General features: G+C 42.1%; 3 protein-coding genes across 4 annotated transcripts; 2 read left to right on the forward strand and 1 right to left on the reverse strand.

Annotated features, from left to right (window-relative positions):
- Positions 1-7,623: 7,623 nt before the first annotated feature.
- Positions 7,624-17,257, forward strand: LOC110527708 (trypsin-like). Its single transcript, XM_090240722.1, has 6 exons — positions 7,624-7,687; positions 10,896-11,004; positions 11,309-11,459; positions 11,833-11,974; positions 12,102-12,359; positions 15,540-17,257. The coding sequence occupies exons 2-6, from the start codon at positions 10,950-10,952 to the stop codon at positions 15,690-15,692; spliced, it is 759 nt and encodes a 252-aa protein (XP_090096848.1). The 5' UTR covers positions 7,624-7,687; positions 10,896-10,949; the 3' UTR covers positions 15,693-17,257.
- A 569-nt stretch (positions 17,258-17,826) lies between these two features.
- Positions 17,827-25,638, forward strand: LOC110527709 (cytidine deaminase). Its single transcript, XM_021609163.3, has 4 exons — positions 17,827-18,252; positions 19,214-19,325; positions 23,277-23,334; positions 25,064-25,638. The coding sequence occupies exons 1-4, from the start codon at positions 18,063-18,065 to the stop codon at positions 25,202-25,204; spliced, it is 501 nt and encodes a 166-aa protein (XP_021464838.2). The 5' UTR covers positions 17,827-18,062; the 3' UTR covers positions 25,205-25,638.
- On the reverse strand, positions 25,567-55,229 carry LOC110527710 (dnaJ homolog subfamily C member 16). 2 transcript variants are annotated; one of them, XM_021609164.3, is made up of 16 exons: positions 54,386-55,229; positions 53,467-53,684; positions 48,921-48,987; positions 48,444-48,586; positions 47,939-48,117; positions 47,335-47,519; positions 44,661-44,765; positions 44,415-44,573; positions 44,132-44,262; positions 37,872-38,049; positions 37,577-37,759; positions 36,774-36,850; positions 30,343-30,423; positions 28,288-28,377; positions 28,012-28,182; positions 25,567-27,741 (listed from the first exon to the last, which is right to left on the reverse strand). In XM_021609164.3, exons 2-16 carry the CDS (start codon positions 53,643-53,645, stop codon positions 27,174-27,176), a joined length of 2,496 nt encoding a protein of 831 aa, XP_021464839.3. In that variant the 5' UTR covers positions 53,646-53,684; positions 54,386-55,229; the 3' UTR covers positions 25,567-27,173. The 2 variants fall into 2 exon arrangements, with proteins under 2 accessions (XP_021464839.3, XP_021464840.3); XM_021609165.3 differs by lacking the exon at positions 54,386-55,229 and adding an exon at positions 53,948-54,089.
- Between the last annotated feature and the right edge of the window lie 10,185 nt (positions 55,230-65,414).

Raw genomic sequence — 65,414 nt, forward strand, 5'->3', positions numbered from 1 at the left:
TGGAAATGTCCATACTTCAGCAAACTTTACAATATTATTCCTGATACATACAGTTGAAGTAAGAAGTTTACATACACCTTCGCCAAATACATTTCAACTCAGTTTTTCACAATTCCTGACATTTTATCCTAGTAAAAATTCCCTGTCTGAGGTCAGTTAGGATCACCACTTTATTTTAAGAATGTGAAATGTCAGAATAATAGTAGAGAATGATTTATTTCAGCTTTAATTTATTTCATTACATTCCCAGTGTGTCAGAAGTTTACATACACTCAATTAGTATTTGGTAGCATTGCCTTTAAATTGTTTAACTTGGGTCAAACGTTTCGGGTAACCATCCACAAGCTTCCCACAATACGTTAGGTGAATTTTGTCCCATTCCTCCTGACAGAGCTGGTGTAACTGAATCAGGTTTGTAGGCCTCCTTGCTCGCACACGCTTTTTCAGTTCTGCCACACACATTTTCTATAGGATTTAGGTCAGGGCTTTGTGATGGCCACTCCAATACCTTGACTTTGTTGTCCTTAAGCCATTTTGCCACAACTTTGGAAGTATGCTTGGGGTCATTGTCCATTTGGAAGACCCATTTGCGACCAAGCTTCCACTTCCTGACTGATGTCTTGAGAGGTTGCTTCAATATATCCACATAATTGTCCTCCCTCATGATACCATCTAATTTTGTGAAGTGCACCAGTCCCTCCTGCAGCAAAGCACTCTCACAACATGATGTTGCCACCCTGTGCTTCACGGTTGGGATGGTGTTCTTCGGCTTGCAAGCCTCCCCCTTTTTCCTCCAAACATAATGATAGTCATTATAGCCAAACAGTTCTATTTTTGACCAGAGGACATTTCTGCAAAAAGTACGATCTTTGTCCCCATGTGCAATTGCAAACCATAGTCTGGCTTTTTTTTATGTCTGTTTTGGAGCAGTGGCTTCTTCCTTGTTGAGCGGCCTTTCAGGTTATGTTGATATAGGGCATGTTTTACTGTGGATATAGATACTTTTGTACCTGTTTCCTCCAGCATCTTCACAAAGGTCCTTTGCTGTTGTTCTGGGATTGATTCCACACCAAAGTACGTTCATCTCTAGGAGACCGAACGCGTCTCCTCCCTGAGCGGAATGACGGCTGCATGGTCCCATGGTGTTTATACTTGCGTACTACTGTTTGTACAGATGAACATGGTACCTTCAGCCAAAAGATGAACCAGACTTGTGGAGCTCTACAATCTTTTTTCTGAGGTATTGGCTGATTTCTTTTGATTTTCACATGATGTCAAGCAAAGAGGCACTGAGTTTGAAGGTAGGCCTTGAAATACATCCACAGGCACTCCTCCAATTGACTCAAATTGTGATGTCAATTAGCCTATCAGAAGCTTCTAAAGGCATGACATACTTTTCTGGAATTTTCCAAGCTGTTTAAAGGCACAGTCAACTTAGTATGTGTAAACTTCTGACCCACTGGAATTGTGATACAGTGAATTATAAGTTAAATAATCTGTCTAAACAATTGTTGGAAAAATTACTTAGTAGATGTCCTAACCGACTTGCCAAAACTATAGTTTGATAAGAAATTTGTGGAGTGGTTGAAAAACGAGTTAATGACTCCAACCTAAGTGTATGTAAACTTCCGACTTCAACTGTATGTTGATGTTGGGGATGGTGCTGGAGATGATAAACAGCTTTGTACGAGTAATAAAAACATAGCTAGCTTCATCCTGGTGGTGCAGTGGACTAATTCCATGGATAGAGAACAGAAGATCCTGTATTCTAAATCTCATTGATGCCATGCCACAATAAAAAAAATTTTGCATAGATAATGTCGAAGCAAATTCGTTTCCATGTGTCATATCTGTGCTTGGAGTTCTAAACAGTTAAAATAAGCTAACAGTGTACTTGAAAGTCTTATAGAAACATGGTTTTAGAAAGTTATTTAAATTACCTTCAAATATCCTAAATGTTTTGCTCTTAGAATGCTAATAAAACGCTGCAGGAAAACCTTCAGGGAACTGTAGTAAAATGAACCTCCCTGCAACCTAAACATGTACTTTCCCAGAACAGGTGAAATGTTCACTTCTGTTCTCAGAAAACTAATGGCTTTGTTCCCAGAACTAATGGGAAACCAAAAACATTCATTCCCACAACATCCAAGGAACCAAATGTGGTAGATTGGACCATTTAGTTTCTTCAGAAAGTATTCATACACCTTGACTTATTTATCTCACCCATTTACACACAATATCCCAAGACAACCAAGTTACATGTTCTTAGACATTTTGGCAAATGTATTGAAAATGAAATCCAGAAAAATACATTTACATAAGTCAATACTTTGTAGAAGCACCTTTGACAGCGATTACAGCTGTGCATTTTACTGGGTAAGTCACAAGCTTTCCACACCTGGATTGTGCAACATTTACACATTATTATTTTCAAAATTCATCAAGCTCTGTCAAATTGGTTGTTGATCACTGCTTGACAACCATTTCCAGATCTTGCCATAGATTTTCAAGTAGATTTAAGTCAAAACTCTAACTCAGCTACTCAGGAACATTCACTGTTTTCACAGTAAGCAACTCCAGTGTAGATTTGGCCTTGTGTTTTAGGTTATGAATGGTGAATTAATCTCCCAGTGTTTGGTGGAAAGCAGACTGAACCAGGTTTTCCTCTAGGGTTTTGCCTGTGCTTAGCTCCATTCCGTTTATTTTTTTTATCCTGAAAAACTCCCCAGTCCTTAACAATTACAAGCATACCCATAACAGGGTGCAGTCATCTATGCTTGAAAGTATGGAGAGCGGTACTCAGTAATGTGTTGTATTGGATTTGCCCTGAACATAACTTTTTGTCCTGACCACAAAGTGTTAACTGCTTTGCCACATTTCATTGCAGTATTACTTTAGTGCCTTGTTACAAACAGGATGCATATTTTGGAAGATTTTTATTCTGTACAGGCTTAATTATTTGTCAATTACATTAGTATTGTGAAGTAACTACAATGCTGATCCATCCAATCACATCCATTGAACTCTGTTTAAACTTTTTTAAAGTCACCCTTGGCCTCATGGTGAAATCCCTGAGTGGTTTCCTTCCTCTCTAGCAAATGAGTTAGGAAGGAAGTCTGTATCTTTGTGGTGACTGGGTGTATTGATACACCATCCAAAGTGTAATAATTAACTTCACCATTCTCAAAGGGATATTCAATGTCTGCTTTTTTAATTTCTTTTTTTTACAATCTACCAATAGGTACCCTTCTTTGAGAGGCACTGGAAAATCTCCCTGGTCTTTCTGGTTGAATCTGTTTGAAATTCACTGCTCGACTGAGGGACCTTACAGATGTGTCGGGTACAGAGATGAGGTAGCCATTCAAAAATCATGTTAACCCCCTTAGGTCGATGTCCGCGCCCCCGCGGAAATCTACTTAGCATAATTTTAAAAATCCCTGAAGACCTAGGTGTTGAAACGTTGTTATAAATATCACCTGGGAGCATGAGCAGCAGTACACAGCGTGAATACTTTCTGAAGGCACTATATATTTGTCTTAATATCGTTTTCTTTCTTTTATACACATTTCGGGATTATGGGGGTATTGTATTGAGATACTGCTGCATTGTTTGAGCTAGAAACATAAGCATTTCGCTGCACCTGTGATATCTTCAAAACTGTGTAAGTAACCAGCAAAAGTTTGATTTGAAATAGTGTTGGACACACGTACGCATCCCAGGCCACCACATAGACAAGGTAATAAAGGTTCAAGGCTATTCAAAGATTTTGAATGTATAGAATATCAGGTTCACAACATTCACCCACACACTCCACACCGTCCAAACGCTCAGTCCCAGGGATAAGTTCATGCTGCTGGAGGTCCACCACCCGTCAGTCGCTCGTTGGCCATCCAGCATTCGCCCCTTTGGTAGTCGGTGGCCAGTCGTTCCTCGCCATCTGTTGTCCTCAACAGTCGGTTGGCTCCCAGCCCATGGTCTGGTCCAGTGAAGGCGACAGAGGAGGAGAGGAGAAGATGTATTGAGCAGTGTAGAGGCTGGTGGGAGGAGCTATAGGAGGACATGCTCATTGTAATAGCTGGAATGCCGTAAATAGAACGAAGTCAAACACATCAAACATCTGGAAACCACAGAAGACTCTGTTCCAATTATTCCATTCCATTCATTACAATGAGCCCGTCCTCCTATAGTTCCTCCCACCAGCCTCCTCTAGAGCAGGGAACCATTCTGAACAGACGTATTCGACCACACTCGCACTCGTTTGGTCCCCCTCTAGCTGCAAGGTCATCGGCGGCTGGTTGTGATGTGGTCCCAGTGACGGTAGCGGCAGTAGTGTGGTGAGGTAATCTTTGATATGTATACCTCACATGCAACTCGTAATAAGACTATGCAATTAGCCTATTAAAATGTTTATCTAACTCCATAAAGATGATTTAGCAACATGCAAGAGACTATAGTTGAGTTACAGGAAGTTGGAAGGTCAAGAAATGTCTGAGTGGAATTCTAAAAAGTGTATTTAATTACTTTGTAAAATGAAGCATTAACAAGCATTTACAAGGGGGAGGAGAGAGACAGAAAGGGAGAGCGAGAGATGTATCTGATTTCAGCAGGTCAGGAACAAAGAGAAGCAGACAATGAGGCCCTTTATAATATCTGAATATTCAAAATCTGAGTTGCTGACCAATAGCATTACTTTATAGTTAACCTCTAATCAGATATCAGACCTACAGGATGCAATGACAACAGAACCTCTGCTACCCAGAGGCGAGACAGTGAGGGTGGTGAGATGATGAGGCATTCCTAAGACAACACAAAGGAATCCTTGCATGCAGCTGATGAGTGACTTCGGGGACGGGGCTACAGTAGCAGCAGTAGGGGTTCGGAGTTGGTGTTATCCCTACAGCAGCAGACCAAGAGTCTTCTTTTTCGTTGGGGTTTTATGGCGGACGACATCCCAACTGTGCAGGATGAAAATAGGATAAGGATAAATAAGGATAAAAATACTAATTAACTACCTGAAAACACACTAATCAAAATGCTCCCCTACTTCCTCGGTTAAAACAATACTCCATGAATAATCCTTACACAGACTCAGGAGCCTGGGAGGACGTCACATCTTCCGTGGCCAATATCCCTTGCAAATCTTCCGGTCTGAATTCCTGAGAGCCCCAGATGCTTTTCTGCCGCAGCCAAAATGATGACCAATTTTGTTGGATTTCCTTGATACTTGAGCCGTGCAGTTTATCGCAGTCGCAATGAACACCACAAAATCCCCTTTCTTTACATACAGCTTGTCCTGTTCGTTTGGTTGACAAATTCACTAAAGGCTGTGGTGCATCCCCGACCATTATCTTCAACACGAGTGTCACTAGCTCCCTCAACTCTGTTAATTGTCTCCGCATAAGAGATCCGATGGACCGCCCTCACTTATGCCACCCTTTATTTATTTTATTTAACTAGGCAAGTCAGTTAAGAACAAATTCTTATTTACAATGACGGCCTACCCCGGCCAAACCCTAACGACGCTGGGCCAATTGTGCGCTGCCCCAGCTCAACCCCCGTCACCCTTACAGGGCAGTCCCACAAAGACTGGGTCATGGTCCCCACTACAATTACAACACGGCCACTCTTCACTCTTATCTTCAGTATACGCCTTCCGTCTGCACACATTTGAAACATGGCCAAATTCTTTACAGTTTTTGCATTGCAGTGGTTTGAGGATAAATCCTTGTACTTAGTACCTCATATATCCTATCTTTACATGCATAGGTAGGTGTTCACTATATATATATTTTTTTAAATAGCCCAGACAAACTTTCTTATTTTTCTCCATGCGGGTCATGCGACGGGCACTAAACACACCTGGGACTCTCGTCACAGGAAATCCCTTCTTCATTTCCACCAACAACCCACAGACGACTGACTCCCTTAGCAGGTGCCTTAGTCCAGAGTTGAAAACACGATTCTCGTGATGCCCACTGCCTTCTTCCTCTTTCCCTCAGACACACAATTGAATCAACTCAAGTCCACTCTTGGTCACTCTGATTGATCCCACTTTTCCCAACACAAGATTCACCTCCAAACAGATCTCCCCGGTAAACATCCTTATTCAAACGTATCCTTGGTCCGACACACACGAGACTCATTTCGCCCTCGACATCAACTTCCGCCATGATCTCTCGCTAGTTCAGCTTCTCAGGCCAAGAGTGAACTGGACGCTCCATTTTAAGGATCTCAGGCAGACCTGGGCCAACTCCCGTCTTCAAGCCAATACGGAGGAGTCTACAATAAATCTATTAGAAAACACAAAAGGAGGGAGAGGCACAGCACACCATAGAATTTCATGCAAATTAGAACAAGGTAGACATAATAAAAGATCACTGAAAACTCAAAATAAGCAATAAACACACACAAAAAGGGGGCTCGTTTCCGATTGGGGGAAAAACAAGAGAGGGTAGCACGTGACACATACACACACCCTGTTTTTGCCTGTAGCGAAGTTCTCTGAGGAGAGGGGGACACACTGTCACCTTTCACGTTCACTGTAAGGAAGGCACTTGGGACACGACACGGCTTGCACACTATGGATAGCGTCAACCCACACAGCCAGCTAGTTTGTATTGTATTGACCCATGATGGGAACAGGACATGGGAGAGAAATATGGGGACCCACAGAGCACAGACACAAAATAAAACCACAGGAAGGATGTTGCTTCTGCATAAAAACATAACGCTTTTACTTTAAAAATGTAAAGAAAAAAAGTGTCACATATTTGCCTGGACTAAGTGACTTGTGTGGTATTTGTATACAATTTAAACTGTAACACCATCACCATTACCTTTCAGATCATAGGCAATCTAAGGAAGGATGAAAAGAAGACAATACAGAGGGTGGAATGGATTGAGCGAAGGAGGGACTAAAAGACAGAAGATTGAGATGTCAAATACATTTGTAGAAGATACAAATAGTTCAGGTGGTCCCTCTCCACGTCTTTCCAGATTTGTGACAACTCAACCTCCTCCTTGGATCAAAATGAAGGGGCGTGCAAACGTGATAACAGCAATTAATTAACCCAATAATGCCCCTGTCCTTTTCCCCTCCTCTCTCTCACACTGACACTCATACATCCGACCAAACAACACAATAAACAAACAAGCCTGGAGACTGAGGCGACGTATTCAGTTCCACCTCTCTAAAGAATCTCTTTTCCTCCTCACTAGTAGCAGACAATGAATGACAGAACACAAAAAAAATCAAAGGTGAGTCCCTAGAAAGGACAGGGAGGAATAATAAAAGGAGAATATGGCTGTCTTTGTGATGTACTAGGTCAGTCTCCGTTTTGTGCCTGTCACATAACCATCTCAGACCCAGGGGCATTTTCATTAGGCACCAAACGGGAGAAAACAGACTGAAACAGGGAGGACCTACCTGCACTTGTCTAATAGGAAACAAAATGTTTGTTTATCGTTGCAAAACGTTTTGCTACGGTGTGCCCCGATGAACAGGACAGGTAGATAGATACGGTGTAACGTAGGTAGATATGGTGTAAGGTGGACAAAAGCACTAACAATAGGGGGAGCAGGTGTGGTTACAATATAAAAGGCGGTGGAGGTTTTTCAGGTGTTATGTCTGGGGTGTGAGAGGAGTGTGCATGAACCTGTCTGCAGTGCTTGGCTTAATCTCGTAAAGGTGAGTAGGCTTGAAGACAATATAACTTCTGTTGTTTGGTCTTGGGTGAAATCTTACAGGATTGTAGAATACTGAACACATTATTGATATAATATTGAATGCACTACAGATAGATCCCAATTACTGTATTTTCTAGATGCACGGAGTCTGAGCATGCCCAGAATGTTCTATTATCTCCAAAATGTGATACTTTATGGATGTGGTCGTATGGTTTTATGGATATGAAAATTGCAGGTAGCACACTATAATAAATGCATCTAATAAAGCATTTATAATGTAAATACTTTATTGCTCATTACTCCATTCATAATATGTTTAATACAGGTCCTTATGAACAATTGACTAATCATTAAGTCGTGTTGCATGGCCTCATCTAAAGTGTGGGCTGTTTATGCTTCAGAAATGTTTTGAGCGACCCGGGTGTCATTTCTCACAAAAGAAAGATGGACATGCCATTGGGAGACATTCCAGCAGCACCTGATGCTCGTTAAGGTCTCAGAACAGTCACGATAACGTTGTGAACCTCGAAGGCAAACTGATCATAAAAAAAAGGAAGATGTAGCCGACACAAAACAGATGATAGAAAGGTCACGGGGGTAACATTTAGTCGCTTCCAGTGCTTCAGTCGTTTAACCACAGACTATTTTCACACGTGGCTTTGTTTGGCAGCACATTTACTGGACCTTTATAAAGGTATAAGCTCTTTAAACATACCAGGTAAGCAGTATATGGACTGCTCTTAATGTCTTGTGGACAGATTCTGTGCACATTCTCCTCTTATTCTGCTTTGTTTTAAATGCAGTTTGGCAACCAAAATTTGCATTACTGCCACCAACTGGACTGGAGTGTAAATCTATTACACTTTGTGATACAAAAAAACAAATAAATGGAAAAACAATTACCCTGCCAACTAACCTTTCACGTATTAAATAAACTAAATAAAACCCACCGTCTCATTCCACTACTTTGACCCTTTCTGATCCTACACCAGGCCAACAGCCTGGGAGGACGGGATACTACAATTCAACACTCCTTGTAACTTCCTCTGCAGTAAAATCTCGTAATCCCAAGTACCTCTCACAGCTGCCGCCACCACCACACCTATTTCCTGTGATTTATGTTCCATTTCGGTGGTATAGTTCATAGCCATGGCAATGAACACTAATATTTCATCAACCACTCTGCCACCGGGCCTGCATCGCACCAAATGGCAGGCATCCCTGACACCGAGAATCTTCAACTTGAGTTGCTCAACCTCCACCCACACCCCAGTAAATCACTCCTTCCAATAGCGCCCTTTTGCTGAAAGCAAAGTAAGTAACAGGTATTTTCACAATTTACGTGGCGCAGAGCACCTGCTTCCTCTGGGTGGAAGAAATAGTCCACTTCGGGTTACCTTCACCGATTCAACAGTGCCCAAATCCTTTTTCACCCAACCTGAAACCACGTATGGGTTCAGCCAAAAGGCAGTGGTCCACTTGGAAAAAGAAAACAACTCCTGCCGGACCAGATTCTTCATAGCACCTGAAGTACTTCATCCTCATTCTCTTCTAATTCACCTCCAGAGCTACTGGAGAAGACCTCATTCTGTTTGGGCTTGAAGTCAATCTTCCTCGACGCCCCACATCTCTGTCATTACCGCTAGCTTCATCTGAAAACACGTAACCTACTTCCAGCCATCTCTTCATTAACCCCAAACCTGGGTTTATCATCACTGATTAATTGGATATATTAATTGGCGAGGGAGGTGCTTCGCATGTGTGGTGAAATTAGCGAAAGTGGGGGGGCGGCTTTGACAGAGTTCCCTTTTGCGAGGGTGGAGACGCCAACTCCCAACCAGTGTTGGGAAGTAGTGAACTACATGTTGTTCAACTAGCAATTAAACTTTATTTTGCAGAAGCTTAGTGGTAGTTGAACTTAATTCAAATCTTGGTAGTGTTTTCAGTAGTTAATCGTTTTTTTTTTGTTGCTATGTAGCGGGGTAGCTAACTACGGGAACTACACACTAAGAGAAGGGTGTGCATGCCTAATCCTCACTGGAACATAGTTTTTGTGTTTAATGTTTAATAGACACATTCTCTTAACATCTGACTCCAGAGTGATCTGTTCATTCAATATGCAGTCTGACATTTCTGACTAAGATATGATACATTTTTCACAGGAGGTTGGTGGCACCTTAATTGGGGAGTACTGCCTCGTGGTAATGACTAGAGCAGAATAGGTGGAATGGTATCAAATACATCAAACACATGGTTTACATGTGTTTTGATGCCATTCTGTTTGCTCAGTTCCAGTCATTACTACGAGCCGTCCTCCCTTCAGCAGCCTCCACTGAATTTTTCCCGAAGTATCTAGGATGTAGTGTACTACCTTTTTTAAAAGTAGCTCTAACTATATTTTTCTTAAGAGTCGCTTTGGTGTATCTTAACTTCTTCTAGTGTGAAGTAATTGGTAGTTTGACAAACTATGATTTCACTTATGGACTCTGAACTTTACACACAATTTTAGTTCTGGGTTAACCAAGATTACACTGCTCTAAAGAGTGACTGCTTATGTTAGCCTTTTCGGACCAAAAAAAAAACACTATTTTACTCAGCAAAGAGGGTGTCTGAAGTTACACATCCCACTATTACAACAGCGTGACTATTTTGGAGAAAAAAAAGTTCAATATATTTTCTTAAAACATCCTCTGTATTGTGTGCTTATTGTTTAACCATTGATATGTTCTAGGAGCATCAAGTACTGCTGGAACGTTTAGCAATGGAATGTCCATCTTTTTGTAAGAAATTACATTATAAATTATTTTGTGACCAAAGTGACCAAAGTATAAATAGCCCACACTTTAGATGAGGCTACCCAAAAGTACTTTACTAATGATTAGTAAATGTTTTATAAGGACCTATATTAAACATCTTATGAATGAACTTGTGAATCATTATTAAATACTTTAAAAGCTGTTTATACTATAAATGTGTGAAAAAGGTTACTAACGTTTACAATTAAATGGTCCATAAATAAATAAACTATTTACTAACCAAATATAAATGCTTTAACACGTGGAGTTTTTATTACGTGCTACCGAATTGCACAAATATGTTATGTCTACATTAGTGGTACATTTAGAAATCTATAGTCTTTAATGTGGCATGTTCCTGAATGTTTAATGGCAGTAAAAATATTTCCCAGTGTGCTTTTCTGTCTGCTTTAGAACCGACCAATCCAGTCCAAATAGACCAGACAAGCCAGATCAGACCAGATAACCATGGCAGAATCATGTCATGTATCACTGATCCTACTGGTCATCCTCACAATCAGAGGTATAGAACCAATGTATGATACTGGGCATAGAAATTATTCGGCAGATGTCAATCTTACCTTTAAGAACCTCCTCTCTCTCTCTCTCTCTCCCCTCCTACCCTCCTTCATCTCCCACTCTCGCTCCACCTCTCTTCCCTCCTCACCCCCTATCCTCTCTTCCTCCTCACCCCCTATCCTCTCTTCCTCCCTCTCCTTCTGACCACCTGCACCTCCCTCACTACCTCTCTCCCCCCCTCCCTCCCCACCACCACTCTCTCTTGCCCCCTTTCCTTTGTCCCTCCTCCACCATCCCTCCCATTTTAGGAGTACTGGGCCAGAGGATCATTGGGGGTCTGGAGGTAACACCCTACTCTATAACCTACCAAGCCTCCATCCAGTACAACAAATTACACTACTGTGGAGGGACCCTCATACACCCTCAGTGGGTGGTGTCTGCTGCCCACTGCTGGAGACCGTGAGTAATTAAACTTCTATTTCACCTTGTACAGTTGCTTTGATGGACAGTAGCTTCCCACAGCCACTGTGTCTGGAGCTCTGTGAGTCTGGCTAATCTGGTCCACCAGCTGGCTCTCTCTCCGAACCTATGCGGTAACAATTGAGCCTGGGGACGGGGTTAGAGTCCTCTGGCAAGTGAGACTACCTCTTGTACTATGGGATAGAGTAGGGCATTTCTAATGTATATTCTTCAACAATCAATAGATATACTATTTATTGAAATAACCATTGAACAGCAGGACATCTTACAGAGTGTGTTTTTAGAATTCAGTGGAATGATTCATGCTAGTTGCCAGATTGGAGTCCTAACTTCCGCTTCTCTCGATCCACAGGGCATACCTGATCAAAGTGGTACTGAGTGAGCACAGTCTATCCAGAGTGGAAGGCCTTGAGCAGGAGTTCAACGTCTCCAATGTGCTGGTCAACTACATGTATAACTACAGGACGTTCGACAACGACATCATGCTGCTCAAAGTAAGCTGATAGTAGCTTTGGTTTCCCTGTACTCCCGCTCTGTATATTATCTATTGGTCTGATTAATTGATGGATAAATTAATGAACAAGTGAATCAATTCTCTCTCCCTCTCCATCCCTCCATCAGCTGGAGAGGCCCGTGAATCTCAACGCCAACATCAAGCCCGCCATCCTGCCCAGAGTGGACATGCCCCCGTTACAACAGGGAATGACCTGTACGGTAAGCGGCTGGGGGGTCACCAATATCTTCAGCTACTACCTGTCCCCCGTGCTCCAAGCTGTGGATGTTGACGTCATCACCAACTGCCAGAACTACTACTACTTCAGGATCACAGACAACATGCTATGTGCCGGCTCTCCCTTCGGAGGGAAGGACTCCTGTCAGGTGAGAGAGAAGAGATCTGTGGCTCTATTTCAGTGTCCATAATACACACTACTATACTACTTAGAATTAAGTAATGTATCGGCATATTGTACATTCTAAGTATAATGCTAGTATGGAGACAGGAATGTGTAGCCTGTCTCTGAATGTCAGACTGTAAGGTACTTTATGTCATGACGTATGCAGACCTGGGTTCAAATACTATAAGGTATTTCAATTATTAAGTAGTTGAATATGGGAATGTATTTGAAAATACACTTGGAAAGTATTTGAAAATACTCAAATACACTCTCATGCAATTAATACAGGTAATTTAAAATAGTATTTTAAAAAAACATTAAAAAGTTACCCTTTAAGATAAAACTATAGTAAATATTTTCACGTGACCAGATAAATAATTTATTAAAACACACTGTTTTGCAATGGTCTACAGCAGCCTTAGCAGCACTCTGTAGCGTAGCACCATGGTGTAGCCGGAGGATAGCTAGCAGTCTGTCCTCCTCTGGGTACACTCCTCTGGGTACATTGACTTTAATAGAAAACCTAGGAGGCTCATGGTTCTCACCCCCTTCCATATTTACACAGTAATTATGACAACTTCCGGAGGACATCCTCCAACCTATCAGATCTCTTGCAGCATGAACTGACATGTTGTCCACCCAATCAAAGGATCAGAGAATTAATGTAGTACTGAAAGCATAAGTTACAGCTAGCTAGCACTGCATAAAATGTGGTGAGTAAACTCAGCAATAAAAGAAACGTCCCTTTTTCAGTACCCAGTTTTTCAAAGATAATTCATAAAAAAACAAACTTTACAGATCATTATAAAGGGTTTAAACACTGTTTCCCATGCTTGTTCAATGAACCATAAACAATTAATGAACATGCACCTGTGGAACGGTCGTTAAGACACAGCTTACAGACGGTAGGCAATTAAGGTCACAGTTATGAAAACTTAGGACACTAAAAAGGCCTTTCTACTGACACTGAAAAACACCAAAAGAAAGATGCCCAGGGTCCCTGCTCATCTGCGCGAACGTACCTTAGGCATGCTGCAAGGAGGCATGAGGACTGCAGATGTGGCCAGGGCAATAAATGGCAGTGTCCATAATGTGAGACGCCTAAAACAGCGCTACAGGGAGAGAGGACGGACAGCTGATCGCCCTCGCAGTGGCAGACCACGTGTAACAACACCTGCACAGGATCGGTACATCCGAACAGCACACCTGCGGGACAGGTACAGGATGGCAACAACAACAACTGCCCGAGTTACACCAGGAATGCACAATCCTTCCATCAGTGCTCAGACTGTCCGCAATAGGCTGAGAGATGCTGGACTGAGGGCTTGTAGGCCTGTTGTAAGGCAGACAACACCGGCAACAACGTCGCCTATGGGCACAAACCCACCGTCGCTGGACCAGACAGGACTGGCAAAAAGTGCTCTGACGAGTCACGGTTTTGTCTCACCAGGGGTAATGGTCGGATTGCGTTTATCGTCGAAGGAATGAGCGTTGTACCGAGGCCTGTACTCTGGAGCAGGATCGATTTGGAGGTGGAGGGTCCGTCATGGTCTGGGGCAGTGTGTCACAGCATCATCGGACTGAGCTTGTCGTCATTGCAGGCTCTCTCAACGCTGTGTGTTACAGGGAAGAGATCCCCCTACCTCATGTAGTACCCTTCCTGCAGGCTCATCCTGACATGACCCTCCAGCATGACAATGCCACCAGCCATACTGCTCGTTCTGTACGTGATTTCCTGCAAGACAGGAATGTCAGTGTTCTGCCATGGCCAGCGAAGAGCCCGGATCTCAATCCCATTGAGCACGTCTTGGCCCTGTTGGATCGGAGGGTGAGGACTAGGGCCATTCCCCCCAGAAATGTCCGGGAACTCGCAGGTGCCTTGGTGGAAGAGTGGGGTAATATCTCACAGCAAGAACTGGCAAATCTGGTGCAGTCCATGAGGAGGAGATGCACTGCAGTAATTAATGCAGCTGGTGGCCACACCAGATACTAACTGTTACTTTTGATTTTGACCCACCCTTTGTTCAGGGACACATTATTCAATTTCTGTTAGTCACATGTCTGTGGAAATTGTTTGGTTTATGTCTCAGTTGCTGAATCTTATGTTCCTACAAATATTTACACATGTTAAGTTTGCTGAAAATAAACAGTTGACAGTGAGGACATTTCTTTTTTTGCTGAGTTTAGTTGAATCAAAGAGAAAGACAATAGTTGAACAGCTTTGAACAAGTTAATTTCTTCCAAAATTAAGGAGAAGCAAGATAGAGAGAATGCTAGCTATATTTTGTAGTATATTTGTTTTCCACCTTCACTTAGCTAGCATCAATGCAGCTAGCTAGTTTAGCCTACTCAAAGAGAGCTTAAACAGAGAGGGATGCTATGTTAACTAGCTGGCTATACAACACTGGAACTCTTCCGAGTCAGCTTTTGGTTTAATCCATTTTTTGCTACTGGGACGCGCCAGAGTAACTGCTAAACTGCTTTCTGACTGTAGAGGGTTTACTAACGTGTTAGTTTTAGTAGCTATGTTGACTATGAGATGACTAATGGTAACACCCTTGACCAGCTAGACGCAGCTAAGTGTGCAAAGTTTTATTGAATGTGTCACTGTCTGACACCTTGATTACTCAACCTGTGCACTCATGTAAACTTTCATTCATCGGCTAGGTTGTAGCAACCTCATGATGGATAGAGGGAAAATACGAGTATCATGTAGTAGCCTGAACCTATTGATGTTACATTGAGCTGGGTGAATGGAAAATGAATGACAGTCATCCAATATGCTGTTATAGAAATAAGGCCATGTTCATGTTCCTCCCTCATAGTAAACGGCACCGACCGCCCCTATCCACTAACCCTAGCTCTACCCCTAGCCTTAACCCTTGCCCTTATTCTAACCCTAACCCTCGCCTGAACCTTAACCCTTATTCTAAAGCTAACCTTAACAAGCAGTTGCTTATCAACAGATAGTATGACCATCTGTAGAGCATCTACAGACAAAAATCCAGACTATCCAAATAAAGTGTGACCATAAATAATTATATAAAAAACACATGTATTTGAACCCAGGTCTGGACACATGTTGTGATGTGCGTATGCCAAGTATATCTGTACGGCAAGCAAATTTCTTGATGTGGATATTAAAGCACATCAATTCTATCAGGGTGACTCAGGCGGCCCTCTGATCTGTAATGGGCACTTTGAGGGCATCGTGTCCTGGGGCATCAGCTGTGCCAACCCCTACTTCCCTGGCGTTTACACCAAGGTCAGGAAGTACATCAGCTGGATCAAGTGGATCATGCAGAACGACAGCTAGCGACGCTGTCTCCTCCTTTGTAAGGATCACAATGGGATAACATGTACAGAAACTGTTAGTGTATCGATATGGGACATAGATACGGAACTACCCACTGTAAACCATTACCACCAGTTTTCTTAACTACATAGAAAACACGGGAAAAAAAATACACTCAGGTCTATCATCTCTCTTATGGCTACTGAATGCTGTACTGAATATGTCAAAAGTGAGTGATAGTCTTTTTGCTGATAGAAAGCATCTAGGTAATAGTGTTATCAGCAGACAGACGGGTTTACTGTATAGACGTGATCAACCTACAGCCCATGTAATCATTTTCTGAATAAGAAAAACCCACGTACAGCCATTGAAAAACATGGTTTCTTTTGTCCGGTCACCAAAACAGAAAGAGAGTTTAAGACACACTAAAACATTTGTGTCTGCACTGTTAGTTGACATATTTCCCTCTATATCATATTTTCATTAATATGTTATTTTGTATGTCTTGTCAAACACATACAGCGAGGGGGAAAAAGTATTTGATCCCCTGCTGATTTTGTACGTTTGCCCACTGACAAAGAAATCATCAGTCTATCATTTTAATGGTAGGTTTATTTGAACAGTGAGAGACAGAATAACAAAAAAATCCAGAAAAACGCATGTCAAAAATGTTATAAATTGATTTGCATTTTAATGAAGGAAATAAGTATTTGACCCCCTCTCAATCAGAAAGATTTCTGGCTCCCAGGTGTCTTTTCTACAGGTAATGAGCTGAGATTAGGAGCACACTCTTAAAGGGAGTGATCCTAATCTCAGTTTGTTACCTGTATAAAAGACACCTGTCCACAGAAGCAATCCATCAATCAATCAATCAGATTCCAAACTCTCCACCATGGCCAAGACCAAAGAACTCTCCAAGGATGTCAGAGACAAGATTGCAGACCTACACAAGGCTGGAATGGGCTACAAGACCATCGCCAAGCAGCTTGGTGAGAAGGTGACAACAGTTGGTGCGATTATTCGCAAATGGAAGAAACACAAAATAACTGTCAATCTCCCTCGGCCTGGGGCTTCATGCAAGATCTCACCTCGTGGAGTTGCAATGATCATGAGAATGGTTAGGAATCAGCCTAGAACTACACGGGAGGATCTTGTCAATGATCTCAATGCAGCTGGGACCATAGTCACCAAGAAAACAACCGGCCGCGACCGGGAGGTCCGTGGGGCGACGCACAATTGGCCTAGCGAGGTCCGGGTTAGGGAGGGCTTGGCCGGTAGGGATATCCTTGTCTCACTCCTGTGGCGGGCCGGGCGCAGTGCGCGCTAAACTAAGGTTGCCAGGTGCACGGTGTTTCCTCCGACACATTGGTGGGCGGGTTGGATGCGTGCTGTGTTAAGAAGCAGTGCGGCTTGGTTGGGTTGTGTATCGGAGGACACATGACTTTCAACCTTCGTCTCTCCCGAGCCCGCCCGGGAGTTGTAGCGATGAGACAAGATAGTAGCTACTAACAATTGGATACCACGAAATTGGGGAGAAAAAGGGGTAAAATTCTAACCAAAAAAAACAACCTCAAAACCAAAAAAAATCCTCCTGAACTACAAGAAACATCTGACCTCTGATTGCCAACAAGGGTTTTGCCACCAAGTACTAAGTCATGTTTTGCAGAGGGAGGGTCAAATACTTATTTCCCTCATTAAAATGCAAATCAATTTATAACATTTTTGACATGCGTTTTTCTGGATTTTTTGTTGTTGTTATTCTGTTTAAATAAACCTACCATTAACATTATAGACTGATCATTTCTTTGTCAGTGGACAAATGTACAAAATCAACAGGGGATCCGATTATTTTTTCCCTCACTGTACTTCTTATCCATTTCATCTGTGGATAAATAACGTTTGTAAGGTTATTTTGGGTTTTCTCTGTGCTTTCCCAGTAAAACAATAAAGATAATTATTTTTACCAAGCTGTCTCTTCACTAATCACTAGCTACTCATCTACAAAAAAATATACATTTTACCAGCACACAAACCTCCTTCTGTGAACTTTATACACTGCCACAAAGAAAACATTTACAGTAAGCTGAGGCAACAATATGCAACATCCTACTGGTTGTGCAACAAGAGTTCACTCAGCTCAGCACGCAGCTGACTCACCCCCTTCCCGCTACACACACACACCCTACCCACCCAGATCCATCAGAGAGGGGGAGGATATACAAGTAACAGGGATTGGCTATAAAGAAATAAACCACCCCCCAGCTACCCTCCCCCGATTTATTACAGTACAAGACATACTCATACCTCCACAGAAAGTCAGAGAAACTCAACAAGAACAGACACAGGCACCAACACCCACAGATTCACACCACAGACAGACTCAGAGTCAGTATGGGAGACCTGCCGATCGAGATGCTCCATGGTAAGGACCAGGGGTCGCAGCACCTCCACCTCCCAGACAGGGTAACGGTAGAAGGGCTTATCCATCAGTCCCTGGAGGCCAAGGAGTTTTCCTACTGTCCCTACAGCAATTTCAGGGTCGGGGCTGCCCTCCTGGCCCACGACGGCAGAGTGTTCACAGGTGAGATATCATCTATCACTTCAAATCTATTGATTGAGTTTACTTGATCTTCTTAAAAGAAAATACCTACAGCTGACAATCAGTATACGTTTAGTTCGATCTATTTGACCAGGTAAGTTGACTGGGAACGCGTTGTCGTTTAGCTACAACATTGAACTGGGAAGACTTCGTGGAAAAGGATCCCACGTTAGATGCACGTGTTACAGTAAAGTAAAAAATGTACAGAACGTCTTCATTTTAATCAAGAACTTTAGAATAGATCGATAACCAGGAAATAGGCATATCCCACACTCTGTAAAATACATTATTACCCTGTAAAGTTTACACTGTCAAATGTGTGACAAAGATTGCTTCTAATCACGAGCAGGAATATGTACGTGTGTAAAATCCAATGTTTCAACGTTCCTGAACCAAGGAATAACCACATATGAAGCAGGCCTGTGATGTTCAGAATGATGTAACTGTCTGTGTTCTACAGTTCTGTAGATTATTCACACTTGTTCCCTCAGCGTTGGAATTTACTCAGTCAGAAATTAATCAGTTAGTCCGTTAGAATCTAGTCAGAATGGAATTTAGCTCAAGTGGGCAAGAAGCCTTTTTGTGCACAAGCATAACTATGTTATTTAACAATACATGAACAGTCAGTAAATTCAAAGGACTTCAATAACTTTGTTGAGTACACTGTGCTCTCGACTGACTGGTTTTGCATAACCTGTTAATGATTAATTAGGAGAAAACAATCGAAACCAAGTAATCTCCTTGGCCTGAAGACACATTTTTTGCAAGAGGATGCTTGGTATTTTCAAATCAACCAATCCATCAATTGACCAATCATATAAGATCTTTAGAGGGAACAGGGGAGACGTCTTCAGCTCTGTCTGCTTTGCCTTTGTTTTAAGCCCTTTGAAACCAAGTGAAAAGCGCTGTGCATGACAGTAAATGTGATCTGTCGTCTCTTCAGGTTGCAATGTGGAGAACGCGTGTAACAACCTGGGTGTGTGTGCAGAGAGGAACGCCATCGCTAAAGCAGTGTCAGAGGGACGCCGTAGCTTCAAGGCCATCGCTATCGCCAGGTAGTTCTACACTGAGTGTACAAATTATTAAGAACACCTGCTCTTTCCTATGACAGACAACAGAAAACGAAAGGAGACAGTATGTGTTTTTTTCATAAATAACAACTGGTCTCAAGCTTTTGCTCACCTGATAAAGAATATCTCATGGTAAACTGCAGACTTATCTACCAAGAGAGATCTCATCCATAATTACACTGCTGTCTACATTCCTCCACAAGCCAACACCACTCTGGCACTCAACAAACTGTATGGGGCAATAAACAAACAAGAAACCGCTCACCTCAGCGTTTCTGGTGGGTGGTGAATAACACAGGGAGACTTAAAACCAATCCTACCTCACTTAGCGCCCCTATTGGCGCTGGATAAAACTCTAGACCACTTTTATTCTCCCACAGAAATGCATACAAGACCCTCCCTTGTCCTTCCTTTGGCAAATTTGACCATGACTCCATTCTCCTGCTTCCTGATTACAAACAAAAGCTCAAACAGGAAGTGGTCAGGCGAAGCAGACGCGAGGCTACAAGACTGTTTACTAGTACAGACTGGGATATGTTTTGGAATTAATCCAATAACATTGAGCCATTTACCACAACAGTCACAGGCTTCATCAATAAGTGCATAGACGATGTCGTCCCCCACAGTGACTATAAGAACGTGCCCCAACCAAAAAGCATTTGTTGCAGGCAACATCCGCTCTGAGCTAAAGCCTAGAGCTACCACTTACAATGCTACGGGGACATGCTTTCATTCAGCCACAAGTGCATTAGTGAGGTCGGGCACTGATGTTGGGCAATTAGACCTGGCTCCCAGTTGGCATTCCAATTCATCCCAAAGGTGTTCAATGGGGTTGAGGTCAGGGCTCTGTGCAGGCCAGTCAAGTTCTTCTAGAGTCAATCTTAACAATCCATTTCTGTAAGGACCTCGCTTTGCACAGAGGGGCACTGTCACGCTGAAACAGAAAATGGCCCAAACTGTTGCCACAAATTTGGAAGCACAGAATTGTCTAGAATGTCATTGTAGAGTTAATATTTCTCTTCACTGGAACTAAGGGGCCTAGCCCGAACCTTGAAAAACAGCCCCAGACCATTATTCCTCATCCACAAAACTTTACAGTTAGCGCTCTGCATTGGGGCAGGTAGCGTTCTCCTGGCATCCACCAAACCCAGATTCGTCCGTCAGACTGCCAGATGCTGAATCATGACTCATCACTCCATATGAAACGTTTCCACTGCTCCAGAGTCCAATGGTGGCGAGCTTTACACCACTCCAGCCGACGTTTGACATTGTGATCTTAGACTTGTGTGCAGCTGCTCAGCCATGGAAACCTATTTCATGAAGCTCCCGACGAACAGTTATTGTTCTGACGTTGTTTCCAGAGGCAGTTTGGAACTCGGTAGTGAGTGTTGCAATTGAGAAGATTTTTACGCACCACGCGCTTCAGCACTTGGCGGTCCTGTTCTATGAGCTTGTGTGACCTACCACTTGGCGGCTGTTGCTCCTAGACGTTTCCACTTCACAATAACAGCACTTACAGTTTACCGCGGGAGCTTCTATCATGGCAGAAATTTAACAAATTGACTTGTTAAAAAAGTGGCATCCTATGATGGCGCCATGTTAAAAGTCTTCAGTCAGCTCTTCAGTAAGGCCAATCTAATGCCAATATTTATCAATGGAGAGTGCGTGGCTGTGTGCTCGATTTTATACACCTGTCAGCAATGGGTGTGGCTGAAACAGACAAATCCACTCATTTGAAGGGGGTGTCCACATACCTGTGTATATACAGTGCATTCAGAACGTATATAGACCCTTAGACTTTATCCAGATGTTATGTTACAGACTTATTCTAAAATGGATTTAAAAAAAATTCCTCATCAATCTACACACAATACCGCATAAAGACAAAAACAGAAATATAAATACCTTATTTACATAATTATTCAGACCCGTTGCTATGAGACTCGAAATTGAGCTCAGGTGCATCCGGTTTCCATTGATCGTCCTTGAGACGTTTCTACAACTTGGAGTCCACCTAAATTCAATTGATTGGACATGATTTGGAAAGGTCTCACAGTTGACAGTGCACGTCAGAGCAAAAACCAAGCAATGAGGTCGAAGCAATTGTCCGTAGAGCTCCGAGACAGGACTGTGTCAAGGCACAGATCTGGGGAAGGGTACCAAAACATTTATGTAGCATTGAAGGTCCCCAAGAACACAGTGACATCAATCATACTCAAAATGGAAGAAGTTTAGAACAACCGAGTCTCTCCCTAGAGCTGGCCGACCGACCAAGGTGAGCAATCGGGGGAGAAGGGCCTTGGTCAGGGAAAAACCTGATGGTCTCTAACAGAGCTCCAGAGTTCTGTTGAAATGGGAGAAACTTCCAGAAAGACAACCGTCTCTGCTGCACTCCACCAATCAGGCCTTTATGGTAGAGTGGCCAGACGGATGCCACTCCTCAGTAAAAAGGCACATGACAGCACGCTTGGAGTTTGCCAAAAAGGCACCTAAAGGACTCTCAGAACATGAGAAACAAGATTCTCTGATCTGATGATATCAAGATTGAACTCTTTGGCCTGAATGCCAAGCGTCACGTCTGGAGGAAACCTGGCACCATCACTACGGTGAAGCATGGTGGTGGCAGCATCATGCTGTGGGGATGTTTTTCAGCAGTAGGGACTTGGAGACTATTTAGGATGGAGGGAAATATGAATGGGAAAAGTATAGAGAGATCCTTGATGAAAACCTGCTCCAGAGTGCTCAGGACCAGGAAGGTTCACCTTCCAACAGGACAACGACCCTAAGCACACAGCCAAGACAATGCAGGAGTGGCTTCGAGCTAAGTCTCTGAATGTCCTTGAGTGGCCCAGCCAGAGCCAGGACTTGAACCCGATCAAACATCTCTGGAGACCTGAAAATAGCTGTGAAGCGACGCTCCACATCCAACCTGACAGAGCTTGAGAGGATCTGCAGAGAAGAATGTGAGATACTCCCCAAACACAGGTGTGCCACGCTTGTGGCGTCATACCCAAGAAGACCAAAGGCTGTAATCGCTGCCAAAGGCCCTTCAATAAAGTACTGAGTAAAGGGTCTGAATACTTATGTAAATGTGATATTTCCACGATTTAAAAATTTGCAAACATTTTTTTTTAACAGTTTTTGCTTTGTCATTATTGGGTTTTGTGTAGATTGATGAGGAAAAAAATGTGTTTAATCCATTTTAGAGTAAGGCTGTAACGTCACCAAATGTGGAAAAATTCAAGGGGTCTAAATACTTTCCGAATGCACTGTATCATGTATCTCCCTCGAGTACCTCTGCACATTGACCTGATACTGATACTCTCTGTATGTAGCGCCATTCTTGAGTATTGTATTCCTGTGTTAGTTACTATTTTTTTATTTAAAAAAAATTACAACTCGTTGGTAAGGTTCACAAGCCAGCATTTCACTGTAAACTCAAAGACTGTTGTATGCGGCGAGTGTGATAAATACATTTTGATATGTGTACATTCCTCATCTCAATAATTCAAGTCTAATGCTGACTCCTAGTGTCAGGATAGTGTTATAACATCTTGGTAACTATCAATGTTCTTATACAAATGTGTTCGAGGCAGGTTGACGTTTATCGTCACGAGTCTCGCCCTGGAGGCAGAACTGAGCAGTTTCCGCTAGATGAGCCAGCTGCAGTCAAAATTGGCTATATTGTAAAAATGTATGTAAGGAAAAAAACAAATTGGTTGACATTTAGGGTTAACAGTGTGGTTAAGTTTACAGTTGGGTTTAAAATGAGATTATATATGACTTTGCGGTTGTGCCAGCTAGTGACCACTCTGCAGAGCAGCCTCCAGTATGAGTCACCCCAATACATGCCAACCTGCATGTTGCAGTGCAAGGACAATAGCATTCTTCTCATTGACGGTGTTGTAAAATGTCTTCATATCAATTTGTTTGCAGTGACTTAGATGACCAGTTCATCTCACCATGCGGTGGCTGCAGACAGTTCATGAGAGAGGTAAGCATCATTCAAGCCTTGCATCCTAGGAGGAAGAGAAATGGTCTGTCATTCATCTATACTGTAGGTGTAGTAGGTCTACTTCTGTTACAATGCCTACATTCTGATGACCAAAGTAGTTATAGAGCAGGAAACTTAATCTAATGTTTTGCTGATGCTTCATATACAGTGGGGCAAAAAAGTATTTAGTCAGCCACCAATTGTGCAAGTTCTCCCACTTAAAAAGATGAGGCCTGTAATTTTCATCATAGGTACACTTCAACTATGACAGACAAATTAGGAAAAAAAATCCAGAAAATCACATTGTAGGATTTTTAATGAATTTATTTGCAAATTATGGTGGAAAAGAAGTATTTGGTCACCTACAAACAAGCAAGATTTCTGGCTCTCACAGACCTGTAACTTCTTTAAGAGGCTCCTCTGTCCTCCACTCGTTACCTGTATTAATGGCACCTGTTTGAACTTGTTATCAGTATAAAAGACACCTGTCCACAACCTCAAACAGTCACACTCCAAACTCCACTATGGCCAAGACCAAAGAGCTGTCAAAGGACACCAGAAACAAAATTGTAGACCTGCACCAGGCTGGGAAGACTGAATCTGCAATAGGTAAGCAGCTTGGTTTGAAGAAATCCACTGTGGGAGCAATTATTAGGAAATGGAAGACATGCAAGACCACTGATAATCTCCCTCGATCTGGGGCTCCACACAAGATCTCACCCCGTGGGGTCAAAATGATCACAAGAACGGTGAGCAAAAATCCCAGAACCACACGGGGGGACCTAGTGAATGACCTGCAGAGAGCTGGGAACAAAGTAAAAAAGCCTACCATCAGTAACACACTACGCCGCCAGGGACTCAAATCCTGCAGTGCCAGACGTGTCCCCCTGCTTAAGCCAGTACATGTCCAGGCCCGTCTGAAGTTTACTAGAGAGCATTTGGATGATCCAGAAGAAGATTGGGAGAATGTCATATGGTCAGATGAAACCAAAATATAACTTTTTGGTAAAAACTCAACTCGTCGTGTTTGGAGGACAAAGAATGCTGAGTTGCACCCAAAGAACACCATACCTACTGTGAAGCATGGGGGTGGAAACATCATGCTTTGGGGCTGTTTTTCTGCAAAGGGACCAGGACGACTGATCCGTGTAAAGGAAAGAATGAATGGGGCCATGTATCGTGAGATTTTGAGTGAAAAACTCCTTCCATCAGCAAGGGCATTGAAGATGAAACGTGGCTGGGTCTTTCAGCGTGACAATGATCCCAAACACACCCTCCGGGCAATGAAGGAGAAGCATTTCAAGGTCCTGGAGTGGCCTAGCCAGTCTCCAGATCTCAACCCCATAGAAAATCTTTGGAGGGAGTTGAAAGTCTGTTGCCCAGCAACAGCCCCAAAACATCACTGCTCTAGAGGAGATCTGCATGGAGGAATGGGCCAAAATACCAGCAAGTGTGTGTGAAAACCTTGTGTAGACTTACAGAAAACGTTTGACCTGTCATTGCCAACAAAGGGTATATAACAAAGTATTAAGATAAACTTTTGTTATTGACCAAATACTTATTTTCCACCATCATTTGCAAATAAATTAATAAAAAATCCTACAATGTGATTTTCTGGATTTTTTTCTATGATGAATTACAGGCCTCATCTTTTTAAGTGGGAGAACTTGCACAATTGGTGGCTGACTAAATACTTTTTTGCCCCACTGTACAACGTGTTTTTCTCCAGTTTGGGGCCAACTGGGACGTGTACCTGACTAAGCCAGACGGCTCATACATAGAGATGAAAGTCAGCGAGCTGCTTCCTGTCTCCTTCGGACCAGAAGACCTGTCCATGAAGAAAGTCGTCAAGATCCCCAACGAGTATTAACCTGTTATAACAACCACTGGGGGGGGGGGGTAGATAAATACACTTAAGTTGTAAATTATCTATATATTTTCCACAAATCTTTGATATAAGGTAGATTGGGAGTAACGGGATGGAGAACTCCAATTCAGAAAAATGACATTTTTAGTAGCACGGTCGTCCTGGTCCCTTTGCAGAAAAACAGCCCCACTGGACAGTAGTGCTATGTCAACGATGTATATTTATGCATTTTCATTGTTCATGTGTAATCGAGATTTCAGTATGTTATTGACAGTACATTGATCAATTTGTATCCAATACATGTATAATATTTTGTCACACTTCGCTGGTATCTTTATTCCACATCAATCTATTACTGTGAGTGATAAAGATTTAGAAAATGTTTATTCATGTTAGGAAGCATAGTTACATCAAATAAATAGCAACAGCACATCAAATAATTCTATATTTCACATCATTTCATACTAATCGTTTAAAATGGACTACAGTACTACCGACTCTCCCAAACAGTTCAACTCCTCAAATTTACGTTGGATTAAATCTCTCATCAGCACCAATATTGGACATGGACATGAGAAACACATTCAAATGAAAAGGCAGGCAAAGTGAAATATCTACGTAGTTTATATCTAGCTATAACTTAGCGAGCGGGAAATCATTCTGTAGCAAGAATGTAAGTAAAGGACATCTTATGCAAACCTTGTGTGCAAGTGTGACCAACTGGGTTTGAACCATGGACCATACGGTTTCAAGCACAGACTGTTTAGCTCGCTTAGCTAAAGTCTTAACCAAAGTCTTCAGGTCTCAGGCAAGGTTACTCATCATCACACAAGCATGGTTCACAAGCACATCATGAGGTACAGGAAGGAAAGAGTTGTGGAATAAAGTTGATGGAGCTTTGCAAATCTCACGGTGACAAAACACAGAATATTCTTCTGACAAAGACATGCAATAAAATCTATAGCGGTATATTTAAGGGCACGGACTCAAAACAAAAGTAAAAGAAACGAGACAGAAGGATGATTCAACCTTTCTGCCTGATCTGCAAAGGGAAATAAATATTTATAAAATTGTTGTACTGAGATCTCCAGCTTGGGGACCTGGCCCTGAGCAGCAGCAGAGAACACCAAGGGCTCTATTCAACCAGCTAGGAACAGTTTAGCACCCCCAAGTCCTAACCATTAGGAAAGAATAAGCCAACTGACCTTAGTCCAGCGTTACTGTGGTAAAAGTTCAGTAAGTATGAAATAGGAGGAAATGTCGTGAAAAGGGAGGTCATACCTGAATTTGTGCTACAAAAACGAGTGTGCTTTTCCTGTTTCAAACATGTATTCCTTTGAACAGGACCCTAGTTTAAAACTGTACATGAGATTTTTTTTTTGCTTCACATCATTTTGTTCAGTACATGGATCCTAACCTAGCCTGTCCTCCTATAGCTCACCCCACCAGCCTCCTCTGAATTGCACATAATATACTCCCCCCCCCCCCTTTCTTTAAATCCTAAGAGCTGGTGGTTATTGAATAGGGTCCTTGGTGTTTATTTACAACAAAATATCCAAACATACAGTAGTCAGTGCTTTACAGTGCAACACGTCAATTGTCTCAAGCCCTAATTCCGGGTTAACAGCCTCCTATGAAAGACAATGGCAAGATCAGTGCATTTGAAGCGTCACCTACTACAGTCCCTAAAGCTAAAGTAAAAAATGATTGTTGTGATAGGGTAAATGGAGCTTCAGTTTCTTGCCTGGTCCCGGATCAGTTTGTGCCATCTGGCCAACTCCTATGACCATTGTCACACCTGAAGTTGGCATTCGCAAGAAAGCACAAACAGATCTGGGACAAGGTTAGTATACTTTATAGGGTTATATTAATCTTCTGTATTATTCATTGGCTTTGCATAATGACTACTGGCTACGTTTAAGCTGCAGAAATCTCATTTACACTTCATATGGGTCCGGTCCAGTGTGGTTCCTCAGTTCTTGGGAGCGGGGCTGGAGCTTGGGGAGGTGGTGTCCAACCCAGGCCAGCCAGGGACGCTGTGCCTGGGCAGAGTCCCCTCCATCAGCCTCTCCATCCACAGCCCCAGCCTGTCCAGCTTATGGTGCACCTCCAGACTGGTAGCCCTGGAGGCCCGCCCACCACCCCTCCCACCCCTACCCGACAAACCCCCCTCCTCCCTGGACCTTGAACGTGAGCTCGACTGGGATCGCGACCTTGACCGAGACTTTCTCCTGGAGCCTTCGTCAAATGATGAAGATGATGAGCTTGAGCTCTCTCCGCCAGTGTCCGTGTCCCCAGTGAAGACAGGTCTGAAGAGACAGAAGTACTTCTTGTGTCCATTGAGTGCCAGAACATGGCCTGTGAAGTCTCTGGGACGACCTGAGAAGGGAGAGGAATATTCATCCCCCTCTCCTCCTCCCCCTTCCTCCTCCTCTCCGTGGGTCAGGACCCGGGCTGCAGTAGGACAAGACTCCAAGAGAGATGGCATCCACTGGCTGTGTTTGTCTGCATTCAGGAAGGAGAAGTGTAGGGTCTGGGTCCTGAGGGTGGGCATAGAGAGACAGACACAATCACAGACAGAGACAGAGTGGGTGTGGCACAAAAATACACTAATCACTAGCGCAAGTGTGGCATAATACAATATAACACAGAATGCATTTAATTTCTGACACAAAATAAAGTGTTGAGGTTATTTTCTAAAGCAGTACATTTTCTGTAACCATTATTTATACATTTTTGTCTCATTCATTTATATATGAAAAAAATGTATATATTTTGCACGAGAGGCTAAGCAGTGTGTAGCATCTTACCCGGAGAAGGAGAAAACCTCTTTGGCGTACTTCCTGAGCAGAGCATTCTTGGAAGCGTCAGTGAGGACTAGGACCACGTTGATGTGACCAGGTCTCAGCTTGACCAAGTTACTGATGTAGGTGATGTTTGTCAGCTCCGTCACCTCCACAAAGTCCTTCTTAGGAGGACGACTGGCAGGTTGGGGAGAGAGGAGAGAAGAGGGTAAATACTCGTTATGATACCGAAGATAAATATCCTTGCGCATGCATGCACGCATTCTTTTATTTTCTTGTTACCTGGAAGTATTGGCTCTACCAGGTGAGTCTTCAGTCTTTGGTGGGTTCTTTGGCTTTGGTTTTTGGGGAGGCTTCTCTTCACCCGAGTCACTAGTGATGAACAAACGGTGAGAGAACAGCTGTATGTCTGTCTGCTATCAGAAGACATATGACTTATCGCTCGACTACTGACACTGACTGAAAAGTCTATGTTTAAGGTTGAGTTAACTCTCCAAACATACAAATGTGCAGCATCAGGTGCTTTCCAAGTATATTTCAGAAAGACAAATGGGATTCTACATGTTTCTATTGTAAATACTGTCTCAACAAATCCTGATAAAATAATATATATGTCGGGCTTGTGGAGCCTACAAAGAAGAATTCATGAGTTAGCTATTGATTTCCTGGTTCACAAAAAAAGCTCAACTTAGATATAGTTAGTCAAGTTTGGACACACCTACTCATTGAAGAGTTTTTATTTTTATTATTTTCTACATTGTAGAATAACAGTGAAGACATCAAAACTATGAAATAACACATACGGAATAAGTAGCCACCTTTTGCCTTGAGGACAGCTTTGCACAGGCTTGGCATTCTCTCAACGAGCTGCATGAAGAATGCTTTTCCAACAGTCTTGAAGGAGTTCCCACATATCATGAGCACTTGTTTCCTTACCTCTGCGGTCTAACTCATCCCAAACCATCTCAATTGGGTTGAGTACAGGTGATTGGGGAGGCCAGGTCATCTGATGCCTCACTCTCCTTCCTGGTCAAATAGCCCTTACACAACCTGGAGGTGTGTTTGGGTCATTGTCCTGTTGAAAAACAAATGATAGTCCCACTAAGCGCAAACCAGATGGGATGGCGTATCGCCTCAGAATGCTGTGTTAGCCATATTGGTTACGTGTGCCTTGAATTTGAAATAAATCCCAGACAGTGTAAACAGCAAAGCACCCCACACCATCACACCTCCTCCTCCATGCTTCACGGTGGAAACCACACATGCAGAGATCATCCGTTGACCTGCGTCTCACAAAGACACGGCGGTTGGAACCAAAAACCTTACATTTGGACTCATCAGACCAAATGACAGATTTCCACTGGTATAATGTCCATCGCTCGTGTTTCCTGGCCCAAGCAAGTCTCTTCTTACTGGTGTTCTTTAGTAGTGGTTTCTTTAAAGCAATTCGACCATGAAGGAAGGCCTGATTCACGCAGTTTCCTCTGAACAGTTGATGTTGAGATGTGTCTGTTACTTGAACTCTGTGAAGCATTTATTTGAGCTGCAATCTGATGTGCAGTTAACTCTACTGAACTTATCCTCTGCAGCAGAAGTAACTCTGGGTCTTCCATTCCTGTGGTGGTCCTCATGAGATAGTTTCACCATAGATAGAGCATGATGGTTTTTGCAACTGCACTTCAAGAAACTTTCAAAGTTCTTGAAATTTTCCAGATTCACTGACCTTCATGTCTTAAAGTAATGACGGACTGTGGTTTCTCTTTGCTTATTTGACCTGTTCTTGCCATAATATGGACTTGGTCTTTTACCAAATAGGGCTGTCTTCTGTATACCACCCTTACCTTGTCACAACACAACTTATTGGCTGAAACGCATTAAGGAAAGAAATTCCACAAATTAACTTTTAACAAGGCACACCTGTTAATTGAAATGCATTCCAGGTGACTACCTCATGGAGCTGGTTAAGAGAATGCCAAGAGTGTGCAAAGCTGTCCTCAAGGCAAAGGGTGGCTACTTTGAAGAATCTCAAATATATTTAGATTTGATGAACACTTTTCTGGTTACAACATGATTCCATGTGTTATTTCATAGTTTTTATGTCTTCACTATTATTCTACAATGTAGAAAATAGTACAAATAAAGAAAAGCCCTGGAATAAGCAGGTGTGTCCAAGCTTTTGACTGGTACTGTATGCGTTTTTGGTTGAGTCATTTAGACCATGACTATTTCAAGCTTATTTTTCATGTATATATTTACATATTTAGGCCAGTTAGCAGTCCTACGGTATGTAAACTAACTTTGAGTCCCAGCCCCAGAGGCGGAGGCTCCCATGCTCACCTGAAGGCCTGGATGATGACAGTACCAAAGAGGATGAACAGAGCAGAAAAGATGAGAGACAGGATGGGCATCATCTCCCGCCTAGAAGACAAACATCAACAAGTTTAGATGATAGTATCATATACTATAAATCTTCGCTGTCAATTTTGTTCTACCATAAAACACCAACAAAAGGTTTAATAAATTTGTTGCAGAATTGTGTCAATCACCATCTAACCCAGAGGTAGATAAACTTTTTGTGGCCCACATCAACAACCATGTGAAAAAAAAACTATAATCAACAGCCAATGTTTACTTATATTTGTTTTGGGCTATGACTTTCAACTGCAAAACATTGTCAGTATTTCTGATTGTCTCCTCAACGCACTCTCTCTCATACTTTTACATTTGCGACTATGACTAGGGCTGTGGAGGTCATAAAAATGTGTCAGCCAATTACTGTCATGCAAAAGTATGCCGGTCTCACTGTAATTGACCATTAATTAACATAAAAACGTTTAGCATATCCAGGCCTCCACGCATACAAGCTGCATTCAAGCCGCTGAGCTGATGTAGATGTTCCAAAGGAGCACATTTAAAAAAGCCTCATAAATCAATTTAATATACTGTACACCATCACAATAAATCCATAATTTATTTTTAGCCAGGTCTAAAGAAACAATATCATATGAAGAACATTTATTTCAGAAGAACAGAAAATGGAGTTGGCCTACTGTATGTTATCTGGCTAAACTCCATGCCATAGGCTGTATGTTTGTTCATTTAGCTAACAAGATACCAGTGCACTCAGAAAGTACTCAGACCCCTTGACTTTTTCCACATTTTGTTACGTAACAGCCTTATTTTAAAATGGATTACATGTATTTTTTTCCCTCATCAATCTACACAATACCCCATAATGATGAAGCGAAAACGGGTTACATATTTTCTCAAACGTATACAAATAAAATACTTAAATCACTTATTTACATAATTGTTCAGCCCCTTTGCTATGAGACTCGAAATTGAGCTCAGGTGCATCCTGTTTCCATTGAACATCCTTGAGATGTTTCTACAACTTGATTGGAGTCCACCTGTGGTAAATGAAATTGATTGGACATGATTTGGAAAGGCACACAATTGTCCATAGAGCTCAGAGACAGGATTGTGTCAAAGCACAAATCTGGGGAAGGGTACCAAAATATTTCTGCAGCATTGCAGGACCCCTAGAACAGTCTCCATTTTTAAATGGAAGAAGTTTGGAACCACCAAGACTCTTAGTAGAACTGGCCGCCCGGCCAAACTGAGCAATCGGGGGAGAAAGACCTTGGTCAGGGAGGTGACCAAGAACCCCATGGTCAATTTGACAGAGCTATAGAGTTCCTCTGTGGAGATGGGAGAAACTTCCAGAAGGACAACCATCTCTGAAGCACTCCACAAAATCAGGCCTTTATGGTAGTGGCCAGGCAGAATCCATTCCTCAGTAAAAGTCATTTGACAGCCCGCTATCCCTACGGTGACGCACGGTGGTGGCAGAATCATGCTGTGGGAATGTTTTTCAGCGGCAGGGACTAGTCAGGATCGAGGGAAAGATTAACAGAGAAAAAGTACAGAAAGATCCTTGATGAAAACCTGCTCCAGAGCACTCAGGATCTCTGAGGCGAAGGTTCACCTAACAGGACAACAACCCTAAGCACACAGCCAAGACAACACAGGATTGGCTTCGGAACAAGTCTCTGAATGTCCTTGAGTGGCCCAGCCAGAGCCCGGACTGGAACCTGATCAAACATCTCTGGAGAGACCTGAAACTAGCTGTGCGACACTTCCCATCCAACCTAACAGAGCTTGAGAGGATCTGCAGAGAATGGGAGAAACTCCCCAAATACAGGTGTGCCAAGCTTATAGCGTCATACCCAAGAAGACCCGAGGCTGTAATCGCTGCCAAAGGTGTTCCAACAAAGTACTGAGTAAAGGGTCTGAATACTTATGTAAATGTGATATTTCAGTTTATTTTTAACACATTTGTAAAAATGACAAAAAAAAACTATTTGCTTTGTCATTATGGGATATTGTGTGTAGATTGACGAGGGAAAAAAAACAATTATCAATTTTAGAAAAAGGCTGTAACGTAACAAAATGTGGGAAAACTGAAAAGTCAAGGGGTGTGAATACTTTTCAAATGCACTGTATGCCTATAAGTCCCGTGCCATTATCTCATATGATTTTTTAATAAGAAGAATATAATAGAAAGGATATTTCCCCTATTCTGGAGCAAGACCGCATATGAAGTGGCTATGTTGAGTGTAAAAGTGATAATTTGAAACAGGTCCTGTAAGCTAGATTTAGAGTTATTTGGCAACTTAGTTCTGAACAATGTTCCCTCTAAGCTACGCACTTGCGCGGACACACAGAAGCCCCGAGACTGCAGTGCAGCTCCCAGGGACTGCAGAGCAGAGTGCAGAAGAAATATCACCCCACGGAGAGAAGCACGAGATTGAACTCAACTTTCTAGAGTTTTCCCCGTCAGTTAATGTAAATGTTTACGATTGAACGCATTATTAGCCAGTTTCAATGCAACATACCAAAACAAAACGAACTACGTAAGAGATTTTGTTGTTGGCAGAACGCATAGGATTCTATTGCCCACGACTCAGGCCGTCCTCTACACAGAACAGTGTGGCATAATACATTTTTTTTCTTAACCAATCAATTTGCCTATATGCAAGTAAGCAATAGGCATATATGGTTCTGTGTCATTTACTTTGAACTGGACTGTTTACAGCTGTGGTCGTGAATAGATGCACTTGTTTTGAGATCAAAGCAAGAGCTAAATGTAGCCATGTGTGCAAATGTTGTTCATATCCTTTGCCAGCTAAGAGTTATTAGCCCAGTTATAGAACATTTGTAGTCAGCAATAGGGGAGTGATTGCTTCCTACAAGAACACAAAAGGTGTAGATTTCTAGACATCTTTGAAAAGCGGGTCAAGTAAAGAGCTTTTTTTTTTGTCTTAAAGGGTCAGTGTTGTATTTTGAGACAGGCTTGAATAAGCTAAGTAGCCAATAGGCAGAGGGTAGCATAACTTGTCTGATTCTCTGTAATAATGGTATGGGAATAATAATGCATTTTATTTTGTAAAGTGGTTTCTTGCGTCGAACAACATTCAGTAACATTATCTGAAGGACAAGTAGATAAATACGTAAATGTCAAGTCCTGCGTATTGTTTTGAAAAGTCTCATGGAATATAGGCCTACATTGAACACCACACATTGGCTGCTGCTGTAGGCTGAATGATAGTACAGCCATGTTAAAATGTTATGGGATGCATTTTCTACACTGTTTTTGATGGTAGGCCACTCTGGTAGGCCTGCATTATGATCAAAAAGCCATAGTAGCCTACTTGGCCACTGTTAAAACTAACTTAAAGCGGGTACAGCCTCAGTGTTGACAGTAAATGAATGCCGGAATTCTCCCAACGTTCGAGTTAGCACTCAGCATTGGTTGTTTGAGGGAACATTGGTTGCGAATGATACAAACCTTAGAATGTCTTAGACATCAAAACATATATGGGCTGTGTGGTAGCAAAATTACAATATTATGTTATGATACCATTTTAATTCATGGTTGTTTTCAAGCAATGGAGTAGCTTTCATAGAACTCTCTTCATTCTGATTGAACTGAGAGGAGACTTTGAAGCTTGGATTGGCAACTGATTAAGTGATGGCTTGGTGATAAACTTTCCAGCCACATTCCATTCTGTGATTAGTGGTGCATGTGAGACATATGTCTCTGGTCGGACTAAGCCTGCGTTCATAGATTAGATGTGTGTGTGACCCGAGATAGCCTGAAGGAATAGAACAAACATTTCAGTGTTGGCTCTCATCCTTGCTCATGGGAAACTTCGAGGAGTAAATTAACACCCCTGTGCAGATAAACGACAGGATGAACCCAGAATGGTTTATGGTGCCCAATCTGCATAGGGGGGGGGGGGGGGGTACAGCCATGATTAAAGCATTTTGAGGTCCCCTATATAAAAAAAAACCTGTATACTATATGTATAACTTTAAGCACTCGGCAACACACACTTCGGAGTGTGGGGTCGCCGGTTTCATTATTGCAATAATTTATATTAAATCAAGATGATTGTTTGAAGAAACGACAAAGTCTCGATCACTTGATTTGAATATTCCACCACAGCTGCATGACGCGACTATATGCTATAGATGATTTGAGAAAGTCGGGGGGGGGGGGAGCTTGGTTGCTTGCCTCAGGCTGCTCCTCTCATCAAGTGAGGATATTTTCACCCGTCAGACTATTCTCAATTGAATTTTGTCTTTACTAATATGTCAAATTAGTCTAGATTTAGAAATGGCCCATTAGCAAATTGGCAGGAACAGGGGGAAAAAAGAAATCTGTATGCACTCAAATAGCGAATGGAGGCCGCGGGCTTTTCTGACTGTCCGTTTTCCAATGATGCTCGATGGGCTACTTCAGTGTATTAGTTGAGCTGTGGATAATATGAGCAGCTGAGAAATAATAGAACATTCATTTCACTCCATGCGTCAACCGCTTTGAGGAGCATGCGCTCGCTGTAAGACAGGTGACATACCACCCAAACTCCGTATGGCATGGGTTCTCCAACCTTGCTCCTGTAGCTACCCAGTGCTTAATTTGTGAAACCAAGTAAAAATCTGTTTGGGAACATCAATAGTAACATGTTTTGCACAACAAGGCACATTTCACTGTTGACAGACCCTCTGCGCCCTTGAGAAAGGAATAAAAGAGAGGAGTTGGAAACGCATGGCGGTGAGATATTCTGTAGCTAAAAAGTCATGTCAGCCTATTGATTATGAAAATATTACAAAAACTCAGATTACTAGGCTATTCAGAATCAGATACAAATTCACTACAATTGTAAGCCGCCCTGCATAATCAATGAACCAACAGCATCGACTAGGGCTACACTTTCTAATATGCAGTAGGCTACAGTTGAAGTCGGAAGTTTACATACACTTAGGTTGGATTCATTAAAACTCGTTTTTCAACCACTCCGCACATTTCTTGTTAACAAACTGTAGTCTTGGAAAGTCGGTTAGAACATCTACTTTGTGCATGACAAGTCATTTTTCCAACAATTGTTTACAAACAGATTATTTCAGTTAATTACAACTCCGGTGGGTCAGAAGTTCACATACACTAAGTTGACTGTGCCTTAAAACAGCTTGGAAAATTCCAGAAAATGATGTCATGGCTTTAGAAGCTTCTGATAGGCTAATTTACATAATTTTGAGTCAATTGAAGGTGTACCTGTGTATGTATTTCAAGGCCTACCTTCAAACTCGTACCACGTTCATCTGTACAAACAATAGTAAGCAAGTATAAAAGGAAAAAGGGGGAAGCTTGCAAGCCGAAGAACACCATCCCAACCGTGAAGCACGGGGGTGGCAGCATCATGTTGTGGGGGTGATTTGCTGCAGGAGGGACTGGTGAACTTCACAAAATAGATGGCTCATGAGAAAGGAAAATTATGTGGATATACTGAAGCAACATCTCAAGACATCAGTCAGGAAGTTAAAGCTTGATCGCAAATGGGTCTTCCAAATGGACAAAGATTCCAAGCATACTCCAAAGTTGTGGCAAAATGGCTTAAGGACAACAAAGTCAAGGTATTGGAGTGGCCATCACAAAGCCCTGAACTCAATCCTATAGAAAATGTGTGGGCAGAACTGAAATTACAGGTGCGAGCAAGGAGACCTACAAACCTGACTAAGTTACACCAGCTATGTCAGGAGGAATGGGACAAAATTCATCCAACGTATTGTGGGAAGCTTGTGGAAGGCTACCCGAAACGTTTGACCCAAGTTAAACAATTTAAAGGCAATGCTACCAAATACTAACTGAGTGTATGTAAACTCCTGACCCACTGGGAATGTGATGAAAGAAATAAAAGCTGAAATAAAATCACTCTCTACTATTATTATGCTAGTGAGGTAGGTTTATTCGAGGTAGGTTTCATCATCTTTTCGAGCACGATTTCTGCTTTTGTGCTGGCGAGTTGCCTCGGCTTCACTTAATGTAGTAGCCACCGAACTAACTAAGGATGGTGGTATAAGGAAACAGGCCATTTTGCAGCAACGTATCAGACCTAGCCATTCACTGTGGGGATGATACATGTGCCGCCTTCTCCCATGATCTAAGGATGCTCTCTCAGTGGTTGAATTATGTCTTTTAGATTTGAATCATTTTAAATTTGGATTTCTAAGGTAAACCACATTACAATGACTTTGTGATACAAAGACAATATTAAATATTTTTACATTTCATCCGGCTTTTGGACATTTTCCCATGACCCCATTTTCATATCAGGCAACTCCCGTACGGGGTCACATCCCCTAGTTTTTGGAACCGCTGACCTAACCCAATTGAAAACGGATCAAATACAGAAATATCTTACCAGTTGGAGAAGAGAAGGTCATCATAGATTTGAAGGAAATAATCGTAAGCTGCATTGATCCACTGAATCAGAAACATCTAGAGTTGGGGAAGAAGAGAGAAATTGCTGTTTAGTTCAGGTGGGTAGGTGTGTGTGTACCAGGTGTGCATGTGTGTGTGACTCACAGGGGTCAGTTCGTTGTTTGGTTCAGGTAGTGTAGCATCATACAGTTAACTGCCAAAATAATGGTTAACACTTGAGCAAAAAAGGTACACAGAATATTGATAGCAGGTGATTCCACACGTGTGGTTCCTGAGTTAATTAAGCAATTATAACCCATCATGCTTAGGGTCATGTATACAAATTCTGGGCAAACCATTATTTTGGCTACCATGGCTATGCCCCCATAGGATGACAATGCGCCCATCCACAGGGCACAAGGTCACTGAATGGTTTGATGAGCATGAAACGATTTAAACCATATGCCATGCTGTCTCAGTCACCAGATCACAACCCAATTGAACACTTACGGAAGATTCTGGAGGGGCGCCCCAGACAGCGTTTCCTACCTCGATCAACAAAAACACCAAATTATGGAATTGCTCGTGGAATAATGGGTATCGCATCCCTCCAATAAAGTTCCAGATACTTGTAGTGTCTATGCAAAGGTGCATTGAAACTGTTCTGGCTCGTAGTGGCCCAACGCCCTATTAAGACACTATGTTGGTGTTTCCTTTATTTTGGCAGTTACCTGTAGCTCAGGTAGGCAGGTGTGTGTGTGTGTGTGTGTGTGTGTGTACCAGGTGTGTGAGTGCGAGACTCACGGGGGACAATTCGTTGTTTAGTTCAGGTAGCGTGGCGTCATAGCTCAGGTAGGAGGGGTCTCTCTGCAGGAGCTCCAGCTGCTCGTGGAGGCGGGTCTTATCATCGTCACTGCCGTTCCATCCACCAATCACAGACCGGTACACAGCCTTACCTCCCGGGCTCCGCCTCTCCAGTATCACCACCTGTTGTGGTGCAATCAAACACGAGCGCATAATGTGTGCGTACTGTACGATACACCTTATTGCCCATTTGTGTGGGTGTGTATTGTAAGCAAAGCATGTGTTTATTACTAACCTGTGCGAACAGTGGGGCCTGGTTGTGGAGCAAGGCCTGACACAGTGGTTGTTGCTGTCTCTGGTAGACATATGTGAAGCGCAGGACGTCTTTAGTGTTGGACGAGGCAAAGGTCAGGAAGGCCTGGTTACCAGGGACAAACCCTGGCTCCTCACCAGTGATCAGCAGCACACAGTACCTGAGTGAGTGAGTGAGTGAGAGAAGGGGGGAAGGAAGAAGGTTTACTTTATTTTCCTTAAGGATCAGAAACGTGTCTTTCTGCTTTGTTCCAATAACCACACTAGCATACCACTTAGAACTCAGAATGCATGCCAATACAATACTTCATTCTTAGGATTACCCCAACGCAAACATACAGTATATCCGAGAGTCTTTATTACAGTCACACTGCAAAGAGGATAAGATCTCACAACACGTATAGAAGTGCTGAACATCTCAGGAACCACAAAAAAGTTACATAGAAATCTTCTGCTATGTGCAGTGCACAGTGAGGCTGCAATAAAACGACCTAAGACAGAGGCGAGCTCTGTCCACATTAGCATACCACGTATAATTAAGAATACATGCCCAAAACATGAGTTCATTCTAAGTCAGGCCTGGGCAAACTATGGCCCTTGGGCCATATGCGGCCCGCGACCTGATTCAATACAGCCAGTGGAATCCTGCTCAGATCAAAGAATTTGTGATAGTAAAGTTTTGAAAAAAGTATTTGTTATTCAAATTAGAAGCCCAATGAAAACTCGCCTTTGTGTAAAGATTTAACTACCATGGCTTGTGGGACATTTATCCTGAATGCACGTATAAATAACAACTGCACGAGGAGCGACAGTAACTGACAGGCTGACACACACATGTCACAGTTACAAATAGTAGCTAGCTAGAAAATGCGCAAAGAATTTGCTTTATCAAAGAAAAGAAAAGTGGACAATGAATGTAGCGTGTTCCAGCAAGTGGACATTGAAATATTTCTTTATTGAGGTATCAGGGAAAGCTATGTCCTTAGTGTGCAAAGAGAGCATCACTGTTTTGAAAGACTACAACTTGTAGTCTACAATGCTTCCGTTCTACAAAGACTACAATGCTTCCGTTCGAAGCATGCAGAGAAATATAGGAATGTGTCTTCTGAGCAGAGGGCAATTACATTGAAAGAGTTGCTTTCTCATGTGCAAAAGCAGCAAGGACTTTTTACAAAACTGAATTCAGCAAACAGAATTGCGAGAGCTAGCCATGTACTGTCCCACAAAATTGATAAACATAGCAAGCCATTCTGAGGGTGAGTTCATTAAAGAATGTTTAATCGACTCTGCAGCAATACTTTGCCCCGACAAAAAAAGAGCTGTTTGAAAATGTTTCCCTGTCAAGGCGAACAGTGACACGGCGTGTTGAGGACGTCGCAGAGAATATGGAACAACAGTTCAAAAAGCTAAAGGACCCTGGGATGAAACACCTCCCTCTGCAACTGGATCCTGGATTTCCTGACAGGCCGTCCCTAGGTGGTAAGGGTAGGTAAGCACACATCCGCCACACTGATCCTCAACACGGGGGCCTGTCGGAGGTTCGTGCTCAGTCTCTGCCTGTCCTCCCTGTTCACTCATGACTGCGCGGAAGGCATGACTCCGACACCATCATTAAGTTTGCCGATGTCAACAGCCGTAGGCCTGATCACAGACAACGACGACGTGTGTTGCCAAGACAACAACAACCTCTCCCTCAACGTGATCAAGACAAAGGAGATGATTGTGGATTACAGGAAAAAGACTGAGCACACCCCAATTCTCACCAACAGGGCTGTAGTGGAGCAGGTTGAGAGCTTCAAGTTCTTTGGTGTCCACATCACCAACAAACTAAGCACACCAAGACTGTCGTGAAGAGGGCACGACAAAACCTATTCCCCCTCAGGAGACTGAAAAGATTTGGCATGGATCCTCAAAAGGTTATACAACTACACCATCGAAAACATCATGACTGGTTGCATCACTGCCTGGTATGGCAACTGCTCGGCCTCCGAGCGTAAAGCACTACAGAGGGTGGTGTGTATGGCCCAGTACATCACTGGGGCAAAGCTTCCTGCCATCCAAGACCTCTATACCAGGCGGTGTCAGAGGAAGGACCTAAAAATGATCAAAGACTCCAACCACCCTAGTCAGAATGTTCTCTCTGCTACCGCACAGCAAGCGGTACCAGAGCACCAAGTCTAGGTCCAAAAGGCTTCTAAACAGCTTCTACCCCCAAGCCATAAGACTCCTGAGCATCTAATCAAATGGCTATCCAGACTATTTGCATTGCCCTAACCCCCTTTACACCACTGCTACTCTGTTATCGTCTATGCATAGTCACTTTAATAACTTTACCTACATGTACCTCAATTACCTCGACTAACCGCACATGGACTCTGTAACGGTACCCCCCTGTATATAGTCTCGCTATTGTTATTTTACTGCTGCTCTTTAATTATTTGTTACTTTCATTTCTTATTTGTACTGCATTGTTGGTTAGGGGTCATAAGTAAGCATTTCACTGCAAGGTCTACACCTGCTGTTTTCGGCACAAGTGACAAGTAATATTTTATTTGAAGAGCTAAAAGACAAGGTAAAGGATTTGACCTATTTCTCCTTGGCCCTGGACGAGAGCAGTGAGGCACGTGACACGGCGCAGTTCAAATCAAATCAAATTTTATTTGTCACATACACATGGTTAGCAGATGTTAATGCGAGTGTAGCGAAATGCTTGTGCTTCTAGTTCCGACAATGCAGTAATAACCAACAAGTAATCTAACTAACAATTCCAAAACTACTGTCTTGTACACAGTGTAAGGGGATAAAGAATATGTACATAAGGATATATGAATGAGTGATGGTACAGAGCAGCATAGGCAAGATACAGTAGATGGTATCGAGTACAGTATATACATATGAGATGAGTATGTAAACAAAGTGGCATAGTTAAAGTGGCTAGTGATACATGTATTACATAAGGATACAGTCGATGATATAGAGTACAGTATATACGTATGCCTATGAGATGAATAATGTAGGGTAAGTAACATTATATAAGGTAGCATTGTTTAAAGTGGCTAGTGATATATTTACATCATTTCCCATCAATTCCCATTATTAAAGTGGCTGGAGTTGAGTCAGTGTCAGTGTGTTGGCAGCAGCCACTCAATGTTAGTGGTGGCTGTTTAACAGTCTGATGGCCTTGAGATAGAAGCTGTTTTTCAGTCTCTCGGTCCCAGCTTTGATGCACCTGTACTGACCTCGCCTTCTGGATGATAGCGGGGTGAACAGGCAGTGGCTCGGGTGGTTGATGTCCTTGATGATCTTTATGGCCTTCCTGTGACATCGGGTGGTGTAGGTGTCCTGGAGGGCAGGTAGTTTGCCCCCGGTGATGCGTTGTGCAGACCTCACCACCCTCTGGAGAGCCTTACGGTTGAGGGCGGAGCAGTTGCCGTACCAGGCGGTGATACAGCCCGCCAGGATGCTCTCGATTGTGCATCTGTAGAAGTTTGTGAGTGCTTTTGGTGACAAGCCGAATTTCTTCAGCCTCCTTGTTGATATTCTTACGATGCATAACCCCAGACTTTGAAATTACAGAGGAGCTTGCTTCAGTGCAGTCAATGAAGAGCACAACCACAGGGAAAGATTGATTGGAGGAGGTTAATACGTGTTTAGCAAAGCTGGGACTGAGTTTTGAAAAGTTATCCAGTGTGACCTCTGATGGGTGACAGGAAAAAAAAACATTGGCCTTTTGAAAAGGATACAAGATCAAGTAGCAGAGCTGAACCCAGATCAGAAAACTATTTTCCTGCATTGCATTATTCATCAGGAGGTGCTCTGTAAATGTGTTCTGAAAATGAGCCATGTGGATACAGTCACTAAAGTGGTAAACTTCATAAGAGCAAAATCCTTAAACTACAGGCAGTTTGTCTCACTGTTGGAAGAGAGTCGGGTCATGCAGATCTCCCCTACCACGCAAACGAGAGATGGCGGAGTTTGGGGAAGGTGCTTAAAAAGGGTGGGGGACCTGAAGTCGGAGATTTCCTTTCTTTTGCAAAAACTGCAAGATCAAGAATGGTTGGCTGATTATTATGCCTTCACCGTGGACATCATGGCCCTCATGAATGAACGGAATTCCAAACTACAAGGGAAAAGCCTTTTTGCACATCAGATGTACAGCCTTGTCAAAGCCTTCAGGGGAAAACTACTCCTCCTGACCCGCCAAGTAGAAGCCAACAATCGCACCCACCTTCCGACACTACTAGTCTGTTCCCCATCAGATGACCAGTGGGAGAAGTTGTACATCGCTGCTGCGTGCTTTGAACGGTCAGTTTTCCCGTCGTTTTGAGGATTTCAAGTATTGGAAAATGACATCCTGTTGGCTTCCTCTCCTTTCTCCTTCAATGTGGAACACGCACCCACTGGCCTGCAACTTGAGCTTATCGATCTTCAGTCTGATGCAGTGATGCAGCATCTCTCAATGAACAAAACCTTTCAAAGATTAGGAGTCATGCTCAGAACATGTTTGTACTGTTTGGATCAACCTTTGCATGTGAACAGACATCTTCAGTGATGAAATATAACAAGTCAAGGCACAGATCCTCTCTTACCGACTCTCACCTCTCAGCAATCCTGCGCAAAGCGACAAAACTATACCTGACTCTACTGCTCTGGTCAATGCCCATCAGAGACTTTTCCCTCCGTGTAGTTCATTGCATGATTAATAATGAAATACCTTCCAAAAGGAAAATATGGATGTGGTTTATTTCTGTGCATGTTAAAGTAAAATAAGTGGCATATCTGGACGTGATTTACAGAAGAGATATGTCAACAAAATCATACACATGATGTATAATCCTGTTATATGATTCTGGCCCGCGATGGCAAAAATATATTCTAATGTGGCCCTCCATGGAAAATAATTTCCCAGGCCTGTTCTAAATGGTACTAGTGTGGATATTAAAGCCCAGTGCAGTCAAAAACGTGATTTTCTTTCTTCAGTTTATTAGGTACACTCACCTACCGGGTAGGACCTCTCTTTTTCCTCTTTTTTTCTCTTTTTCCTCCAGAACAGCCCAAATTATTTGGGGCGTGGATTCTACATGGTGTGGCGTTCAAACGTTGCTCAATTGTTATCAAGGGACCGAACGTGTGCCAAAGAAACATTCCCCACAACATTACACCATTGACACCAGGCTGGATGGGTCCATGGCCTCATGCTGCTTACACCAAATCCAGACTCTGCCATCAGCATTACGCAACCAGGATTTGTCGAACCAGGCAATGTTTTTCCGCTCCTCAATTGACCAGTGTTGGTGATTGCATGTCCACTGGAGACACTTCTTGTTTTTAGCTGATAGGAGTGGAACGCAGTGTAGTTGTCTGCTGCAATAGATGCCGTTCTGCACATCACTGTTTTACTACACAGTTATTTTCCTGTTTGTGGCCAGCCTGTTAGCTTGCACGATTCTTGCCATTCTCCTTCGACCTCTCATCAACAAGCTGTTTTCGCCCACAGGACTGTATGTTTATTTATTTTTTGTCGCATCATTCTTGGTAAACCCTGGACACTGTCGTGCGTGAAAAGCCCAAGAGGCGGGCCGTTACTGAGATACTACATCCGGCGCGCCTGGCACTGACGATCATACACACTCAAAGTCGCTTATGGCACTCCTTTTGCCCATTCTAACATTCAATCGAACAGTAACTGAATGCCTCGATGCCAGTCTGCCTGCTTTATATAGCAGGCCACGGCCATGTGACTCACTGTTTCTAGGAGGGAACCATTTGTGAACAGGGTGGTGTACCAAATAAACTGTATATTTTATTGAATATTTCCACAGTGAGGTTGGAATAATACTGTGAAATTTGAAAAAAGATGATAATTCCCTTTCGGTGTGAGAGCTGTTTGAAAAGACATCCTAAAATTTCACCCAGTTTTGAAGGGATGGAGTTTTGGGCCAAGCCTGGTGACATCACCAGGCAGTAAGTTAATTAATAGACCAATAAGAAAGAGAGTTCCAAACCTCTCTGCGAATAACAGCTAGTTTTCAGTTTCCCCCTCAGACTACTCCCATATAGTCCTCGCAAGATTATTGGTTGAGAAATTGCGCTTTGCTAAGAAGCTATTCTTGTTAATTTTTGACCATTTTAATAGAAATCACAATTAGGTACTATATTGTTATCCAGAAATTATTTGATATGGAGATAGAAACGGCTGCATTGGACCTTTAAGATCAGAGGCCGGATTTAGTTGGTTCTTACTTCCTGCGCCGGTGGAACTGCTTGATGGGGCAGAGCTCATCGAACAGATGCTGGTTGACCAACCGAGGGACACACAGGTACTTGTTGTTGGACACAAACTCCTCCATGATCTGTCTCTTCATCCCTTTAGCCTGGGGGGGGGGGGGAATAGAGAGAGAGAGCAATGATCAGGTATTCAACTGGCAGTCTTGTGGTTCTGACCCATTCATCTCTGACACCAAAACAGAATAAGTCATCTAGAGCCAGCGCATGCAACTATTTTAATACTGGTCCATGAGTTTACCTGTATAATATCAGCAGGTTGCTCAGTGTTCTCCTTGAACAGCAGCATTGTGGGAGCATAGCTGTTGATGTTGAACTGATGCAGTAGTCTGGATGTCTCTGTCAGTCCCTGGTCCACGTAACCAAACCGCACATAGTCCTTAAAGGCAAACGCTGTGAGCTGGAGAGAGGGAGAGAGAAGGGTAAGCTGTTGGACTGATGACTTGATAGATACCCATTTTCCACAGACACACTCGGTGTGTGTTACCTTGTAGAGCAGGGGCACTGCAGGCACTTGGTCAAACAGCAACACACTGGGATTGTTCTCAACATGCCAGCTGCCCAGGAAGGACACATAGTTCTTATCTGTTACCTGACAAAAGAAAAATCAAACAAGATCAAATGGAACAACTTATTAAGTTCAGGAGAGATTAAAATGCTTTATATATATATATATATTCAATCAGTGCATTCGGAAAGTATTCAGACCCCTTGACTTTTTCCACATTGTGTAACGTTGCAGCCTTGTTATAAAATGTATTAAATAAATACAAATCCTCAATCTACAGACAATACCCCATAACGAAAAAGTGAGAAACTAAAATAAACGTATTTACATAAGTATTCAGACCCTTTGCCATAGCAAGAAATTGAGCTCAAGTGCATCCTGTTTCCATTCTTGAGATGTTTCTAAAACTTGATTGAAGTCTACCTGTGGTAAATTCAATTGATTGGACATGATTTGCAAAGGCACACACCTGTCTATATAAGGTCCCACAGTTGGCTGTCCATGTCATGTTTTTCCAGAGTCAGGGACTGTGAGACTAGTCAGGATTGAGGGGAAGAACAGAGCAAAGTACAAACATCCTTGATGAAAACCTGTTCCAGAACGCTCAGAACCTCCGATTGGAGCAAAAGTTCACCTTCCAACAGGACAACGACCCTAAGCACACAGCCAAGACAACGCAGGAGTGGCTTCAGGACAAGTCTCTGAATGTCCTTGAGTGGCCCAGCCAGAGCCCGGATTTTAACCCGATCAAACATCTCTGAAGAGACCTGAAAATTGCTGTGCAGCAACGCTCCCATCCAACCTGACAGACCTTGAGAGGATCTGCAGAGAAAATTGGGTCTAAAAACCTGTTTTAACTTTGACATTATCACGTATTGTGTGTAGATTGATGAAGGGGAAAAAAATGGTTTAATCCATTTTAGAATAAGGCTGTAACGTAACAAATTGGGGAAAAAGTCAAGGGGTCTGAATACTTTGCAAATGCACTGTATTTTATGGCATGCAGTGCAAAAAAGGAAACCTACGTATTACAGGTACTGCGTAATTGTAGCAATTATACACAATATATGAGTAAAGTATTCACATATCCCTTTGCATAAATTTGGAATGAAAAGCACCGTAGCTTATTAAAGAGCAACTGTACCACTTCTCAACCTCATATTCATCATCTCCAGTACCAAACCAGTGTCTACATATGTCAAGATGGAGCATATATGTTCAAACATTTGGGGTCACATAGAAATGTCCTTGTTTTTGAAAGAATATAACTTTTTTTTTGTCCATTAAAATAACATACAATTTATCAGAAACACAGTGTAGACATTGTTAATGTTGTAAATGACTACTGTAGCTGGAAACGGCTGATATATGGAATATCTACATAGGCCCATTATCAGCAACCATCACTTCTGTGTTCCAATGGCACATTGTGATAGCTAATCCAAGTTTATCATTATAAAAGGCTAATTGATCATTAGAAAACCGTCAGCTATGTTAGCACAGCTGAAAACTGCAGTGCTGATTAAAGAAGCAATAACACTGGCCTTCCTTAGACGAGTTGAGTATCTGGAGCCTCAGCATTTGTGGGTTTGATCACAGGCTCACAAATGGCCAGAAACAAAGCACTTTCTTCTGAAACTCAGTCTATTCTTGTTGAGAAATGAAGGCTATTCCATGCGAGAAATTGCCAAGAAAACTGAAGATCTCGTACAACGCTGTGCAGTCTCAATGTCAACAGCCGGGATGCTGGCTTTCTATGTACACCTATTCCATTCCATTTTTTCCCCATTTAAAAAAAAAAAATCAGCCGTTTCCAGCTACAGTAGTCATTTACAACATTAACAATGTCTACACTGTATTTTTGATCAAATTTATGCTATTTTAAAAATGGACAATTGTTTTTGCTTTTCTTTCAAAAACAAAATGTCTTAGTGACCCCAAACTTTTGAACGGTAGTGTATGTGCTTTGTAGAAAAAAACTAAGTTAAAAAGTTACTCGATGACATCAAAAGTAACATTACATTTTTTTTATTTTCAAACACAGATTCACAGTGACGTGGGGAGCAAGGAAATACCCTCCCTCTTGCAAGAAAAAGTCATTGCAGGTTCTGAAAATGCTTCTTACTTAACCTTACCCTGTGACGTCACAGAGAAGCATTTTTAGGACCTTATCTTTTAACACAGATCAAAGAAACATATATGCAGACATTGATTTGGTGCTGAAGATAATGAGTGAAGTTGAAAAGTGGCGGAGTTGCCCTTTAAGCTATTATTTTGGACCTGTTTGCCTCGGAGGCCCACTACAAACTGTCTGAGGTGTTTCTGACTATTTATTATAATGGTGCTGATTAACTGAACACGATGGGTGGCAAAAAAAACATCGGAAGCCATTAATTTTCAATGGAGGGAAGTGAAATGGGCAGGAGACTGTTGGGCGATCCGAACATGGGCGAGAGAGTGTGAATAGGGCGGGACCTAAGTTGGGGAAAGCTGAATTCTCAGCAATATTGCATCAGGATTGACCAATCAAAGCCTACTATAGCTTCTAGCCTCTACTGGATTGGCTGTTGATACCTAGCATGCTCGCTAGCACCCATTATTATTACTATAAATCATACTGGATACATTGCAATATTGTTAACAGCAGGCCTACCTTTTCCACCAGCCTCTGAGGCAGCAGGTCTTCTACAAACTGTCGCAGGTGTTCTCTGACCACGGAGTAGTGGAACACGGTCACTCTACCATTGACCACACCCAGGATGGATGGCGTGCGATGGACACCCAGCTGGTTGGCTAGGCGACGCTCGTAACCAATGTCAACAATGCCGATACCCACACCTGAGTGATGGACACCATTAATTAGGTTGTTACATACCAGTGGACAGCAGAGGGAAGCAAAGAAACAGTTGTATTAAACAGATTACAATGTACTGTATGTTTTGATTCATTTGAGTCACCACTGACTAATAGGTTTGAGCCCATTTCCCCTGTTGTTCTCTTGTCAATGGTTAGTTTCTCCACCTGTTACAAACCACACATCAGTGAATGAATTTAACAACCTTCAAATCATGATTCGACCCCAACGGATTCTTAGTGAAAGACATGTACTGCATCCCAAATGGCACCCTTTTCCTACAGAGTCCACTACTTATGACCACAGCCCTATTGTCCCTGGTCAGAAGTAGTGCAGTATATAGGGAATAAGGTGCCATTTGGGACACAGCCATGGACTTCCTGGAAGACAGCCCACTTCGTACCCAGTGGCTCTAGCTCCTGTACTGCCTCCCTCCAGACTGGCTCGATGTGAACGCAGGCAAAGCACCACTCGGAGGTGATCTTGATCAGGTAGGGCCGCTTGAAGCTGTCGGGCAGCACCTTACTGTTGAACCCTGCGTGGTCGAGCAGATACTTGCTGTCTGAGAAGTCCCGGCCTGACCTGGGGGAAGAGAAGATTTAGCCACTTTTGGAGGACAATGGAAGTTGATTAAATATGCTTCTTTACTACTAAACCCAATGCGTTTTTTGCATGTAGCCTTCGTCATGGATACCCCAGACAGAAAAATAAAGGAGGCTTTGATACGGTATCTTTCAAAATGGCCTCAGGGACATTTTGGTCATTCAGCATATGCTCTTACCCAGAGCGACAGTGCAATTAAGTTATGTAAAAACCAGCACATATCACAGTCATTGCAAGGGATACAAGACAACATGATTGGCAAATGAGTTGCAAAAATTGCGTGGTATCATTTCCTTTGCACTGACCTAGGGAAATTGAAGAATGACTCGTCGAAATAGAAGCTGTTGTGGAAGTGTCGGTTGAAGCCCTGCTGGTGCTGACCCTGCTTGTTCTCCTCCATCTGTCCATAGCGGTCGTAGTTAGCACGCCGCTCCACATTCCCCAGGATCTGAGGGAGGGATCCAATCAAACTTTGTTATGAACTCCTCTCCTCCTCCTGACTATAGCGTTTAAATAGAGCAGTGTTCTACAACTCAGATCCTTGGAGACCCACAGGGTGAGGATGTGCAGGCTTTTGTACAAGCCCAGCATTTACACAACACTTCAGCACCAGCATAGTCAAGCTCTTGATTAGTTGAGCCAGGTGTTAGATTTGTGCTGTGTTAAAATCTGTAGTGCACACACCCAGTGCATGCCATGTAGCCATGTTAGTTGAATAAACATGAATCTAAACATTTAAGATTTTTGTCTGCATGTGTGTCTGGTAAGTGAAACTAGTATACCTCATAAGATTTAGTGATCTTGATGAACATATCTTCAGCCCCAGGATCATTGTTCTTGTCTGGGTGCCTTGAACACAGAGCAAAGAGACACTTATAGCAGAAGGACACTTAAAAACACCCATACCAGTAGAAATACTGAAATACAATAAGTCATTGTTTTAGTCAAAGTATGATATTTTTAGGCTTGCAAATCCATGTGAATCCGGTGACTTTTCCTATGATATGACATACATATTATTACATACCATACATCAAACTTTTGACTGGTTGTGACACACCTACTCATTCAAGAGTTTCTTTATTTGACTATTTTCGACATTGTATAATAATAGTGAAGACATCAAAACTATGAATTAACACATATGGAATCATGTAGTAAGCAAAAAAGTGTTCAACTAATTAAAATATTTGATATTCTTCAATGTAAAACACCCCTTGCCTTGATGACAGCTTTGCACACTCGTGGTATTCTCTCAACCAGCTTCATGAGGTAGTCATCTGGAATGCATTTTTATTAACAGGTGTGCCTTGTTAAAAGTTCATTTATGGAATTTCTTTCCTTCTTAATGTGTTTGAGCCAATATGTTGTGTTGTGACAAGGTAGGGGTAGTATACAGAAGATAGCCCTATTTGGTAAAATACCAAGTCCATACAACATCAAGAACAGCTCAAATAAGCAAAGAGAAATGACAGTCCATTACCTTAAGACATGAAGATCAGTCAACCAGGAACACTTCAAGAACATTGAACATTTTTTTAAGGTGCATTAGCAAAAACCATTAAGCACTATGATGAAACTGCCTCTCATGAGGACTGCCACAGGAAAGAAAGGAGTTACCTCTGCTGCAGAGGATAAGTTCATTATAGTTACCAGCCTCAGAAATTACAGCCCAAATAAATGCTTCAGAGTTCAAGTAACAGACACATCTCAACAACTGTTCAGAAGAGACTGCGTGAATCAGGGCTTCATAGTCAAATTGCTGCAAAGAAACCACTGCTAAAGGACACCAATAAGAAGAGACTTGCTTGAGCCAAGAAACAAGAGTAATGGACATTAGACCAGTGGAAATCTCTCCTTTGGTCTGATGTGTCCAAATTTTAGATTTTTGGTTCCTACCGCCATGTCTTTATGAGATGCAGATTAGGTGAACGGATGACTGCCGCATGTGTAGGTCCGACCGTGAAGCATGGAGGAGGTGGTGATTTTCTGGTGAAACTGTCAGTGATTTATTTAGAATTCAAGGCACACTTAACCAGCATGGCTACCACAGCATTCTGCCGCGATACACCATCCCATCTGGTTTGCGCTTAGTGGGATATAATTTGTTTCGTTTTTTCAAGAACACACCAGGCTGTGTAAGGGCTATTTGACCAAGAAGGAAAGTGATGGAGTGCTGCATCAGATGACCTGACCGCCACAATCACCCAACCTCAACCCAATTGAGATGGTTTGGGGATGAGTTAACCTGCAGAGGTTAGGAAAAGAAGCCAACAAGTGCTCAGCATATGTGGGAACTCCTTCAAGACTGTTGGAAAGCATTCCAGGTGAAGCTGGTTGAGAGAATGCCAAGTGTGCAAAGCTGTCATCAAGGCAAAGGGTGGCGACTTTGAAGAACGTAAAATCTAAAATATATTTAGATTAGTTTAACTGTGTGTTAACTAACCTGTGTTAACTAACCTCCAAACGAGCTTCAATGCCATAACACATTCCTTCCGTGGCCTCCAACTGCTCTTAAACGCAAGTAAAACCAAATGCATACTCTTCAACCGTTCGCTGCCTGCACCAGCCCGCCCGACTACCATCACTACTCTGGACGGTTCTGACTTAGAACATGTGGACAACTACAAATACCTAGGTGTCTGGCTAGACTGTAAACTCTCCTTCCAGACTCATATTTAACATCTCCAATCCAAAATTAAATCTAGAATCGGCTACCTATTTCGCAAAAAAGCCTCATTCACTCACGCCGCCAAACATACCCTCGTAAAACAGACTATCCTATTGATCCTCGACTTCGGCGATGTCATTTAAAAAAATACTCTAAAAATACTCCAATACTCTACTCAGAAAACTGGATGCAGTCTATCACAGTGCCATCCGTTTTGTCACCAAAGCCCCTTATACCACTCAACACTGCGACCTGTATGCTTTAGTCGGCTGGCCCTCGCTACATATTCGTCGCCAGACCCACTGGCTCCAGGTCATCTATAAGTCTATGCTAGGTAAAGCTCCGCCTTAACTCAGCTCACTGGTCACAATAACATCACCCACCCGTAGCACGCGCTCCAGCAGGTATATCTCACTGGTCATCCCCAAAGCCAACACCTCTCTGGCCGCCTTTCCTTCCAGTTCTCTGTTGCCAATGACTGGAACGAATTGCAAAAATCACTGAAGCTGGAGACATATTTCCCTCACTAACTTTAAACATCAGCTATCTGAGCAGCTAACCGATCGCTGCAACTGTACATAGCCCATCTGTAAATAGCCCACCCAATTTACCTACCTCATCCCCATATAGTTTTTTATTAACTTTTCTGCTCTTTTGCACACCAGTATTTCTACTTGCACATCACCATCTGCTCATCTATCACTCCAGTGTTAATTTGCAAAATTGTAATTACTTCGCTACTATGGCCAATTTATTGCTTTACCTCCTCTTGCCATTTGCAAACTTTTTTTTTCTTCTATTGTGTTATTGACTGTACGCTTGTTTATTCCATGTCTAACTCTGTGTTGTTGTTTGTGTCGCACTGCTTTGCTTTATCTTGGCCAGGTCGCAGTCGTAAATGAGAACTTGTTCTCAACTAGCCTAAATAAAGGTGAAATAAAACATTTCAAATGACATAAGCATTCAGATCCTTTGCTATGAGACTCAAAATTGAGATTAGGTGCATCCTGTTTCCATTGATGATCCTTAACATGTTTCTACAACTTGACTTGAGTCCACCTGTGGTAAATTCAATTGATTGGACAGGATTTGGAAAGGCACACACCCGTCTATATAAAGATCCCACAGTTGACAGTGCATGTCAGACCAAAAAACCAACCCAAGAGGTTGAAGGAATTGTCAGTAGAGCTCCCAGACAGGATTGTGTCGAGGAACAGATCTGTAGAAGGGTACCCAAAAATGTCTGCAGCATTGGAAGTACCCAAGAACACAGTGGCCTACATCATTCTTAAATGGAAGAAGTTTGTAACCACCAAGACTCTTCCTAGAGCTGGGTGCCTGGTCAAACTGAGCAATCGGAAGAGAAGGGAGGTGACCAAGAACCCGATCGTCACTCTGACAGAGCTCCAGAGTTCCTCTGTGGAAATGGAAGAAACTTCCAGAAGGACAACCATCTCTGCAGCACTCCACCAATCAGGCCTTTATGGTAGAGTGGCCAGATGGTAGCCACTCCTCAGTAAAAGGCAAATGACAGCCCGCTTGGAGTTTTCCAAAAGACACCTAGACCATGAGAAACAAGATTCCCTGGTCCAATGAAATCAAGATTTAACTCTCTGCCTGAATGCCAAGTGTCATGTCTGGACGAAACCAGGCACCGCTGATCAATATGCCAATACCATCCCTATGGTGAAGTATGGTGGTGGTAGGATCATGCTGTGGGGATGTTTTTCAGCGGCAGGGACTGGGACACTAATCAGGATCGAGGGCAAGATGAACGGTGCAAGTACAGAGACATCCTGGATGGAAACCTGCTCCAGAGCGCTCATAACCTCAGAATGGGGTGAAGGTTCACCTTCCAACAGGACAATGACCCCAAGCACACAGCCAAAACAATGCAGGAGTGGCTTCAGGACATGTCTCCAACAGTCCTTGAGTGGCCCAGCCAGAGCCCAGACTTGAACCCGATCGAACATCTCTGGAGAGACCCGAAAATCACTGTGCAGCGACGCTCCCCATCCAACCTGGCAGAGCTTGAGATGATCTGCAGAGAATGGAAGAAACTCCCCAAATACAGGTTTGCCAAACTTGTAGCGTCATACCCAAGAAGGCAGTAATCGCTGCCAAAGGTGCTTCAACAAAAGTACTGATTAAAGGGTCTGAATACTTATGTAAATGTGATATTTCAAGAGAAAGAAATACAGGGCTCTACAGTGCTTCCATTTTGGAAGCATTATGTTCCAAAATATTTTGCTGTGTGACCTGGAATTTTAATTTAGGAACAGTGCACCTAGAAAAATTAAGGATTCCAGCTTTATTACCTTCAATATTTTTCATTGTGCTCCTACATTTCTTTGTGTGTGCATACGTTTTTCCAACTTAGGCGCACACACGCTGCTTGTAAAAAAGGTCAGTGTAGAATTGTGCATCTGCCGGCCGAAAGTACTTAGTGTTCCCTATAACACTCTGTGCCGACAGAAAGCAAGATAATGGCACCTACTATGCAGACCGACTATTGGTCTGGTAAGTTCTCCCTACCCAATTGACAGACATTACTAGAGACAAACACACATCCATCCGTAAGAGGCCCCACACGCACACGTTACCCAAACCTATTCATAGTATGATAGACAAAAAGTAGCAGGGTGTTTCCAACTCACCATTCTCTGACCAGCCTCTTGTACACCTTCTTGACCTCTGCTTGACTGGCGCTCTTGGTGAGCCCCAGGACTCTGTAGGGGTCAAACTCCTGGGCTGTGTTCACCGTCTCCCCCAGCAGCAGAAGGAGAACGGCCAGCCAGACCATAGAGGCCTGGAGTGGCCTACACAATCCCCCCATCTCCTCTCCTCCCTGTCCCAACGTCTCTAAATCTGCAACCTGAGTCAGGAGGAAGAAATGAAAGTAAAAAGATACATTCATATCATATGACTCAGTTCTGTTGGACCTCTAACTGAAAATATTTGTAATCACTTTCATTTCAATACAGCGGTGCAGTTCTGCGGTGTTGTTAAATGGTTTCAGTTGTGTCGTTGAGACACTTCACCTGCATCAACTCGGTCAATAAGTTTCTCTAATGAGCCCCGGAGTGGCACTGAACAACAATCAAAACGTTTTGCTAAGGCTGGCATAAATGACCCCACCTGGCCAGCAGCTAGTTCCAATCTATCTAGCCAAAGTTAGCTAGGTATAATTATTGACATGATCCACATTAGCTACTACAGCTAATATAGCTAGCTGCATTTGGTCGATGTTTTGCTAGATAACGTTAGATTGCTGACAGCTGGCCAAACAAAATACGAGTGTAGCTTTTATAACTAGTTAGCTATACACATTACTCTGCTAACTAAATAAGGCAGAGTGAAAGATAATGAATGTGGCTAGCTAGCTCGCTGGCTATTCCAGCTCTTTGCCCAGCTAGCAGCAAATATCTCATCTGTATTAGCAGTTTTTGCCTTTACTCTGGCTAGCCAACGTTAGAAGGCCAAGTCATGTCTACAGTACCTATTTATTTAGACAGCGATGCAACATGAAAATATATTGCTAAATAGCTACAAAATATGTTGTAAAAAATACTAAACCTGAATCAGTCACAAAATCAACTTGTCATCATGTCGACTGATATAATTTGATTTTGGATACTAGGTAACGTTTACAGATGCTGCTGCTTCTTCACATTTGTATACAGCGCCACCTACTGTACTGGAGTGTGAGTTCTTGTTCTTCTTTGGGGTTAACGACGGGTGACATCCAATATGTTCCCTGACAGGTGTTATGCAGAAAATCTTCCTCCTTTTAATTTCCTTAATTTTGTGGCTAGAATCAAATACTTATGTGGCACACACATTTGTTCTATAGAACAAACTTCACGTAGGCAACCGAAATGAATAATGAATGTATGTGTGTTATATTAAACATAGAGGTACGGGCGACATTGAACTGGGCCCAGATGCCGCTGCCATTAATGATGCTATCGCCACTCCAGGCTCATCAATACAAGGTCTGATGCCAGAGAAAATGGTCAGCGACAACGCAATGAAAATATTGACTTTGCATGCATGGAAATCAAGGATGTTAACCCACATCGAAAGGCGTTTCAAAAAAAAGAGGAGGGAGAGACGGACTTGTGCCAAAGAAGAATCGCAGAACTCGAAAGCTACTCCAGACGGTGGAATCTGAGACTATGGAGTTCTCCACGGCAGATGGGGAGAACGTGCGGCCAGAGACCATCAAACTCTGCCAAACTATCCTACCCGAGGAGAAGTCTAAGCTTGCAGATGTGGTCGACACCGTACATCGCCTCGACACGAGAAGTCAGGGTGACTCCAAGCCCAAAGGTGTCATTCTCCAGTTCACATTACAGATCTACGGGGATGCCACTTGGAAAGCAGCCAATGCATCTACCTTCCTACGCGACAACAATCTGGTTGGTTTGCTGAAGACCTCTCGAAAAGAGAGAGAAACTGTGGCCAGTTGTGGGAAAAGCACGAAAATAGGGGAAAGCTGCTTACTTTTCATCGGAGTGCGCGCATTCATCAACAGATCTGAAATCAACCTCCCTCCCTGAGGACTGTCATAGACTGTGCCTGGTGGTCAACATAGGCTACCTAGATAGCTACCTCTGATGTGAGCAGATCTCACTCCCGGCTCTAAGGTGATTCAACTTTCGTTCCAACTGCACAGGACTACTGGAGTAGTAGATATTTACTTTTTTATTTTTATTTATCTCACTTCTGCTATTTTTACCTGCAGTATAGGCAGTGAGCAAGCTTTTTGTTGTTTCTTGTTCTGGCAGTTATTTGTTAAGGTAAACATCTCACTGAATCATTTATATCTATATTGTGTGCAACGCTGGTTTCTTTTCATTCTTACTCGATTTTCGATTGCTGTTTAGCTTGTAGTGCTTTCTGTTCTATATTCCACTTTGTCGTTGTCTATAATTTCAGTCAATGCTAGGAGGGTAAGAAATAATGTAAAGCGCAAAGCATTATATTTATTTGGCAAACAGCTTAAAACAGACTAATATATTTTTTTCAAGAGTCTCATTTATTTTCTACCGACGTCAACTTCTGGAGATCTCAGTGGGGAAATGATTTATGGCTCTATCATGGTTCTGAACGCTCTGCTGGAGTTATCACTCTGGAGAATAATTTAAATGGAAGTATTTTGCACTCCGACTGTGACCCTTTTGGTCACTTTCTTTGTCTTGTTATCAACTGTAACAACAACATCATTATTATTATTACCAACATTTATGGGTACAATTCCAAACGTGAAAATGATCAGTTACTTGAATCTTTGGAAAAGCGTATTCTCCATTGGCTAACCAAGTTCTCTAATGATTTACTTATAGTAGGTGGGGATTTTAATATTTCTCAGTTTATGGAAAGGTTTGATATTACAGATATTTGGAGAGTAGAGTTTCCCAATGACAAGTCTTTCACTTCAAGTAATAAGGCATGCTCCAGATGATCCTAGATATCCCTCTAGTGGTGTGGGAGCTGTGTTTTGGCAAGGTGGGTGGGGTTATATCCTGCCTGTTTGGCCCTGTCCGGGGGTATCGTCAAATGGGGCCACAGTGTCTCCCGACCCCTCCTGTCTCATTCTCCAGTATTTATGCTGCAGTAGTTTATGTGTCGGGGGGGTTAGGGTCAGTCTGTTACATCTGGAGTATTTCTCCTGTCTTATCCGGTGTCCTGTGTGAATTTAAGTATGCTCTCTCTAATTCTCTCTCTTTCTTTCTGTCTTTCTTTCTCTCTCTCAGAGGACCTGAGCCCTAGGAACATGCCTCAGGACTACCTGGTCTGATGACTCCTTGCTGTCCCCAGTCCACCTGGCCGTGCTGCTGCTCCAGTTTCAACTGTTCTGCCTGCGGCTATGGAACCCTGACCTGTTCACCGGATGTGCTACCTGTCCCAGACCTGCTGTTTTCAACTCTCTAGAGACAGCAGGAGCTGTAGAGATACTCTGAATGATCGGCTATGAAAAGCCAACTGACATTTACTCCTGAGGTGCTGACCTGTTACACCCTTGACAACCACTGCGATTATAATTATTTGACCCTGCTGGTCATCTATGAACATTTGAACATCTTGGCCATGTTCTGTTGTAATCGCCACCCGGCACAGCCAGAAGAGGACTGGCCACCCCTCATAGCCTGGTTCCTCTCTAGGTTTTATCCTAGGTTCTGGCCTTTCTAGGGAGTTTTTCCTAGCCACCGTGCTTCTACACCTGCATTGCTTGCTGTTTGGGGTTTTAGGCTGGGTTTCTGTACTGCACTTTGAGAATTCAGCTGATGTAAGAAGGGCTTTATAAATACATTTGATTTGAATCACACATAGATTTTTGTCTGGTGTCTAAATGTTTTAATAAACAGGGTATTTCTGTTAACATCCTGGCCACTCCCCTTACTGATTGATCATAGAGCTATTTATAATGACATTAAACTGTTTATCTCTGATAATGGCCTTGGCAGAGCATCCTACTGGAAGCTTAATAGCTCCATATTAAAACACGAGTTGGTCAAGAGGGAGATAAACAATTTAATTACACACTTCTGGAACAAAGCTATAAATGACAATTCACACAGTAATAACTGGGAGATTTTCAAATATGAGATTGGAACATATTTAAGAAAATATGGGAGTATTCTTGCCAAGACGAGGAGAGCTGAAGAAGAAAGTGTAATTACAAAGACCACCTCTCTTGTTCAAAAGCCTGTTGAAAGTCTCTCAGAGGAGGACAAATCTGTTCTGTGTGAGCTTCAACACAAGTTGGATGATATGTACAAACTGAAAGCAGAGAGGGAGTCTTTGTCAGATCTAGGAACAATTGGCTAGAGGAGGGTGAACAAAATTCATCTTGTTTTTTCAGGTTAGAAAATACCGCTCTAAAAAAATAATACAATTCAACAATTAAATATTAATGGTCTCATCACAGGTGATCCTAAATTCATCTCTAACTTTAGTTGCAACTTCTACAGGAATTGATATGGTTCTAAGTATTGTGAGGTTTCCTCAAGTCTTTTTTTTTTTAACTCTCTGTGTGATGTGAAATCAATTGGGGAGGCTGAAAGGGAACAGTGTGATTTTTATTTTATTTTAACTTTATCTAACTAGGCAAGTCAGTTAAGAACAAAATCTTATTTTCAATGACGGCTTAGGAACAGTGGGTTAATTGCCTTGTTCAGGGGCAGAACGACAGATTTGTACCTTGTCAGCACGGGGATTCAATCTTGCAACCTTTCGGTTACTAGTCCAACGCTCTAACCACTAGGCTACCTAGTGTAGAATTTTTTCTGTTGTACACATTCAAAAGAAATAAGTCTCCTGGGACTGATGGTATATCTGCTGAGTTTTACTAACTTTTTTCTCAACAGTCAGACCCATTTCTGTTGGAAGTCTTTTCTGAAATAATTTCAAATAATGCACACCCTCCCAGTTTGACTCAAGGTCTGATTACATTAATAAGAAAGCCCAAGAAAGACTTGCTTCTCCTCGATAATTGGCGTCTAATCTGTCTGCTCAATAACAACTACAAAATATTAGCCTCTATATTTGCAAAAAGAATGAAGGCAGTATTGGACTCAGGGCCTCCCACTCCTCTTTCTATTCTGGTTAGAGACAGTTTGCGTTGTTCTGTGAAGGAAGTAATACACAGCGTTGTACGAGATCTTCAGTTTCTTGGCAATTTCTCGCATGGAATAGCCTTCATTTCTCAGAACAAGAACAGACTGATGAGTTTAAGAGGATAGTTATTTGTTTCTGGCCATTTTGAGCCTTTTATTCGAACCCACAAATGCTGATGCTCCAGATACTCAACTAGTCTTAAGAAGGCCAGGTTTATTGCTTCTTTAATCAGAACTACAGTTTCCATCTGTGCTAACATAATTGCAAAAGGGTTTTCTAATGATCAATTATCCTTTAAAAATGATAAACTTTGATTAGCTAACACAACGTGCTATTGGAACACAGGAGTAATGGTTTCTGGTAATGGGCCTCTGTATGCCTATGTAGATATTCCATAAAAAAACTGCCATTTGCAGCTACAATAGTCATTTACAACATGAACAATGTCAACACTGTATTTCTGATCAATTTGATGTTATTTTAATGGACAAAAAATGTGCTTTTCTTTCAAAAACAACAACATTTCTAAGTGACCCCACACTTTTGAACAGTAGTGTATGTCTAATAATATCCAACTGGTGTTTGACCTTATTGACTGTTCTGATCTAATATTTTAAGATAGAAGACAATAAAACGTAGACTTTTATAAAGACTTTGATACAGTGGAATATGAGTTTCTGAGAATTGTTTGCTGTTAAATACTGTGTGATACCCTCTATATGCAATATTCTAGTCAAGGAAAAAGTAATATACCTTGGGATTACCATATCTAAGGATCAGCAGGGTAGATGCTCATTAAATGTCATACCTATTATTAGTTTGTCCTTGAAAGGTTGGGTATTGCTTTCTAAAGCTGAAGGTATCTCCAGACTTATGCAGCCCAGTCAATCTTGACAACAAAATAGGTAAAGTGGTTGACCAGATATATTTCAACTTCATTTGGAAAAATCGTACACATTATATTAGGAAATCTGTCATTATGAACACATGAATATGGTGGTCTCAATTTTTTGGATTTTCCTACTTTGAATAATACTTTAAAGATACATTGGCCTGAACATTTCTCAAATAATTCCGCTTCAATTTGGAATTTTATCCCTCATTATGTCTTCTCTTGTTTTGGTGGCTTCAATTTTATGTTACTTTGTAACTATAACATTGATAAGATTTCTACAAAATGATCTGCTTTTCATAGACCAGTATTCTTAGCGTGGTTGTTAAAATACTGTATATAAACATAATTTTTCCCCGCATAGGTATTTCATTAGGAACAATAAGGATATTTTGTCTTTATTTTTTAATTAAGAACTGGTTCAATAATCATATCCTGCTGGTGAGCCAACTTTTTAATGCAGTAGGATTGTTACTCAATTATGAGGAATTTTTATCTCATTACAATATCCCTGTTACACCTAGAGAGTTCGCCATAGTCTTTGATGCTATTCCATCTGGAACTCTCATGTTGTTTAGAGGTATAACCAGACCTCACCTTCTTGGCCTACTCTCCTTAATCCAGTTGACTCTCCAATAGGAAAAACATTGTTTCTCCTTGCTCCCTCAGAACAACAGATCTATACATGCTTTATTTCAAATGGATATTGTATCCATTCCTTATGTCACAACTTACTGGAATACATTTGTCAATAATGTCTGTTGGAAAAAAAGTCTGGTTATTACCACACAAATACCTGCTTGTTAACAAGGTCAAAGAGGTCTCTTTCAGAATGATCCACAAGTATTACCCTGAGAATCATTACCTGAAGAAACTCAAAAAATACATTAACGTTAACTGTACTTTTTGTGTTGACCATCCCGAAACAGTTTTGAATTTATTTTGGCATTGTTTACATGTAAAGAAATGATGGAAAGGTATTCATAGTTTTATAATTGTTAATATTCTTGATGAAATGTGTTTTTTTTAAATGGGAGAATGTGCTGCTCAGTTTCCTTAACAATAATAAGGAAAAATAAAAACAATTTTACCTCATAAATGTAATTGTGCTAATGGGAATATGTCATATTCATAAATGTAAATTCACTAATAAAAAAACACTCATCCGTGTTTTCTATAAGGAATTTGAGCAGTACATTAAGACCATTCTACATTCTTCTAATAAGAAAGCTGTTAAAACAATCAGTGTGTGTTTCTTTTAAGGTCTTTGTATAATCTGTAATTTGTTGTAACCCCTAGCATATGTTATCATTGTCTGTTTGCATATGTATGTATACTGTTTTAACCATTATACTTTGTGATACAAAATGGTAAAAGGGAAGAAAAAAACATAATTATAAAAAGAATACACCCTTCCAATTAAACCTACTCTGATTAAAAGCCCACTACCCCATTCCACTACTTTGACATTATCTACTCCTGCACAAAGCCAATGGCCTGGGAGGACAGCACACTACCACTCAACACAACCTGAAGTCAAATATTGTATACCCAAATACTTCTCTGCAGCTGCCACCACAAAATCTATTTTCTGTGATTTACGTTCCATTTTTGCGGTACAGTTGATAACCATTGCAATGAATGCTAAAAAGATTACCTTACTGAAGCATTGCCTTTGGAAAGTATTCAGACCCTTTGACTTTTTCCACATGTTCTTACATTACAGCCTTATTCTAAAATTGATGAAAAAATACAATTCCTTATCAATCTAGACACAATACCCCAAAATGACAAAGCAAAGACAAGTTTAGAATTGTTTTGCTAACTTATAAAAATATCACATTTACATAAGTATTCAGACCCTTTACTCAGTACTTTGTTGAAGCACCTTTGGCAGCGATTACAGCCTCAAGTTTTCTTGGGTGTGACGCTACAAGCTTGGCACACCTGTATATGGGGAGTTTCTTCCATTCTTCTATGCAGATCCTCTCAAGCTCTGTCAAGTTGGATGGGGGCGTCTCTGCACAGCTATTTTCAGGTCTCTCCAGAGATATTAGATCGGGTTCAAGTCCGGGCTCTGGCTGGGCCACTCAAGGACATTCATAGACTTGTCCCGAAGCCACTCCTGCATTGTCTTGAGTGTGCTTAGCATCGTTGTCCTGTTGGAAGGTGAACCTTCGCCCAAGTCTGTGGTCCTGAGCACTCTGTAGCAGGTTTTCATCAAGGATCTCTCTGTACTTTGCTCCCTTCATCTTTCCCTCTATCCTGACTCGTCTCCTAGTCCCTGCCGCTGAAAAACATCCCCACAGCATGATGCTGCCACCACCATGCTTCACCGTAGGGATGGTGCCAGATTTTCTCCAGATGTGACGCTTGGCATTCAGGCCAAAGAGTTCAATCTTGATTTCATCAGACCAGATAATCTTGTTTCTCATGGTCTGAGAGTCCTTTAGGTGCCTTTTGGTAAACTCCAAGTATGCTGTCATGTGTCTTTTACTGAGGAATTGCTTCCGTCTGGCCACTCTACCATAAAATTGGTGGAGTGCTGCAGAGATGGTTGTCCTTCTGAAAGGGTCTCCCATCTCCACGGAGGAACTCTGGAGCTCTGTCAGAGTGACCTTCGGGTTCTTGGTCACCCCCCTGACCAAGGCCCTTCTCCCCTGATTGCTCAGTTTAGCCGGGTGGCCAGCTCTAGGAAGTGTCTTGGTTGTTCTAAACTTCTTACATTTTGAGAATGATGGATGCCACTGTGTTCTTTGGGAGCTTCAATTCTGCAGAAATGTTTTGGTACACTTCCCCAGATCTGTGCCTCGACACAATCCTGTCTGGGAGCTCTACGGACAATACCTTTGACCTCATGGCTTGGTTTTTGCTCTGATATGCACTGTCAACTGTGGGACCTTATAGAGACAGGTGTGTGCCTTTCCAAATCATGTCCAAACAATATAATTTACCACAGGTGGACTCCAATCAAGTTGTAGAAAAATCTCAAGGATTATCATTGGAAACAGGATAAACCTAAGCTCAATGTCGAGTCTCATAGCAAAGGGTCTGAATACTTATGTAAATAAGGCATTTCTGTTTTTTTTTTAAATATATATATTTATAATAATAATTAAACCTGTTTTCGCTTTTTCATTATGGTGTATTGTGTGTAGATAGTGTGTAGATGGATGATGAAAGAAATATAGAACTGTAACGGAACAAAATGTGGAAAAAGTAAAGGGGTCTGAATTCTATCCGAATGCAATGTCTGATTGTTTTTTTTATGAGTCTCTCCCTTCTCATGTAAAGCTGAACTTTATGACATACCCTGTAAGAGCTCTTGTGCACAAACCCCTCCAGTGTTATGAATTCAACATATTTGGGCATGTATCAAGTGTATGCAGATGGGAAGAATATCATATGCCAGCTGAGGTTATATGCTCAACACCACAGTTTAAGGGCTGTCCAACATGTCTCCTATTTGGAGGTGGTGAGAAGAGTGGAAGGAGCGAGTGACATTGAAGACACAATGGTATTTGGGACTGCACAAGTGAATGTTTCTCGGTAATCAAGGGATTCTGATATGTTACAGGTGAAAAAGGTGGACTTTGTAGCATTTATTCTAATGGTCACAAACTGCACAGCACAAACAAATAAGAAATCAGAGAACATTTGAATTACTGGTCAGCAGTACGCTTTTTGGGACTCAGTGAGTTTACAGCCGGGGCATTGCAAGAAATCACCAGCCTGAAAGCAAAGTCGGGAGAAGATGAATATTGGGACAGGGATACAGAAAGGTGGGTTTCTGAGGATCTAAAACCCTCACTCCGACTATGAACAAAATCTTTCCATCACCACTTTGCTTCTTTTGATTCCTTTATTATTCACGACTGTAGCCCAATCATTCTCAATCTCATCTTCACCCAGCATCAGTTTCGAACATATCAGCCGTTCCCGCCACCTTCCCAAATCCTTCTTTAACCTCTTTAACGTTTATTGGCAGACTAAAACCTATAAGGTATATTGCCGTCACATACTGTGCGAGGTAGTAAAATATCCCCCCAAAAATAAGACGTTTTGAATTAAAATATTCATACTAACTACGATCTTCAATATGCTCCATCCGTTTGCAAACATTTGCAACATGGGCAAATCCTTTACAGTTTTTGCATTGTAGTGTTTAGTGGACAAATGCTCTTGCTAAGTACTTTACATAAGCTAGCTTTACATGCATAGGGATGCACTCTAGGGATGTGCTCTTAATCAAAAAACAAAAGACCTGACAGACTTTCTTCCTTTTTTCTATTCACTATTCAGTTTAGGTGAAGGCCACCAACCACACCTTGGATTCTCTTGAAGTATTCAATCTCAACATCCATCGACACCCCGACGATGACTGCTTTAACAGGTGCTCTATTCTGCAGTTCAAAGCATGACACTTTGGAATTTGCAATTCTTGTGATTCCCAATTCTTTCTTCTGCTCTTCAGAAACACAATTAACTAGAACAAGCCCACTCCTGGTCACTCTTTTCCCAACGCATGCTTCACCTTCTTTTATACCTCAAATGGGTTTAAGGATTGGGCCCTTTTTTTCAATTTTCCCCTAAAATGACATACCCAAATCTAACTGCCTGTAGTTCAGGCCCTGAAGCAAGGATACACATTTCCTTGGTACCATTTGAAAGGAAACATTTTGAAGTTTGTGGAAATGTGAAAGGAATGTAGGAGAATATACGATATTAGATCTGGTAAAAGATAATACAAAGACAAAAACAACCGTTTTTTTGTATTGTTTTTGTACCATCATCTTTGAAATGCAAGAGAAAGGCCGTACTATATTATTCCACCCAGGTGCAATTTAGATGTTGTCCACTAGATGGCAGAAGTATGTGTGCAAAGTTTCAGACTGATCCAAAATGTTGTATCAAGACTGCCCAAATGTGCCTAATTTGTTTATTAATAACTTTTTCAGGTTCAAAACTATGCACTCTCCTCAAACAATAGCATGGTATTCTTTCGCTGTAATAGCTACTGTAAATTGGACAGTGCTGTTAGATTAACAATAATTTAAGTTTTCTGCCAGATCAGATATGTCTATGTCCTGGGAAATGTTCTTGTTTCTTACAACCTAATAATAGGTTGTAAGGTAGTAATAATAATAGGTAGCTCAACCGTCCCGCAGGGGACCCACCAATCCTGAATAAGTTTTTAAAGTAATGATGGACTATCATTTCGCTTTTATTATTTGAGCTGTTCTTGCCATAATATGGACTTGGCATTTTACCAAATAGGGCTATCTTCTGTATACCACCCTTACCTTGTCACAACACAACTGATTGGCTGAAACGCATTAAGAAGGAAAGAAATTCCACAAATTAACTTTTAACAAGGTACACCTGTTAATTGAAATGCATTTCAGGTGGCTACCTCATGAAGCTGGTTAAGAGAAGGAAACAGGCACAAAAATATCTATATCCACAGTAAAACGAGTCCTATATTGACATAACCTGAAAGGCCACTCAGAAAGGAAGAAGCCACTTCACAAAATAGATGGCATCATAAGGGAGGACAATTATGTGGATATATTGAAGCAACATCTCAAGACATCAGTCAGGAAGTTAAAGCTTGGTCACAAATGCATCTTCCAAATGGACAATGACCCAAAGCATACTCCAAAGTTGTGGCAAAATGGCTTAAGGACAACAATATCAAGATATTGGAGTGGCCATCACAAAGCCCTGACCTCAATCCCTTAGACAATGGGCAGAACTGAAATTGCGTGTGCGAGCAAGGAGGCCAACAAACCCGACTCAGTTACACCAGCTCCGTTAGGAGGAATGGGCCAAAATTCACCCAACTTATTGTGGGAAGCTTGTGGAAGGCTACCCAAAATGTTTGCCCCAAGTTAAACAATTTAAAAGGCAATGCTACCAAATACTAATTGAGTGTATGTAAACTTCTGACCCACTGGGCATGTGATGAAAGAAATTAAAGCTGAAATAAATCAATTCTCTCTACTATTATTCTGACATTTCACATTCTTACCATAAAGTGGTGATCCTAATTGACCTAAGACAGGGAATTGTTTTGCTAGGGTTAAATGT

The sequence above is a fragment of the Oncorhynchus mykiss genome, chromosome 7, assembly GCF_057628025.1.
Source record: "Oncorhynchus mykiss isolate SJ-2025 chromosome 7, ASM5762802v1, whole genome shotgun sequence".
In the NCBI taxonomy this organism is placed as follows: Eukaryota; Metazoa; Chordata; class Actinopteri; order Salmoniformes; family Salmonidae; genus Oncorhynchus; species Oncorhynchus mykiss.

Coding starts and splice junctions, on each gene's coding strand:
- LOC110527710 (XM_021609164.3), bottom strand. CDS start 53,645: ATGGGGGGATTGTGTAGGCCACTCCAGGCCTCTATGGTCTGGCTGGCC. Junction 48,988..53,466: donor AAGAGGCTGGTCAGAGAATG/GTGAGTTGGAAA, acceptor TCTGTGTTCAAG/GCACCCAGACAAGAACAATG. Junction 37,760..37,871: donor AGGCCCCACTGTTCGCACAG/GTTAGTAATAAA, acceptor GCACCACAACAG/GTGGTGATACTGGAGAGGCG.
- LOC110527709 (XM_021609163.3), top strand. CDS start 18,063: ATGGGAGACCTGCCGATCGAGATGCTCCATGGTAAGGACCAGGGGTCG. Junction 18,253..19,213: donor CGACGGCAGAGTGTTCACAG/GTGAGATATCAT, acceptor TCGTCTCTTCAG/GTTGCAATGTGGAGAACGCG. Junction 19,326..23,276: donor AAGGCCATCGCTATCGCCAG/GTAGTTCTACAC, acceptor ATTTGTTTGCAG/TGACTTAGATGACCAGTTCA.
- LOC110527708 (XM_090240722.1), top strand. CDS start 10,950: ATGGCAGAATCATGTCATGTATCACTGATCCTACTGGTCATCCTCACA. Junction 11,460..11,832: donor GCTGCCCACTGCTGGAGACC/GTGAGTAATTAA, acceptor CTCGATCCACAG/GGCATACCTGATCAAAGTGG. Junction 12,360..15,539: donor GAGGGAAGGACTCCTGTCAG/GTGAGAGAGAAG, acceptor CAATTCTATCAG/GGTGACTCAGGCGGCCCTCT.